Source organism: Primulina tabacum, chromosome 14 (genome assembly GCF_025594145.1).
Source record: "Primulina tabacum isolate GXHZ01 chromosome 14, ASM2559414v2, whole genome shotgun sequence".
In the NCBI taxonomy this organism is placed as follows: Eukaryota; Viridiplantae; Streptophyta; class Magnoliopsida; order Lamiales; family Gesneriaceae; genus Primulina; species Primulina tabacum.
The window spans coordinates 4,725,414-4,797,502 of NC_134563.1; the positions used below are offsets into that span (position 1 = coordinate 4,725,414).

General features: G+C 34.1%; 5 protein-coding genes across 22 annotated transcripts; all 5 read right to left on the reverse strand.

Annotated features, from left to right (window-relative positions):
* Positions 1 to 12,091: 12,091 nt before the first annotated feature.
* On the reverse strand, positions 12,092 to 13,909 carry LOC142525433 (1,4-dihydroxy-2-naphthoyl-CoA synthase, peroxisomal-like). The gene is made up of 6 exons (XM_075629726.1): positions 13,546 to 13,909; positions 13,281 to 13,403; positions 12,897 to 13,184; positions 12,676 to 12,771; positions 12,465 to 12,587; positions 12,092 to 12,368 (listed from the first exon to the last, which is right to left on the reverse strand). The coding sequence occupies exons 1-6, from the start codon at positions 13,798 to 13,800 to the stop codon at positions 12,252 to 12,254; spliced, it is 1,002 nt and encodes a 333-aa protein (XP_075485841.1). The 5' UTR covers positions 13,801 to 13,909; the 3' UTR covers positions 12,092 to 12,251.
* A 4,741-nt stretch (positions 13,910 to 18,650) lies between these two features.
* Positions 18,651 to 20,483, reverse strand: LOC142525347 (1,4-dihydroxy-2-naphthoyl-CoA synthase, peroxisomal-like). The gene is made up of 6 exons (XM_075629623.1): positions 20,122 to 20,483; positions 19,857 to 19,979; positions 19,473 to 19,760; positions 19,252 to 19,347; positions 19,041 to 19,163; positions 18,651 to 18,944 (listed from the first exon to the last, which is right to left on the reverse strand). Exons 1-6 carry the CDS (start codon positions 20,374 to 20,376, stop codon positions 18,828 to 18,830), a joined length of 1,002 nt encoding a protein of 333 aa, XP_075485738.1. The 5' UTR covers positions 20,377 to 20,483; the 3' UTR covers positions 18,651 to 18,827.
* A 22,459-nt stretch (positions 20,484 to 42,942) lies between these two features.
* LOC142524083 (pentatricopeptide repeat-containing protein At3g13880-like) lies at positions 42,943 to 45,396 on the reverse strand. The gene has a single exon (XM_075627814.1). It carries the CDS (start codon positions 45,333 to 45,335, stop codon positions 43,335 to 43,337), a length of 2,001 nt encoding a protein of 666 aa, XP_075483929.1. The 5' UTR covers positions 45,336 to 45,396; the 3' UTR covers positions 42,943 to 43,334.
* Positions 45,397 to 47,949: 2,553 nt separating this feature from the next.
* LOC142525332 (putative BOI-related E3 ubiquitin-protein ligase 2) lies at positions 47,950 to 50,073 on the reverse strand. 15 transcript variants are annotated; one of them, XM_075629594.1, is made up of 6 exons: positions 49,679 to 50,073; positions 49,482 to 49,559; positions 49,273 to 49,380; positions 49,043 to 49,161; positions 48,723 to 48,928; positions 47,950 to 48,546 (listed from the first exon to the last, which is right to left on the reverse strand). In XM_075629594.1, exons 3-6 carry the CDS (start codon positions 49,299 to 49,301, stop codon positions 48,010 to 48,012), a joined length of 891 nt encoding a protein of 296 aa, XP_075485709.1. In that variant the 5' UTR covers positions 49,302 to 49,380; positions 49,482 to 49,559; positions 49,679 to 50,073; the 3' UTR covers positions 47,950 to 48,009. The 15 variants fall into 15 exon arrangements, with proteins under 15 accessions (XP_075485709.1, XP_075485708.1, XP_075485712.1 ...); XM_075629593.1 differs by lacking the exon at positions 49,482 to 49,559 and having other exon boundaries at positions 49,582 to 50,073; XM_075629597.1 differs by lacking the exon at positions 49,482 to 49,559 and having other exon boundaries at positions 47,951 to 48,546; positions 49,334 to 49,380; positions 49,582 to 50,072.
* Positions 50,074 to 53,918: 3,845 nt separating this feature from the next.
* Positions 53,919 to 66,504, reverse strand: LOC142524084 (carbonic anhydrase 2-like). 4 transcript variants are annotated; one of them, XM_075627815.1, is made up of 10 exons: positions 66,275 to 66,504; positions 66,058 to 66,157; positions 62,748 to 62,809; positions 61,986 to 62,129; positions 61,335 to 61,383; positions 61,145 to 61,261; positions 55,262 to 55,315; positions 54,978 to 55,063; positions 54,334 to 54,439; positions 53,919 to 54,217 (listed from the first exon to the last, which is right to left on the reverse strand). In XM_075627815.1, exons 2-10 carry the CDS (start codon positions 66,109 to 66,111, stop codon positions 54,077 to 54,079), a joined length of 813 nt encoding a protein of 270 aa, XP_075483930.1. In that variant the 5' UTR covers positions 66,112 to 66,157; positions 66,275 to 66,504; the 3' UTR covers positions 53,919 to 54,076. The 4 variants fall into 4 exon arrangements, with proteins under 4 accessions (XP_075483930.1, XP_075483931.1, XP_075483932.1 ...); XM_075627816.1 differs by lacking the exon at positions 66,058 to 66,157 and having other exon boundaries at positions 66,275 to 66,447; XM_075627817.1 differs by lacking the exons at positions 66,058 to 66,157; positions 66,275 to 66,504 and adding an exon at positions 63,154 to 63,255.
* Positions 66,505 to 72,089: the final 5,585 nt, after the last annotated feature.

A 72,089-nucleotide genomic window follows, 5' to 3' on the forward strand; every position in this document is an offset into this window, starting at 1 on the left:
GTATCCTTCTTTCATTTGAGCAACACATGCAGCATTATCTTCATATAGTATCATAGGCTTCTCGTCGAATGATAATCCGCATGATATTTGGATATGTTGGGTCATTGATTTTAACCACACACATTCACGACTTGCTTCATGTAGTGCAATAATCTCGGCATGATTTGATGAAGTTGTTACGAGCATTTGTTTTTGTGAACGCCAAGAAATTGCAGTACCTCCACGAGTAAATACATATCCAGTTTGGGAACGTGCCTTGTGTGGATCAGATAAGTATCCAGCATCGGCATAACCAATTATACTTGGATTAGCATCTTTTGAATACAAAAGTCCCAAGTCTGTCGTTCCTCGTAGATAACGGAATATATGTTTAATTCCGTTCCAGTGTCTCTTTGTTGGATATGTGCTAAATCTTGCCAACAAATTTACGGCAAAAAATATATCAGGCCTTGTACAATTTGTAAGATACATAAGGGCACCGATAGCACTTAGATATGGTACTTCTGGATCAAGAATATCTTCATCATCTTCACATGGACGGAATGGATCCTTTTCTATATTTAATGATCTAACAACCATTGGAGTACTTAAAGGATTTTATTTATCCATATTAAAACGTTTAAAAATCTTTTCTGTATAATTTGTCTGGTGAACAAACATTCCACATTCTTTTTGTTCAATTTGTAAACCCAGACAATACTTGGTTTTTCCAAGATCCCTTCATTTCAAATTCTTCCTTCAAGTATGACACAACTTCTTGAATTTCCTTATTCGTTCCAATGATGTTTAAATCATCAACATATACAGCAATAATTACGCATCCGGATGCTGTTTTCTTAATTAAAACACAAGGGCATATTGAATTATTTACATATCTCTTTTTCATCAAGTGATCACTTAGTTGATTATACCACATTCGACCGGATTGTTTTAACCCATATAATGATCTTTTTAATTTCACAGAATAACATTCTCTGGGTTTTGAACTTTGTGCTTCAGGCATCTTAAATCCTTCAGGGATTTTCATATATATATTACTATCAAGTGATCCATATAAGTAAGCTGTAACAACATCCATAAGACGCATTTCTAAATTTTCAGATACCGCCAAGCTAATCAAATACTGAAACGTAATTGCATCCATCATGGGAGAATACGTTTCGTCATAATCAATTCCAGGTCTTTGAGAAAAACCTTGTGCAACAAGTCGAGCTTTATATCTTACAATTTCATTTTTCTCATTTAGCTTTCGAATAAAAACCCATTTGTATCTAACAGGTTTTACACCTTCAGGTGTAAGGACTATAGGACCAAAAACATTACGTTTATTTAGCGAATCCAATTCAACTTGGATGACATCTTTCCATTTTATCCAATTCTGCCGATTTTTACATTCACCAAATGATTTTGGGTCATGATCTTCATTATCATTTATGATGTCGATTGCCACATTATAAGAAAATATATCATCAATTTCTTCTATATCTTTTTGGTTCCATATTTTTCCAGTGTTAATATAATTGATAGAGATTTCACAATTCTCATCAGTTTGTGGTTCTGACAGCACATTTTCATCGTCATGTGTTTCTTCAGGAACATCATTATCTATTTTATGATCATCATGTGTTTTTTCAGGAACACCATTCTCTATTTTGTGATCATCGTGTTTCTCAATGAATTTTATTTTTCGAGGATTTTTATCCTTGGAACCGACTGGCCTTCCACGTTTCAGGCGTTTAATGACATCATGAGTATCTTCAATTTGTTTCTTCGGAATTTCAATTCGAGCAGGGGCATTTGCAGCATGTATATATGATTTAGTTACCCCTTTTGTGACTGCAAATGCATCTGGTATTTGATTTGCTATTCTTTGCAAAGTGCACAATTTGCTGTACATCTTTTTCACATTGTTTTGTTCTTGGATCCAGATGTGACAATGATGATACATACCATGTAATTTCCTTTTCGGTATGTTTCTGTTCTCCCCCTAACATTGGGAAGATTTCCTCATTAAAATGACAATCAGCAAAACGTGCTGTGAACACGTCGCCTGTCTGAGGTTCAAAATATCGAATGATTGATGGACTATCATAACCGATATAAATTCCAACCTTTCTTTGAGGTCTCATTTTCTTTCGTTGCGGTGGTGCAATAGGCACATACACCATACATCCAAAAATTCTCAGATGAGAAATGTCTGGTTATTTACCAAATGCAAGCTGCAATGGAGAGTATTTATGATATGCACTTGGTCTGATACGAATTAATGCAGCAGCATGTAAAATTGCATGTTCCCATATAGAAATAGGGAGCTTTGTTTTCATAATCATTGGTCTAGCAATCATTTGCAGACGTTTAATCAATGATTCAGCCAATCAATTTTGTGTATGTACATGAGCAACATGATGCTCAACAATGATTCCCATAGACATACAATAATCATTGAAAGTTTGGGAAGTAAATTCACCAGCATTATCAAGTCTAATTTTCTTGATTGTATAATCGGGAAATTGATTCTTCAATTTTATTATTTGAGCAAGTAATCTTGTAAATGCAACATTTCGAGTTGACAATAAACATACATGTGACCATCTGCTGGAGGCATCAATCAATACCATAAAGTATCTGAATGGTCCACATGGTGGATGGATTGGTCCACAAATATCACCCTGAATACGTTCAAGAAACATTGGTGATTCAGTTTGGATTTTGGCTGGTGATGGTCTTATAATAAGTTTTCCGAGAGAACATGCTTTACATTGAAACTTATTATTCTAAAAGATCTTCTGATCTTTCAGCGGATGACCATGTGTATTTTCTATAATTCTTCGCATCATTGTTGAACCAAGATGTCCTAATCGATCATGCCAATTGGTTAATATTGAAGAATTATCAACTACCATATTTGATTCAATGGGACATATATGTGTATAATGCAATCCGGTAGGGAGCATTGGTAGTTTTTCAATCACATATTTCTTTCCTGATTTATATGTGGTAAGACACATATATTTCTCATTCCCTTCATTCATTGTTTGAGTATCATACCCATTGGAATATATATTATTAAACTCAACAGATTTATTTTCGATTGTGATGAATATAAAGCATCATTGATCAAAAATTTTGTACCATTAGGTAACAAAAATTGTGCTTTACCACATCCTCTAATCAAGTCTACATGACCTGATATTGTATTCACCATTGTTTTTGTTGGTTTTAGTTCCAAGAAATATCTTTTATCTCGGAGGATAGTGTGCGTTGTACCACTATCGGGTATGCAAACTTCAACTTTGTTCATAGCATTCTCCATATTTGAACTTCAAAAAAAAATATGCAATGAAATGTAATTACTGACAATAAAATACAATATAATACATATGTAAAAAATATAGCACACGATAAAACATTATCATACGGGTACATAAAATATTTTACATATTTATTTCACCAGCAAATTGATCATTGTCTGAGAAATCAATCAGAAAATCTCCAGCATCAAAATGAGTTGAATCACTCAAAGGTTCACTTTGTTCAGTGAAGTTGGTCTCCTTTTCTTTCCCCTTTATTGATTCTTTATAAAGTTTACAAAGGTGCTCAAGGGCTCGACAAATACGGGACCAATATCCTGGAGTACCACATCTGAAACAAGAACTTTCAAATCTTTTTGAGTGATTCTCATTAACACTCATATTTTCATGATGTCTTTTCTGTGGATGGTTTGAGACGTTCTTTTGAGATGAGTTATAAAAGTAACTATCTCGATTATTTTCAAAACCACGGCCGCGTCCACGACCACGACCACTTCCACGTCCACGTCCACGTCCACAACCACGACCTCGATTTCGTCCTCGACCAAAATCTTGTCTATAACTTTGATTTTGGTTTCCAGATTTAAATTCATTTTTGTTTACAACATTTACTTCAGGAAATGCCGTTGAACCAGTGGGTCGTGCCTGATGATTTCTCATTAGCAGCTCATTATTCTTTTCCGCCACCAGGAGACAGGCGATAAGTTCAGAATATCTCGAAAATCCATGCACTCTATATTGTTGTTGTAGAGTTATATTCGATGCGTGAAAAGTGGAAAATATTTTTTCAAGCATTTCCATTTCAGTAATCTCATGCCCACAAAATTTCAATTGCGAGATTATTCTATACATCGCCGAGTTATAATCACTGACTTTTTTAAAATCTTGGAATCTCAACGTATTCCATTCATCCCGGGCGGTCGGAAGTATAACTTCCCTTATATGTTCGAATCTTTCTTTTAATCCCTTCCACAAAGCCATGGGATCTTTTTCAATTAGATATTCACATTTCAATCCCTCGTCGAGATGTCGACGCAAAAATATCATGGCTTTTGCCTTTTCTTGGGATGTCGATATGCCATTTTCTTTTATGGTCTCATTTAGACCCAATGACTCAAGATGCATTTCTAAATCGAGAGTCCATGGCATATAATTTTTTCCCGTGATATCAAGAGCAATGAATTCAAGCTTTGCCAAGTTTGACATGGTGATACTAAAAAATTACAATGCATTTTATTAGTTAATGAATATTGCAATACAAAGTAATGGATAAACAACAAGTACAAGCATTTGTAAAAATAAAGAAAACACACGAGGAGGATATTCTCCAATAAATACAAGATTCGTAAGTATGATAACCAAAATAATTAAAAATAAACTTGAGAAAGTCATCTTCTTTTTTCTTCAAAAATTTGATGAAGAATAATTTTTAGAGAAGAAGTGAAAGTTGGAGTGATTGTATGTGTTTGTGAGATCATATTTATAGGGCAAAAACTAGCCGTTTTGTTACCGTTTATGACCGTTGGTGTACAAAAAAATAAATGTATGCATTTGTATAATTTTATGGTAATAATATGATGTATATAATATTAGTCATGTTTAAATAATTATGTATATCATATCACATTATTATAATGCAGTGTCACAAGTTATTTTGTTTAAAAATCTTATAGGCTTTTATACTTGTCGTATCCCTTACCGGGATTGTAGGATGTCGTCTTAACATCCTCCCAGGATTTATAACAAGTTTTTGAAAAATTTATTTTTGTTATTTCTGAATAACATTATATTATATATTAAATAGATACACAATAAATAAATAAACAGTAAAATAAATATTATTACTTTTGTTACCTTTTTCTTCTGTTTTGGAGCTTGGAAAAATATGAAGGACTTTTAGAGCTTCGTACTGATAACGTGTTGTGAAAAAGTAAAAATTTATGATAAAAAGTAAAAATCTCAAACTCTCAAAATTTACCAAACAACACACTTTATAATATTTTTCTCTACTCAATTGTGAATTTCTTCACAAATGATGAGGCTATTTATAGAATTTCTTTACAAATAATCCAAAAATAAAATACATCATTACCTACATCAACATACACTAATTTTCAATATTTACAACTCTTATTTTCAACATTCAAATATTCGATACACACATTTTAAATATTATTTTCCAACAATTAGTTTTAATTATGGATGTGCTCACTTAATATTATGTAATGATTTAAATCCATTGCAATATAAGTATGTTTTTGTATGTTAGGTGAAAGTCTCTACTTCGTAGAACAATTGAAACATGATATTGAAACATGATGCATGAATTTTGTATAGTTTAAAAGATTAAAATTACATCATACATGTCACTTGTTATAACTATTGGGAAAGCGACAAGCACTCGGTCCTACTCAGTATCATATTTAAAATTTTTAAAAAATAATCTAATATATTATTTATATCGTATTATATATATATATATATATTTCAAATTAATTTGTATTCGTCAATTTTCCAATATTTCCATTCTCGGAAAAAATAATACAAACACATTACCAATAATTTACGACGATTTGGATATACACCATCAACTAAAATATATTTACCTATCAAACTATATTTTATAATTAAATAACCAATGAATAATAAATATAATATTAGAAAATTACGATTAAATATAAATATAAATATATAATATATAAGATGAAAAAAAATATCTTGTTGGCACTATAGGCCCCTTATTTTTTGATAAAGCATAAGCCAAAATATTTGAATCATGAGCAGATCCCTTCCACCCACTTATCTTATCACGTCCAACAACTCTGGCTGGAATATGAATGTCATCAATAGCTCTAATGCATTAACAACAACAACAATAACATGATAATAATAATAATATAATATAAGGATTTTATTACTTACTTTAAAATGAGTATAAAACCTTGTAATCTCTCATTGTTTCTGGCATATCAGATTCAAGTTTGACTATCATATCTACTGCAATTATATCTAACGCTTTCAACATTTTGTTGAAGTTTGGCTAGTATTGAATTGCAATCGACAAAATGTTTTGCGAATCAAACAATATCGAGTATTGTGGCCAACAATGAGCAAAAAACGACAATTTTTTTTCAATACTAACGTATCTTGTACTTCGTAAGGGTATTTTTTCTTCGAAGATAGTGCACAATTTTAAGAATACGTCCTGGTACATTCTATAAATTTCTCAGAAGTTTGCTGGATTCTGTTTGAATATTTTATGAATATAACCATATTTATATGAAGTTAATTGTCGTTTATTTAAGGGACGATGAACACGTTCACAACTCATATTATCTATATGCATATTTATCACATAGATGAACCCAAGAATCTTAATCAACAAATACCGAATAATTTCATCTATTTCTTCTTTCTATTCCTCTTCTTTCATTTGTTCTTCTAGTTCATGCATGTTGATATTTGCCATTTAAACGAACCATCTAATATCAAACAAAGAATTAAGATAAAAAAACTATGAATTTATAAATAAAAAAAATCATTTCTTGTTAAACGAACAACTAAAAAATTAAAAGAAAATAAATATAATTAAATAAAAAAACTAAAAAATTTCAAATTAGAAATAATCCAAAAGTAAAAAATTCGTAAACAATTCAATAACCACAAAACAGCTCAAAGCAATACAAATAGTAATTTTAACATAATAGAACTCATTATTAATCATGTCCCCAAAGGTCACTTATCACTTCAATTTATTTTCTTTCTATTCTGACCGTTCTTTAGTTTTCATTTTCAAGAAATTCATCTTCTTTAATCTCATATTAAGCAGATCACGCACCTTGATCTAGTACGATTATCCAAGTTTGGAACCTCGTTGATAACATTCCAACAAATCTCCTGTATATTCTATTTTTGAAGCCACCTTCTCAAGATTGTAGAAAAATTATGGAAAAACTATTTGTCAGTATTCTTGAATGTGATGGTTTTTGCTTCAAATTTGAACCTATCTCGTTTTGCTAATTGCATATGGAACCTATGAAATTATGGGTTGTGGAGGTAATTGTGAAACAAAATTTTCGTCAACTAGAGGATGATACAAAGATTCTTACCTATCGCTTTGCACGAATTCACCACCAGTACCCTGAAATATATAATCATCTAATAAATTAGTACTCATATTTTCTTTTATCTCAAATGATCTTGTATCAGTGTCATCTTCTAATCCAATCGGGTATTTTCATGTTGCAGTTCCATTCCCAACCACAATTCTCAAATCTTCCTAGTCCTCAAAAGTGTGTGTTTCATAGTGTTCATGTTCAGTGGTGGAGCCACATACATGTATACTCGGGTTTTAGCTTGGGTGACTCAGTTTTTTTTTTTTTTAAAAAAAATTTATATGTAAATTTTGTATAATTTTGGAATAAGATAATATTAGTCCGGATAGAATAATTTAAAATATTAAAAGATTTAGAATTTAAAATTCTAGCATGGCAAAACCATATTTCTGGCTCCGCCACTGTTCGTGTTTATGATGAGCTTGAAAAAACCAAAAATAACAAGTGTTAAAACTAATTCTAATCGTAATTATAAAATGTGAATTTTATATGACTAGAAAACTCTCACCTTAACAAAATCTTCTCATACTTCGTCACTAGCAGTTAATTTCTTTGTCTTAGAATCTCATCCAAAACTAGAGTTATGACGCATAAGGTTACTTACAATATGGAATAGGGATTATCTTCTTTTTTTCTCTATAGTTTTTTTTGTTAAATACTCCACTCTTCTCACGACATCATCGCATGACAACGTCAACCATGAGCTTTAACAATTTGTTGCTCTTTTCAGTCGTTCATACATTATACTTTGCTTGTGAATCTCTTATTCATGTTGTTACTTCAACACACATAAGATACAATATATACATTGTAATAAGAAGCTAGAAAGCATGTAACTTTTACGAGTCATTGATTAAAAAGGTAAGAAATGTAGTACCGTAATAGTTGGAGAAAATTAAATATCATAAAAAGTTTCACACTTTACAAGGAAATCAAGCTCACACTACACTTAATTACCAAGGTAAAGCTACTGGTAAAGGTATGCTTCGTAGCATGTAAGAGGGTTGTCGTGTGTGCCTTCTTTTGCGAAAGGAGATGATTGTAAATCAGTAAAAATCCTAAGAAAATTTACAACTATATATTTGTCTATTTACAAGTAGGAAGACCAAAGAGAATTGACTCTATTTTCAAGAATCAATAGAATTTCTAAAACCAACTGATTGTATTTCGACATATAAATTGTTTGAGTGATGCTAGATAAACTATCTAATATTTATTGAAACTAGGGAAATGTGAGCAATATATAAATTAGATCTTTTGCTATGATAAATTTGGATTTTGATTATCTGTTTGGCTGAAAACATAATACCTGGTATTGTACACTTTTTATATAAGATGATCAGTTGATCATCTGATAGGACCTCACACAATGTCAGATAAATTTGAAAAAATGTCAGACGAAACGAGATGATTTGATACCAATAAGTGTGGGTCCCTCAACTCTCAACGGTAATTATCATGAATTATTTTATTTAATTACCGTTTTAAGTTTGTAGAATGAGATTTTAAAATTTAATGTCAACGCGGGCCCAAAAAATTCTTTTCAAAAGATATTCAGTATTATATAATGTAAAAGTATAATACATATAATTATTGTTGAGACACCACAGTTAACATGTTTATTAAATTCATATAAATATTTATATTGTTAATATTTGTCTTTAACCAAAACGCATATCATCCCGGATCAGTTAAACATCATACCATTTTACATATTAGTGCAAGAATAAATATTACATAACAAAATATACCGAGCGTAATTATATATATTTATTTATGCATCTTTATTTCAGCTCCTCCCTCACAGCGTCTGAATCTGCACGTATACAGACCAAGTGACCCTTACTGAGAAGTATGATAAACTGGGATCTGTCCCCATCACCAACATCAACCCAGGGCAATCGTAAAAGATCTCATCTACTAGTGCTAATGCTCCATCTATGAACATGATAGTATAAGTGCTTTCCTCATATGGCTCCTCACTCAGAAGTACGATGGATGCCATGTTGCCCTGATTATCAACCACACACAGAAGATAATCACCCCCGAGGGGTAAGCAATAACCCAGTATGAAAATAACAAATTAAAAACAACATGAACTGTAACGAATGATACATGGATGCCATGCATGATAAAGATATATACACATGCACGGGAAATCAGTATCGAAAGAAGTAAACGTACTAACCCGACAATCTCCTCGAATCCAAACACCATATCGAAAGAAGTAAACACTGGAATCAAGGCACTATATGCAATGCAATGTCATGTCATGCATCGATGCTACATATATAGAAAATACGTGTGTGTAAAATATTTTTGTTTTAGTTCATCGATGTTATTTAATGTCACAAATAATCCACGTAACAATTTAATGTCATGTAATTCATATTCAACAAATATCAAACTTTACAAATACAAGTTGTATGTTATCCGATAATAACATACCTTTTATTTTCACGAACGAAGACAAGATGAAATATACCTGAGATCAAGCTGGGAAATAACATAACATTTATCAATTATTTGTTTAATCAGGAAATCATGTGTATTTTTTCATTTTTATTTATTATTTTTTTTTCTACTATAAATTTCGAAGTTCTATATTATCTCGCTTTCTCCCATCATAGATTATGTAGAAGCTTTATTTGATCATTTCATTTGTTTTTAGGGTCCTCTAAAAGTATGAAACATCTTAACCAGATTATTAAATTGTAATAATGCATCATAAAATTCTTACTAATTTAAGTTCTGGAAAAGTTAAACTCAAGAACTCTAATAACTATAATTAATTAAACCCAATCAAAATGTATACTACAAAAAAAAGGGGTTAGCGACGGTCCAAACCGTCGCTAAAACGGTGAGACGTCCATGAAAAAAAATGTTAATTTATACAAAAGAACTTAGTAGAGGTGTGGACGTCCATGAAAAAAAAATGAGTCCAAAATATGTTACTTAAAATTTATTGTCTATCCATTTAATATGATGTACAAGGTACTGAAATTTATATTTAACAAATTTTAAGTTCATTCTCCTAAACCCCTCGTATCCAAGTCATCTCCTTACCAAAACATTGTAAGGTTGGAACATAAATTTATAGCATTCAATAGTAGCCAATAATTTCATTCATATTATTTTTCTGGATGCTCAATCAAGATTTATATTTATTTTACGATAGTGCAATGATAACTTTATAGGAAACATCTTAACTTCAAGAATTCCGAACAACATTTTCACAGTATTATTAGTTAACTAATTTTAACAGTGTACAACATTAAAATTTAATTATTATTATATATATAATTTTAAAATTTAGACATTTGAAAAAAAACTAGCAGGAGTTGGATTTTAAAATACACCCATTGAAATTATAAATTAATTATATGCTCATACATCATAGATAAAATATGATCAACCAAGGAAAACATAATAACAAGGGACATGTACCTTACAAGAAGGCCTAGAAGAGATGGGTAGGAAAAGTTGATTTATTAAGTTTAAATTTTATTATTATTTAAGATGGTTTTGTTTTGATTCTTTTTTTTCTATCCCCTCCCTTTTATACTCAGCCGATGACAACTTGCTGTAGGATGCAATCATGAATTGATATGGGTAAAATCCTTAATAAATCTAGTAAAATTTTGAGATTAAATTTTCATCTGATTCATCTTCTCAATCTATTTTATTATATTTATATATTTTGCCTCTTCCTCATTTGTAGGGTTAATATATTGAGGGTTATTATATACCTATATATATATATTCCTATATAATAACCCTACAAATAAGGAAGAGACAAAATACGAGATGATCAGCTGATCATCTCGTGTAAAAGGTGCACATCACCATATGTTGTGTTTTCAGCAACAGTAGATGATCCAAATCCGATAAATTTTTATCTTTCACGTCTAAAATAATAAATTAATTACACCCTTCAAATTTAACAGATTTTTTGGTAAAACGGATTGCATTGTTCATATAAAGCTCCGTCGTTTTGAGTAATCGGTTGTTATGATAAACTAGAAAACAAATCACCCTTCACTTTGCTCAACACCATCACGTATATAATATATTAATTAGAAAACATAAAATATGGAACAAACATAGACATAATATTTTATTGAAAAATAATAAACCTATCATACCTAAAATTTGTTCAAATAAAAAAAGCCTTCAATTTCACTGTGCTGTCCTCTGCGATAAAAGGCGAGGTTTGGGTACTGGGATATTACTCACTTAAAAGTCTACGCAAATCTTTAGGCGAAGACAGTTTTATTTTCATATTTGTACCTATTACTTTATCTTTTGTACATAAAAGAATTTCATAAGAATCGTGTAGAATCTATTGGAATTTTTTATACTTGTAAATTTATAGAATTTTAAAAAATCAAATTTGAATATCACTTGATTTTTTTTTAACTACAAAAATCTACTTGGAATACAATTAGACTTCTTTTTAAAAAAAAGGGATAATAGACTTCTTTTTTTAAAAAAGGGCCAATAGACTTCTACGAAGTAGATAAAATTTAAAATTAAATAGCTCTAAAATTTTAAAATACACAAAAATCATTAAAAATAATTGATTTTCCTACATTGAAGATAATAGTGATAAATTGTTTATTTATTTATTTTATTTTATTTTTTGCTTTTTCGATGTATGACAAAAAAATAGTAATATAAAACAATTAATTTGGGTAAATCGGAAATTTCACGTAACTCGAACAACAGAACATAGATAATTAAATTTATTGCTTAAAAGAAAGAGCGAACATCTTTGTTTTGTCTTCAAGGTACAAATTTATAGTTTCCCAATATAATCTGAAAATCAAGGAAGACGGGGGAATTTGGAGAAGTCGGGCTTCCTGTGTTGCAAGTATGAGTTCTTCCCCTCTGCACCTTCCTCAGTTCCATAAAACAGAAGAGTCCCATCTCCAGCAATTTGCTGTAACACAACAAATTATATTTTGTTACTATATAATAAATCATATTTTCAAGAAACTTGTTCGATGCCTCTTCAAGAAAGAAGTTTACTACGTACCTGAAGTCCAGAGTGACCGTCGTCGACTGCATTGAGAGCCGATTTGAGGACACGAATCGCCATTGGGCTGTTCCTCATGATCTCTCTGCACCATTTGATTGTCTCCTCTTCCAAATTTTCCAGCTGTAAAATAAATGTAGTTTCTTGTAAGTGGATAATGTGTAAGAAGTGATCAAAGGAGAGTTTTATTACAACGTGGAGCTGCACTTACTGGGACAACTTTATTGATGAGTCCCATTTTATCCGCTTCCGCGGCATTGTAAAATCTTGCCATGAACCACATTTCACGAGCTTTTTTTGGTCCAACCTATTCAGATTCACACCATTAGTCAGGAAATGAAGGATCCCACTACTTGTTATTGCATTGTCTCTCAGTCAGAAAACACTTCTGTCAGATTGCAATATCAGAAATCTTCGAGTTTCAACACTTACCAAACGATCCATAACAGAAGCTCCGTAGCCAGCATCAAAGCTTCCCACTTTTGGTCCTGTCTGGCCAAAAACAGCATTATCTGCTGCGATTGTCATGTCGCAAACCATATGGAGCACATGTCCACCCCCGACAGCGTAGCCAGCAACCATCGCAATCACGGGCTTCGGGAGACGACGAATTTGCACCTGTAAATCTAGGACGTTCAGGCGACCGAAATTGTCGTAGTCGGAGTATCCATTTTTGCCTCTGAATGATTGATCACCTCCACTGCAAAAGGCTTGCGTGCCCTGTAAAGTTTTAGGAGTTTCAAAATAAGGTTGACCAAATTATTAACTAATCTGTTACACAATAAATTGCATTGGTTTTGATATATTTTTTTATACCTTTCCGGTGAAAATAATGACCCCGATAGTGTTATCGTCCCTGGCATCATTGAATGCCCGCATGAGCTCCTTCACCGTGTGTGGCCTGAATGCGTTTCTCCTCTCTGGCCTGTTAATTGTTATCTGGCGCCCACAAAAAATGCAGGGTTAAAAACACATCCAACCAGGTAATAACTTCACGAATCAGCAAAAAACATTGATGGCAAAAATACCCACATTCTCTGAAAATCTTGATTTCTGGTGTACGTATTTAAAGAAAAAGTACCTTGGCAATGCCTTCTCCGACGGCCTTTTCGTAGATGATATCAGTGAACGGCTTCCCGGACTCATCGGGCACCTGCTTCCATTCGGGGATAAAACCCGAAACTTCTCCGTGCACACGATGATAGGAATCGTTCAATCTTCCACTGCAGCTCGACATGGCAATGCCCCCGCTCTCAGCAGCTGGAGTGAAATGCCCGGAAACAGATGCCATTCTCCTGTTAACAAGGTCGTGATCCTTCTGTGTCATCCCTTCCATTGCTGTATATTCTCCGAGAATTCGGTCTCCAAATGACTCTGAATGTCCGGGAATTCGAAAAGCAGAGGACTGAAACTTTGGAGGATTTGTGCTTGTGTTGTGTTCGGTTTGGAGTGTTGGAAGGTTTATATAGAGGTTGAGGAGGAGAAGATAATTTTGGCAAGCCTACAATAATTAGAATGAAAATCCAAAATTGTATTATTGATGAATAAATTATTTTATAAATATTCATAATAATAATAATAATAATGTAAAATAAGGTAGGGTCAATATTCTAAGATGGTGTTCTTTTTATTTTTTACAATTTTAAATTAAATATAGAAATAATAATGTAAAATAAGGTAGGGTCAATATTCTAAGATGGTGTTCTTTTTATTTTTTACAATTTTAAATTAAATATAGAAACACGCTCCTTGTTGCAACACTCTCTATTCAAAATAGGAAGCACAAAGCATGCTTACTTTGAAACATAAGTATTAGTTAGAATACATATTTTTGTAAGTACACAAATATAAAGGAACCGTAGATACTTAGCCACTTTTGGCTAGATTAAATTTTAATATTAGTTATAATTTTATGTGATTTTTTATAATAAAAAAATATAGTAATATTGGTTTAATTTTTTCTTTATTTAAATTATTTTATTCGAGTTTCTATTTTATTAGTAGAAATTAAGAGACAAGGTTAGAAATATATATATTTTTTGTTTATACCAACTTACAAATTATTATGATAATCTCATGCTTTATAAAATAGGAAATATAATGATATTGTTATTTATATAAATATATGAGTCATTGAATTTTTATCTAACTAAAGAATCTACGCGAATGAAAACTCTACTTCAAGACCTTTCTCATTTGGTCATCAATGAAAAAATATTATTTTTTATGCTAAAAATATTACTTTTTATTGTGAATATCGGTAGGGTTGACTCGTCTCATAAGAGACCTACTTTTTCGCAATTAGATCAAGAAATCTTTGATAGAATGGTATATATTTTGCTAGGTTGTAAAATATATTATAATTATTCAAATGTATTTACTTCAAATTGAATTTAATACATAAATCTTGAGGGAAAAAAAAAACATTATTTTACGATGATAAATTAATATAAATCATGTCCCTATAATACACATTCAATTATTGGCTTTGATTGTTGGAATATATACATTTTTATATTCCATGGCACTACTTTATCTAAACTGATCAAGAACGGCGTCGCATTTTATTGTTTTTCTAGCTTATCGTAGCATTAACAAATAAAAAAGAAACAAGTATCATGTTGTTTTAATGTTTTCTTGACTTAGAATAATGCTATCATTCAAAAATGGCGATTGAATAATATATTAGTTTAATGGAATTTTGTCCATTTGCGCTTCATGTTGTATGGGGATTTAAATATTATTACTCGTTGCAAAAAAAAATTAGAAAAATAAAATTGGAGAGTCAAGTTAAAGGGTAGATTGACCGTTGATAGTAGCCACGAGCCATATCTCCAATTCGACATGTTTTCACTTGAATATTATTTATGTATTATAAATGATTAAAATTAAATTAAAATACGAAATTACAAATTGCGATGAACCTACTTCATTATTGATAAATTATTGTTCTATACATCATCCTGAGGATATTGAAATGTTTCACATTAGGTAACTGTTATAACCGTGGAGTAGTTAACATGGACTTGGACATAGATACATATTTTGTTTCTTCAATTTCTTAATTTAATGAGAGAATCAATTTTTATTTTATTTTTTTGATTTAATAGCTTGGCTTTCTTTTGTTTCTAGTCAATTAGCAGGTCAAACTTTGGTATGTTTAATTTTCGACTAATTTTAATTTAATTCTTGACATGGTACAATATACCTAAGCAAGTTTTTTTTTAGAAAAAATATCAAATTTAATATACTATGACTAAAAATTGAATACGAAAATTCAAAATAAAAGAAGTTAGTAGACTAAATAAAATTATATATCCAAAATTTAACTGGGAAAAAGATAGAAAATCTTTGGTATGATGAATTTCAAATTATAGAGATCGCCCGTCTGAATGGCCACCTAAATGTTGCTTAGGGATTCCAGTCAGTGTAAATACACACGGAAGAATGTCAGGATCAGAGATGCGTTTAGTTGAGAGTGAATAAACACTTTAAAATTTTCTCTTAAACACTGAAAAATATTGTGATCGGTCTTGATAGGCATAGCTATACAAGACTTGATTTCTTTACTCTTAAAAACAGTCAGACCACAAAAAGTGCGGAAAATGGTCTTAGAGTTTTTGTGATACTTTTATACTCAAATATAACGGACAATAAAATGAAAAAAATATAGTAAATGAAATGACACAATGATTCTTTTGGATGCTCGGAGACTCATGCTCCTTGTGACACCTTCTTCCACTTAGAAAATATTTTACAAGATGTTACAATTTGAGGTCTTATTGGATGCCTAAGTTGAAACTCCTTGTTAACTTTCAACAATGATTGAGACAATAAGTTTCACAATCAATACAACACAAATATATAGAAATAATGAATCCTTATATTCAACAATCGAGCAACTCCTCAACGGTCTTGACTAAAACAATTGAGTAGTTGGCAGAAGCCCTAGTTGATCCTTGATCACCCGATAGAAGTTCTTTGAATTGATGGCTATTGAACAACATTTGATATGAGTATGAAGGGTGCTCATAAATTTTTCAGAGAATGCAAGATTGAAATGTTCGAATGTATGTCAAATCATGTTTCGTTGTAAGAAGCTTTTCTTGGCATCCTCTATTTATAGTGTTCTTTGCAATTGCTCGTTCAACGTTTGACTGAAGCTCATTAATGCAAAAACACAGTTGTCGTTGTCCTTTCTTGATTCACAATACACTTCACAGAAATAGAAGTGTTATTTATGCTCCAAAAAGTGTTAATAACACTCCTCCTTATCTAATTAGTCAAATATTAGACAAGTTTACCCTTACATTAACTTTTCTGTTAGGTCAATGGAGGTGTTTAGATGAGAGTGAATAAAAACCTCAAATATTTTTTCTTTTTTCCTTAAAAGATCTTGAAAGAATTATTGCGCATAAAGTAACAGGAAATAAATATTAAAAACTGGTATATTAGAATTAGGGTGTTGTGCTCGGCTGTTGTCAACACTGCACACAACACAGCAGCGGAAATTTATTATTTAACACGGATATAACTTTAATAAATAAATACTTGGATTAAATATGCACAAGTACAAAGACTTGTGCGACGCTTAATGACAAAAATTTCACTAGAAAACTAATGTAAATTGTTCACACCAAAACAATGCTAGTGAAAGAAACAAAGCTAAATTCCTTGACACTCCAAGGAATTAAAATATGCATCAAAAACACAAATCAAATCTAGATGCATAAAACAAACACGTATTGCTTAAAAACCAAATGAAAACATTATTCGATCAACACTCTGCGTCAGTGTTGTTCTTGAGTGTTGCCAACACCAATCGGCAACACGGTCACAAGATAGACGGACCACCCTTGAAGTAAATGAAATGCAAAAAAATAATAACACATAGACTTGTTTACAGAAGTTCGAAAGATAAAATATTTCTACTTCTCTCTTTCTTATTTTTTCGGAAGATTTTATTAAAAGAATTTGATAATTAAAAAAATTACAATTATCCACTTCAACAAAACTTCCAATAGCCTTAATAAAACTCTTGGCACTTTAACTTTAACACAACTCAAATAAATATCCTCAGTAAGAGTTTTTTCAGGTACGAATACTTAGACTAAAATCTTTTAAGATTTGATACACTTGTGAGCAGAAAACTCTACACAGATGATCCTTAGAATATATCAAATAAAATCTTTATATGCTTGTTTGTAAATATAAGCAGAACTTAATTTGTCTTTGAATCTCATATAAACAATGTATGTGATTCAGGGATTCTGTGTTGAGGAGTATAAAAAATTTCAATTTAACAAAATTTTTATCCGAAGTTTTAGCAGGAGTACATAAAATTTTGCTTAATTTTTATTTAATAAATACGTAAAAAATATTGGAGTATACAAAATTTCGATTTACCAAAATTTTATTAATCTTAAAATTTTAAATAATTAAAGTAGCGAGGTTTAAAATACTTAGAGAACAATATATATCAAATTAAACAAACTACGTTTCAAACTTAACGATTAAATTGAAATTAAATCAAATTTATGTGCTCTATCAAAATTTAATTTCTATTTTGAATTATATTAATTAAAGAACGAGTTTATTATTATTATAATATAAGAAAAAATTTAGGGTGGGTAATATTACAAATGAATTAGATACAAATATATATTGGAGTATGGTTAACAAATTATGAAGTATAAATAATATTATCCAGAATAAAATATCTATTTATGTAAAACGTTGGGGTAAATTGGAAAGATTTTTGGTGTGACATGTCATTCCAAAATGAATATTTCATTTTATGTTTTTATTGGTACTTTTAAAATAATATTTCAATCTTATATAATTTAATTTGAAAAGGAAGAAAAATAATAGGGATATTTATTTAAAAAAATTCACCATCGTCGTTATCAACTAATCCGGTTTAAAATATATGATTGTATACTCATTACCATGTTAATTAGTCAAATGTTTACTATTTGACTTGTGTTTTCAAACATATGCATATTATTTCAGATTACTCAATCGAAAAAATTATTTAAAGACATAATAAATGTTTATCACTGAAACCAACATATATTAGTTGGCTGATTTTTTAAATCATTAAAAATATACCCTTAACAAATAATATAAGCATGCTTTTGCTTTATTTAATTTAATAAATATAGTTTTCTTTATTTTATCCAAATATTTAGAAAAGGCTCAAAACAACTCCATCAAGTCTATTATAACAGTAATATAAAACAAATGATGAAACAATTAATTTGGTGAAATCGGAAAATTTATTGCTTAGGAAGACAGAACGAACAGGTTTAATTGTTCTGTCTTCAAGGTACAATCTTATAGTTTCCCAATATAATCTGAAAATCAAGGAAGACGGGGGAATTTGGAGAAGTCGGGCTTCCTGTGTTGCAAGTATGAGTTCTTCCCCTCTGCACCTTCCTCAGTTCCATAAAACAGAAGAGTCCCATCTCCAGCAATTTGCTGTAACACAACAAATTATATTTTGTTACTATATAATAAATCATATTTTCAAGAAACTTGTTCGATGCCTCTTCAAGAAAGAAGTTTACTACGTACCTGAAGTCCAGAGTGACCGTCGTCGACTGCATTGAGAGCCGATTTGAGGACACGAATCGCCATTGGGCTGTTCCTCATGATCTCTCTGCACCATTTGATTGTCTCCTCTTCCAAATTTTCCAGCTGTAAAATAAATGTAGTTTCTTGTAAGTGGATAATGTGTAAGAAGTGATCAAAGGAGAGTTTTATTACAACGTGGAGCTGCACTTACTGGGACAACTTTATTGATGAGTCCCATTTTATCAGCTTCCGCGGCATTGTAAAATCTTGCCATGAACCACATTTCACGAGCTTTTTTTGGTCCAACCTATTCAGATTCACACCATTAGTCAGGAAATGAAGGATCCCACTACTTGTTATTGCATTGTCTCTCAGTCAGAAAACACTTCTGTCAGATTGCAATATCAGAAATCTTCGAGTTTCAACACTTACCAAACGATCCATAACAGAAGCTCCGTAGCCAGCATCAAAGCTTCCCACTTTTGGTCCTGTCTGGCCAAAAACAGCATTATCTGCTGCGATTGTCATGTCGCAAACCATATGGAGCACATGTCCACCCCCGACAGCGTAGCCAGCAACCATCGCAATCACGGGCTTCGGGAGACGACGAATTTGCACCTGTAAATCTAGGACGTTCAGGCGACCGAAATTGTCGTAGTCGGAGTATCCATTTTTGCCTCTGAATGATTGATCACCTCCACTGCAAAAGGCTTGCGTGCCCTGTAAAGTTTTAGGAGTTTCAAAATAAGGTTGACCAAATTATTAACTAATCTGTTACACAATAAATTGCATTGGTTTTGATATATTTTTTTATACCTTTCCGGTGAAAATAATGACCCCGATAGTGTTATCGTCCCTGGCATCATTGAATGCCCGCATGAGCTCCTTCACCGTGTGTGGCCTGAATGCGTTTCTCCTCTCTGGCCTGTTAATTGTTATCTGGTGCCCACAAAAATGCAGTGTTAAAAACACATCCAACCAGGTAATAACTTCACGAATCAGCAAAAAACATCGATGGCAAAAATGCCCATATTCTCTGAAAATCTATATTTTCTGGTGTACGTATTTAAAGAAAAAGTACCTTGGCAATGCCTTCTCCGACGGCCTTTTCGTAGATGATATCAGTGAACGGCTTCCCGGACTCATCGGGCACCTGCTTCCATTCGGGGATAAAACCCGGAACTTCTCCGTGCACACGATGGTAGGAATCGTTCAATCTTCCACTGCAGCTGGACATGGAAATGCCCCCGCTCTCGGCAGCTGGAATGAAATGCCCGGAAACAGAGACCATTCTCCTGTTAACAAGGTCGAGATCCTTCTGTGTCATCCCTTCCATTGCTGTATATTCTCCGAGAAGTAGGTCTCCAAATGACTCTGAATGCCTGGGAATTCGAAAAGCAGAGGACTGTAACTTTGGAGGATTTGTCCTTGTGTTGTGTTCAGTTTTGGTGTGTTGGAAGGTTTATATAGAGGTTGAGGAGAAGATAAGATAATTTAGATAAGCCTACAATAATTCGAGTGAAAATCCAAAATTGTCCCTGCCAACTTTTTTATTAATGAATAAATTATTTTATAATTTTCATAATAATAATGTAAAATAAGGTAGAGTCAATAATAATAATAATAATAATAATAATTTAAAATAAGGTAGGGTCAATATTCACATATGGTGTTCTTTTTATTTTTTTACATTTATTAATTAAATTTACAAGCATGCTTTTTGGCGCAACTCTCTCCGGTCAAAATAGGAAGCACAAGCAGTCAAGCATGCTAGGTTTGAAGCATAATTAGTCAATATTTATAATTAATTAATATTGTTGTTAGTCCTCTTTGCAAGTACATAAATACCAAGAAACCATACATATATACTTTTGAAATTCAGTAAAATAACATTTAATTTCCGAATAGGCCTTTTGGGAGACAGTCTCACGAATCTTTATCTGTGAAACGGGTCAATCCTACCGATATTCACAATAAAAAGTAATACTCTTATCATAAAAAGTAATGTTATTTCATGGATGATCCAAATAAGATATATTATCACAAAATACGACTCGTGAAACAGTCTCACATAAGTTTTTGTCTTAAGTTCCGCATGAAACTTCAAATACAAATAAGATATGTACAAACTAAACTAATCACTCATAATGAATATTTGTATAACCATCGTTGATGTGACGTCTTGTGTATTCAATATTCGGGTATTACCTCAGTCGGTGCTCACACGTATGTATGCAATGAATATTTATCATGTCAAAACTCGGTATATGATATCAATATAATACACCCTTCAATCCTTCGTATTCCGTTTGTTGGCTTTGATTTTTGAATAGATACATTTTTATATTCTAGGACACGAACGTTATCTTTAACTATAATCGGTCAAGAAGGGCGTTGCTTGTATTTATTTTCTAATTATTATCGCATTTAACAAATAAAATGATACAAGAATCATGCTGTTTTAATTTTTTTTTCTTGATTATAATAATTATTCCATTCAAAAATGGCGATTTGATAGATTAATTTCATGGAAAATGTTTTGTCATGCTTCATTGAGAGTTGGGCGTCTTTAAATATTATTTGTGTCAAAAAAAGTCCGCAGTTTTTGGGAAAATAAAATTGGAGAGACAAGTTAGAGGCTAAATTGACCGTTGGTAGTATCCACGAGCCATATTTCCAATTCCACATCATATATATTCATATATATATATATATATATATATATATTATTTTTTTATATTTACAAGATTTTTTTTATATTATAAAAGTAACGATTAAGAAAATCCAAAAATATTATGTTGATATCCAAATAAAATAAAGTTGGAATTTTAAGACCAATTTCTTTGGGATAGAATTTATCTTATTTTTAATAAAATAATCCTAGTTTTTACGATATCATTAATTTCAGATATATTCACTAATTTATTACATGTACGCTGCCCTGATGGCAATTTATTTTATTTTTTAAACAAGCAGAAGTCTCAAGCACAGACAACCGATTTTGACCCAAACAATTAAATAAATTATGTTCATTATCTTTCACCCATCATCACATTTAGCTGCCACTTCGCTTTCCTCGACGTTTCATATTTCTCTCCAATAATTTTGCAACATACTAAAGAGAATAATTTTAGATTTTTTCCTTCCAAAAAAAGTAAAAGAAAAAGAAAAACCCTTAGATTTAAAGTTATTGGTAAGTTCGCACCAATTTATTTTTTCATCATATTTATTGTTCGCTAGAAAGGTCAAAACGGGGATGGTCATAATGTAAAAAAAAAAGTGAAATTGGTTAATCTGTGTGAGTTATTGTTAGAGTAGATGCACTGCAAGCCAACGGTTGGCTATGGAATTTATTGACTCAAGTGTAATAAAAATCTTTATTTTAATATAATTTAACTTTTTATGGTCTTGTTATACTTTATCTGTATACTCATGCAAACAGCATAGATAAAGTCCTTGATTATGCTTTAATACAAATAAATCGTAATTCGATTTTGAAACTCATTTGTAAACACTGCATATTCTAAATTTGTTCCTAGTCGATTCAGCCGCCTAAAACAGGGATAAAGGTCGCTTGAGCTCGAGACTAGCATCTGTGATGTTGTGTACTGCGTTTCTTGGTAAGGCATAAAGATGTGCAAACATGCAGATGGGTAGTCATATGATGATTATACCGAACAACCTTCCCTCGGACTTTCCAAATGGTTATCATTCATCGAGATGATAAGTCTCTGGTTATGATTGTACATCATTAGTCCTTACGACCCGGGACAACACTGAGGCTCTATATGCTAGGGCTGTGCTTTGACTCGTTTACCGGCTCCAGGAGAGTCATCAGGTGGCGAGGTTGGGTATAGTTGCGACACATATAGGAGCCAGTGCATTGTAGTCGGGGATTCACCGCTCACTTGCGGGTGTGGATATCCTATGTGATCTGATGAAATAATAGTGCATGGAATCTCTGGCCAGAGTATGAGATGTACGTTGGAGAAGGAGTTCTCAAATAATACACGCGATGCCACTATTATAATTATCACATAGTTATCGAATTAATATGCAATCCTCGATAAACCAATGGTTGCAGATTCGATCGGGATATATGAGATGAAGGGACCGTACTGTACGTTAATCATAATCGACTGATTCTTGCAGGCACTATCAGTGATACCTAGGGGATCATAGGGCGATGCTACTAGACGCTCTTACCATGATCCGTTGGGTGCAATCAGAAATGAGTTCTGGCATTCTTGATCAAGGCGTTGATGAAAAGAATGGGGCTAACTAGGGTAAGCCCCAATAAAGGATTATGTCCTGAATCACAAAGAGTTGTGAACCCATGGCTAGCTGTAACCCCAAACCATTGAGGGTCACACAAGCACTGGATCGTTTGTTCCCGTTGAGAGAATAAATTCAAGGAGTTGAATTTATATTATGATATAGTAAATTCAAGGAGTTGAATTTATGATAATTAAATTTTGAGAAAATAAATTCAAGGAGTTGAATTCATGAGATAGTAAATTCAAGAAGTTGAATTTATGAATTTATAAAATTTGGGAAAATAAATTCAAGGAGTTGAATTTATAAAATTTGATAATTTAATTTATTAAACTCAAAAGTTGAATTTATTAAATATTAAATTTTGGAGGTGATAAAATTCAAGGAGTTGAATTTATAATTTAAATAATAAATTCAAATGTTGAATATATAATCGATTTAATTTATTCAGCTCAAAAGTTGAGTTTGTTAAATATTAAATTAAAATTGGTGGGAAATATGTTTAATGGGCTTGTAGAAGTACAAGTCCAACATACTTAATAATTAAAGTTAATGGACTTTGATTAAATTAATAAACTAGTTGGACTAGCCCAATTAATTAATCAAGCTCATTAATATTAATTATATGTATTAGGTAATGGGTTAATTATAAATAGGTGTTGAGAAGCCATAACCCTAGCCACCACTAATTGAGAAATTCGAAAATCCCTCTTCCCAAAAACCTAAAAATTTCGGCCACCTTCTTCAAGGAAAAGGTTGAGTCGTCTCTCAAACCTTGATCTCCAACGCAAAACTTCTCCCAATTTTCTAGTGCAAATTGGAAGAGGAATAGATCATCCAGTCGTGGACCTGATTAGAAGAAAAGAAAGGAGTCTCTTGAAGAAAGTTCGTAGTAATTCATCAAGAGCTAGATCCGTTATACCGGATTAGTAGGAGCCATGTGATTAATTCACAAAGGTATAATTTTCTAACATCCTATGAATATTTTTGTTAAAATCATACGAGCGCCCAAAGCAAAACATATTTTGATTGTCAAAATAAATAAAAATTTTTAAACTTCCGCTGCGTTTGTGCGTGTAGAAAACCGAGATCCAACAGTGGTATCAGAACCAAGGTTTTTCTAAATCGTATGGTTTGATATTGAATAATTTGTTTCTAACCACACAAGAGAATTTTTCAGAAAATTATAGCACCATGAAAAATTATTTTTTTCAGAAAACAAAAAAAAATTTAATCTGCCCGGAACTGTTCCGGGCAGTCCGTGTGCGCATGGATGCGCACGGCAGCACACGCGTGGGGACGCCAGCGCGCAATGCGCACGGCGTCCAGCACGCCAGCGCGCAGCGCCGCCTGCACCTGTGCGCGCCCTGCGCTCACAGGGGTTGCCGGCACTGCCCGAAACGTTCGGGCAGCAGGCGGGCAGCGAGGGCGGCTGCCCGGGATCATCTCGGGAAGCGTGCTGAATGGTGGGCTTGAATTGTTTGGGCTCAGGGTGCAATTTTCTGATTTTTCAAATTTTTAGACAAAATTGATATTTTTGAATATTGGTTCAATTTTTATTTTGAAAAATTGATTTTTAGAAAATTAATAATTTTCTTGTAAAATAAATAATTAGAATATGATTTTAATTATTTATGGTAAAATGAGTTTTACAAGAAATCAATTATTATTGATTTAATTGGAAAATAAATAAAGGAGTTTATTTAATTTATTTAAATTCTTTAATAATTGTGGTGGTTAGTGATAAAATTATTAGATATATGATTTATCAATTAATTAAATTGTTTAATTAATTGATGTTAATATTTGATATTAAATGCATGAAGGATGATCGAGAGCTTTGACCAATGTGTTAGGTGTATGTTAGGATATTTTACTGTTTTATTCGTTTTTTAATATTTGATATTGTTAAAGTGGGCCTGGTTTATAGCCCGTTCCCACCCCATGAGATGTATCCCTTATGTGCCATGGCTATTTAATGTAATTATTAGAAATAGTGGGAGATCAAGACTGGAAGATGGTGAGCCCGATGAACGAGATGAAGACATGTAAAAGATTGGAAGCTCTTGTAATAGTTGCATTTGCATCCCTGCATTCACCTAGGTTTTGGACCTGGATCCATGTTTGGCTCACATGGATCTAATAGTATTGTCGATCGATCATTCTTATTTATTGTTGAATGTCACATTATGACATATGTGATATATAGTAGTATGCATGTATGTATATTATTAGATAATATAGTTGCATGAATCCGGCAAACATACAAACTCGTGGCACGCGATTTTTAAATTAAAATGATGAGACAATTTTTTAAAATTAAAATCCCTCATTTTGAATAAGATTCAAATTTTATATCAAACCGGAAAAAGTAAAAATTAAAAGAGTTTAATTTTTCCTTGCCTTCCATCAACCGTGGTTGCATGTTGATCGCTACCCGCGGACAGTGTCTGTCTCATATTATTGGGGAGGCCTGGACGCCGGAAAGCTATGACTTCCACCGGACATATGATGTGAATTGAGTAGAACTCCCATGACTTCGGCTCATATTATTGGGGGAACTCATGGCGATCGTCTACTACAATTCAATATTGATGGGTCGGTTTGACACGCGAAAATAAACGGCGTCATATTATTGAGTCCTTATTAAACGTGAGGCAAAACACGCGGAGGTTGCATAGGGATGCAATTGGATTCTACCTTTTAGAAATTATAATTGGCTGATATTATTCGGGATTATAATTGGCTAATTGGACTCTACGTGCCCACTAAGGAAATACGATTTCCATTTTTCATCAGAGGGTGGTGAAAATGTCAAAATAGTAAAATCCATATTTTATATCTTAAAATTATTTTAAAATAATCAGCAACCATTATTCTATTTCCGTATCAGTATATTTTCGATTTCGTTACGTAATACATTTCTGTTTTTAACAAGCTAACCGAATCTAATTTTCAAGACTGGTTGGGAAATTGTTCTGGATTCGGAGAAAATGACATACACACTAATGTCAGTCCTACTGAACTGACAAAGAATGCAAGATGGTAGGACCATAGTATACAAGCTAAAGTGTAACATGCTCGCTTCTATTCAAATGAACTGTAGGGACAGTTTGAGAAAATGTTGAATGCTGCTGACATTCGAATACACATGCAAGAGTTGCATGGTACATGAAACCCGTACATTGATGCACACCATTTTTAAAAGCTCGTGACTACATGCATGCGAGATGGGGCTATGGTCCATGAGCATGGTGTACGTATGACTGGGCTTATTGAGAATGTGGTGGGCCTGGAATATGTGATTCCTAACAAGTTACTAGATAACATCAATTTGTTGTCTTTCTCTTCCCCATATGACGGGGTTATGGTGGACTTCAATCTGAATAAGACAGATGATAGCCTTGAAGAGCTAGTCAATACGCTTATAACTTATGAGAGCACCGTAAATCAGGGAATTGTTGTTTTTCTAATGGGCATCTCGTCAGACGAAAAATGGCCCACCAAGTAAGGGAAAGAAATGTTATGTCCCTCACAAGAAAAAAAACCCAATAAGAGGCAAACTCTGAAAGCCACTTAAAAGGCCTGCAAAGCCCGGTAAGTTAGAACATATTTATTTCAATGCAAGAAGTCCGGACATAAGAAATTATATGTGCCAGAAATATTTTGGAAATGATAAGTGAATGTCCAAGTAAACATAATTTCAACAACAAACAAAATAAAAATAGAAAACCCGAATCCCGCACAAATATGGCACGCTAGACTAAGTCATATTTCCCAAAGAAGGATGCACAAACTAGTGGGAGAAGGCATGTTTGACTTGTCAGACATAAATTCTCTACCAACTTGTGAGTCCTGTCTAAAAGGAAAAATGACTAAAATTTCATTCAATGGAAACGTGGAACGTGCGCATGGTCTACTGGATTTGATCCACACGGATGTTTGTGGCCCGCTAAGTGTTAGCACAAAATTTGGGCATTCCTACTTCATTACCTTTACTGATGACCATTCGAGGTATGTGTACGTTTATTTGATGAAACACAAATCTGAAGCATTTGAAAAGTTCAAAGAGTTCAGATCTGAAGTAGAAAATCAGCTGGAAAGAAGTATTAAGACACGTCGATCTGATCGAGGTGAAGAATACTTAAGTGCTGAATTTTTGGGTTATCTAAAAGAGAATGAGATTCTCTCACAGTGGACTCCACCTGCAACACCACAGTTGAATGATGTTTCTGAACGTCGAAATCGAACCTTGATGGACATGGTTCGATCCATGATGGGATTCACTGAATTGCCTACATCATTTTGGGGCTTTGCGCTTGAAACTGCGGCAATATTGTTAAATAATGTCCATACTAAAGCAGTGGATAAAACTCCATATGAGATATGGATGGGAAAAACTCCCAAATATTCTTACATGAGAATATGAGGATGTCCAGCTTACGTGAAGCAGACAGTGGGAGACAAATTGAATAGTAGATCCACTTTGTGCTACTTTATAGGATATCCAAAGAATTCTGTTGGATATTATTTCTATCATCCCAATGAAGTAAAAGTGTTTGTTTCAAGAAATGCCACCTTTTTAGAAAAGAAATTTCTATTAGATAGAAAAGGCAAGATGATAGAACTTGAAGAAATTCAAGACACTCCCTCAACTATAGAAGTTGAACCCATTTCCCAAGAACCAGTAATTGAAGTAAAAACTTCTAAAAGGTCTGATAGGGTTATTAGACCACTTGCAAGATATACGCTTCTTCATGAACAAGGCCATGATGAGTCTTGTGTTGGATGTGATCCAATGAATTTCAAAGAATCAATATCTGATACTGATTCTACCAAGTGCCTGCAGTTAGAAATGGACTCTATGTATTCAAACCAAGTCTGGACATTAGTGGATCCACCTGAGGGAATCGTTCCCATAGAATGCAAATGGATCTACAAAAGAAAGCTTGGGGTGGATGGAAAGGTAGTGACCTTCAAAGTAAGACTACTTGGAAAAGGTTATACTAAAAGGCAAGGAGTTGTCTATGAGAAAACTTTTTCATCAGTTGTTATGTTTAAGTCCATTAGAATACTACTAGCCATAGCAGCATAGTATGACTATGAGATATGGCAAATGGATGTAAAGACTGCATTCCTCAATGGAGACATCAAAGAGGAAATTGATATGTCTCAACCTGAGGGATACACATCAGTGGGAAGTAAGCATAAGATATGCAAACTTCAGAGATCAATATATGGTCTCAAACAGACGTCAAGGAGTTGGAACTTCAGATTTGATAGCACTATCAAAGAGTTTGGTTTTGCTAAGAATCTTGAGGAACCATGCGTGTACAAGAAAGTTAGTGGGAGTGCAGTGACATTCCTAGTACTTTATGTTGATGACATCCTACTCATTGGGAATGATGTAGGATTACTGCAATCGACTAAAGTACGGTTAGCAAGTAAATTCTCCATGAAAGACATGGGTGAAGCATCCTACGTATTGGGAATACAAATCTATAGAGATAAATCAAAGAGGATGCTCGGCCTCATCCAAGCCACCTATATCGATACCATTATAAAACGATTCTCTATGGAAGAGTCCAAAAGATGATACTTACCAATGTGTCATGGTATTACTCTATCTAAGGCAATGTGTCCCAAAAACTGATGAAGAGATAGAGATGATGACACGAATTTCATATGCGTCAGCTATTGGTAGTATCATGTATGGTACGATATCGACGCATCCTGATGTTGCTTATGCTTTGAGTGTTACAAGCAGATATCAGGCGAACCCTGGTCCACTACATTAGAAGGCCGTGAAAGATATTTTTAAGTACTTGAGAAGGACTAAGAACTTGTTCATGGTCTATGGGGGTGGAGAATTAAAATTGGAATGCTACACTGATTCTAGCTTCCAATGTTACGTACATGATTCGAAATCGACCTCTGGCTTTGTATTCATGCTTTATGGTGCGGTTGTCTCTTGGAAAAGTTCCAAGCAAGACACCGTTGCGGATTCCACCACTGAAGTTGAATACATTGTTGCATCTGCTACAGCAAAAGAGGTAGTTTGGATGAGGAATTTTGTCCAAGAGTTGGGCGTTATTCCTAATGGAGTTGATACAGTCCCGTTATACTGGGACAACACTGGTGCCGTTGCGCAAGAAAAAGAACCAAGGTCTCATCAGCGATCCAAACCTGTACTGAGGAAGTTCCACATCATACGGGAGATCGTGGGAAGAGGAGACATATCGGTCGAAAGAGTCCCCTCTGCAGATAATGTTGCTGATCCACTTACATAGCCCTTGCCAGGACCATTGTTTGAGAAGCATCGCGAAGCAATGGGATTATAGTTATGGGTAGTTGGCTCTAGGGAAAGTGGAAGATTGTTAGAGTAGATGCCCCGCAAGCCAACGGTTGGCTAGGGAATTTATTGACTCAAGTGTAATAAACAATCTTTATTTTAATATAATTTAACTTTTTATTATCTTGTTATACTTTATCTGTATACCCATGCAAACAGCATAGATAAAGTCCTTGATTATGCTTTAATACAAATGAATCGTAATTCGTTGTTGAAACTCATTCGTAAACACTGCATATTCTAAATTCATTCCTAGTCGATTCAGCCGCCTAAAACAGGGATAAAGGTCGCTTGAGCTCGAGACTAGCATCTGTGATGTTGTGTACTGCGTTTCTTGGTAAGGGCATAGAGATGTGCAAACAAGCAGATGGGTAGTCATATAATGATTATACCGAACAACCCTCCCTCGGACTTTCCAAGTGGTTATCATTCATCGAGAGGATAAGTCCGTGGTTATGATTGTACACCATTAGTCCTTACGACCCGGGACAACACTGAGGCTCTATATGCTAGGGCTGTGCTTTGACTCGTTTACCGGCTCCAGGAGAATCATCAGGTGGCGAGGTTGGGTACAGTTGCGACACATATAGGAGCCAGTGCATTGTAGTCGAGGATTCACCGCTCACCTGCGGGTGTGGTTATCCTATGTGATCTGATGAAATAATAGTGCATGAAATCTCTGGCCAGAGTATGAGATGTACGTTGGAGAAGGAGTTCTCCAATAGTACACGCGATGCCACTATTATAGTTATCACATAGTTATCGAATTAATATGCAATCCTCGATGAACCAATGGTTGCAGATTCGATCGGGATATATGTAGATGAAGGGACCGTACTGTACGTTAATCATAATCGACTGGTTCTTGCAGGCACTATCACTGATACCTAGGGGATCATGGGGCGATGCTACTAGACGCTCTTACCATGATCCGATGGGTGCAATCAGAAATGAGTTCTGGCATTCTTGATCAAGGCGTTGATGAAAAGAATGGGGCTAACTAGGGTAAGCCCGAATAAAGGATTATGTCCTGAATCACAAAGAGTTGTGAACCCACGGCTAGCTGTATCCCTGAACCATTGAGGGTAACACAAGCACTGGATCGTTTGTTCCCGTTGAGAGAATAAATTCAAGAAGTTGAATTTATATTATGATATAGTAAATTCAAGGAGTTGAATTTATGATAATTAAATTTTGAGAAAATAAATTCAAGGAGTTGAATTCATGAGATAGTAAATTCAAGAATTTGAAATTATGAATTTATAAAATTAGGGAGAATAAATTCAAAGAGTTGAATTTATAAAATTTGAGAATTTAATTTATTAAACTCAAAAGTTGAATTTATTAAATATTAAATTTTGGAGGTGATAAAATTCAAGGAGTTGAATTTATAATTTAAATAATAAATTCAAATGTTGAATTTATAACCGATTTAATTTATTAAGCTCAAAAGTTGAGTTTGTTAAATATTAAATTAAAATTGGTGGAAAGTATGTTTAATGGGTTTGTAGGAGTACAAGTCCAACATACTTAATAATTAAAGTTTAATGGACTTTGATTAAATTAATTAAACTAGTTGGACTAGCCCAATTAATTAATCAAACCCATTAATGTTAATTATATATATTAGATCATGGGTTAATTATAAATAGGTGTTGAGAAGCCATAACCCTAGCCACCACTAATTGAGAAATTCAAAAATCCCTCTTCCCAAAAACCTAAAAATTTCGGCCACCTTCTTCAAGGAAAAGGTTGAGTCATCTCTCAAACCTTGATCTACAACACAAAACTTCTCCCAATTTTCTAGTGCAAATTGGAAGAGGAATAGATCATCCAGTCGTGGACCTGATTAGAAGAAAAGAAAGGAGTCTCTTGAAGAAAGTTCGTAGGGATTCATTAAGAGCTAGATCAGTTATACCGGATTAGTTGGAGCAATGTGATTAATTCACAAAGGTATAATTTTCTAATATCCTATGAATGTTTTTGTTAAAATTATACGAGCGACCAAAGCAAAACATATTTTGATTGTCAAAATAAATAAAAATTTTAAACTTTCGCTGCGTTTGGGTGTGTAGAAACCGAGATCCAACAGTTATATGTTAGGGAAAGTTAGGCTATTTATTAGAAAAAATCTATTTTTCTCTATTATGAATAGTGGGGTTTATTTTAATATTGCTATTTTACCTGCCATATTTTTATTCGCGTACGTCTCGGACGGTGACATTCGATACTCAAGCCGTCGTATTATGTTTTGCCAGACCTCACATACTAATGTCATGCCCTGGTCCGCAAGTTGGAACGTCAAGTTTGTATGTGTGGGGACTCGGACGCTAATCATCTTCTTAATCGTCTTTGGGATAATTGGATCAATGTAATTAATCTGGGTCTAAATTTTTTTTAAATATAGTTGGGAACGGAATGGAATCAATCTAATATACATATCAGTACAAAAGTACAAGTCTTATACAACATACATTCATCTAAATCTAAGGTTCAACAACTAATTATCAAGTGTTCAAACCCTATTTACATCGAAGTCCGTAGTCTCCACTCTAATCACGATCTCTCCTCATCTCCTTGACCCTGATCCTGTCCCACCTGTTGCCATGCACACATACAAACACGACAACAGCCGGATAATTCCGGTGAGAAATACACCCCAGTATAAATCAACAAAACATGCAATCATATAATCGATATAAAAGCATGAAACAAATATCAATAACATGTATTAAATCTGAAAACATGAATCGATATAAAACTGTAAATAACTCGTGACTCCACAGCTCAGACTAGACTCATTCCTAGTCTAGGGATCCCGGTTTCCAGACGTTGGCATACTATATCGAATATCAGTAATAGAAGTAAATCCACTCCTAATCAAACATCGATATAAACCAAACATCTAGTGTCTTGACCTATCCGTCAAAGACTTTGGCACCTCCGCCAATAACTCCTCTGTGACAATGTGCAATGGGCCAGTGACTACTCTATCACAATCTGGCGCCTCTGTCACAAGACCAATCGTCTAATCACGCTTTCTATAAATCAATAGAACAAACTTATCAATTCAAATCAATGCATATAATAACAATAAGTATGTGGTTTAGGGAAACTCAAGTTATATCTAACTCGAGTCATTCTCCAGGGCTCGACATTGACTTATACTTTTCTTTTTGTAGTCTCGGTCTGAAGAATAGAAGTTCTGAATTCAAGACTGTCTCTATCAATCTGAAAGGACATATCGAGAGTAACAATATCAACATTCCATTCCCAATTCAATATCGAATCTGATCAATCTGAATTTAATTCAAAATCAACGGCATAACGGTACAATCCCGATATTCCCGTCAATACCATATCAACAGATATCAATTACCAATCATAACCCATATCCAATACAATCTGTAATCAATCCATAATCCAAATCTATTCAATTTCAATCAATATAATCTGAAAAATCATAACAATTCCATAATCAATCTGTTCTTCGATCTGACTTCGATTCTACGATGTCTAGTATATCAAGAACACCATATATAGATCAAATAACAATTCCTCCAATATCATATTTTCAAATGATAACAGAACTCAATAAAACTTACGTCCAGTTGTAGCTGTCGATGAGAGGAATTCGGTACTGTGTTCGGATTCAAAATCGGATAATCGGATATGTTAAAATCCCAATTCTACACTTTAAGGAAAACTTTCAGAATTTTCTGTATTTCTTCCCTCGGTTCTTGGCTGGAGTATGCAGGAGAATGGATTTTACAATTATATATATTGCATTAAAAATTTACGTGTCACCCTCTGAAATTTCATCCAAGGCCTTACATTTCTCCCCCTCTAAGACATGATTTCGACCCCTAAATCTCAGGCAATCATATCATATCACAATCAAATCAAATATAATAAACAGGCAGAAATAACAGAAGCTGAAATAAATACTCACATCAGAGAAATAGTGCTGGGAATTCATGTCTCATGTCTGATTCAATCTCCCAAGTAGCTTCTTCAGTGCCATGACGACTCCACTGAACTTTCACAAGCGGAATAGTCTTCGTTCTAAGTTATTTTTCTTTACGATCAATAATTTGAATCGGCTTTTCAACATAACTCAGACTTTCATCAAGTTCGGCCTCGTCTGGCTGAATAATATGAGAATCATCAGGGAGATACTTCCGCAACATAGATACATGAAAGACATCATGTATTCCAGATAGAGAAGGCGGTAATGCAAGTCGATAGGCACGATCTCCTATCTTCTCGAGAATCTCGTACGGCCCAATATAACGTGGAGACAACTTCCATTTCTTTCCAAATCTGACAACTCCTCGGAAAGGTGAAATCTTCAAGAATACTCGGTCTCCTGCCTCAAATACCAGCGGTCTACGTCGAACATTGGTATATTTGGCATGTCTGTCTTGAGCTGTCTTCATTCTCTTCTGAATTAGCTTCACTTTCTCTGTCATTTCTCGTATCATATCAGGTCCAATCTCAGGCACCTCAGAGATATCGTCCCAATAAAGAGGAGATCTGCACTTCTTTCCGTACAACGCTTCAAAAGGAGTCATCTCAATACTCGTCTGATAGCTATTGTTGTACGAAAATTCACAAAGTGGCAAAGATTCTTTCCAACTAGTGCCAAAGTCTAGCACTATAGCTCTCAGCATATCTTCCAATGTCTGGATAGTCCGCTCTGACTGTCCGTCGGTCTGTGGATGAAATGCGGTACTCAGATGTAACTTCGTACCTAGAGCTTGCTGTAAACTCTGCCAAAAGTGCGAAGTGAACCGAGGATCACGGTCTGATGCAATCGACTTCGGTACTCCGTGAAATCTGACCACTTCTCTGACATAGATCTCTGCCATCTGGTCATATCTGTACGTCATCTTGTACGGAATAAAGCATGCTGATTTGGTCAATCTATCAATAACGACCCAAATTGCATCACAACATCGGGAGGATCGCGGTAACTGCGTCACAAAATCCATGGAAATGTGATCTCATTTCCATTCAGGAATCGACAAACTGTGCAGTAGACCTCCTGATTTCTTTCTTTCAGCTTTCACCTGTTGGCAATTCAGACACTTTTGACACAAACTCTGTGACATCAGATTTCATCTGTTTCCACCAAAACTGTGTCTTCAAGTCATTGTACATCTTTCTGCCACCAGGATGAATGCTAAAACGACTGCTGTGCGCTTCTGTCAATATCCGCTGTCTCAACTCTGAAACATCTGGCACAACAAGACGATTATTTACATACAGTACACTGTCACGTACCTGATATTCTGACTGATGACCAGCTCTGACCATCGATATCGAATGCTGCACATTCTGGTCAACTTTCTGAGCCGCTTTAATTCTCAAAATCAGCTCTAATTCAGTTTGAATCGTATATAATCTCAACGGTTGGCAATCTGTCTCAAATACCAATCCAGACAAACAGCAATCTTCTATCAAATTCGAAACACCTATCGTCGATAAGGATAAGGAACATATCTTTCGACTCAGTGCATCCGCTGCTGCATTGGAATTCCCCGGATAGTATTTGATTTCACAATCAAAATCTTTCAGCAAATCAAGCCATCTTCTTTGTCTCATATTCAGTTCTGATTGGGAAAACAGATACTTCAAGCTTTTATGATCAGAATAAATTTCAAATTTCTCACCGTAGAGGTAATGTCGTCATATCTTCAATGCAAAGACAATGGCCGCCAATTCAAGATCATGAATTGGGTAGCGAGACTCGTGAGGCTTCAGCTGTCTCGAAGCATAGGCAATGACATGCCCTCGCTGCATCAAAACACAACCCAAACCTCTGTGAGAAGCATCACAATATACAACAAAATCACCAGTACCTGAAGAGATCGTCAACACAGGAGCACTAGTCAATCTCTTATTCAATTCCAGAAAACTTATCTCACAAGCTTCTGACCAAATAAATGGAAAATTCTTCTGAGTCAGCTGCGTAATAGGTCTAGCAATGCTGGAGAAATCTCTGATAAATCGTCGGTAATAGCCTGTCAAACCCATAAAGCTGCGTATCTCTGGCACAGATGTCGGTCTCGGCCAACTGATCATAGCCTCGACTTTGCTAGGATCAACAGAAATCCCATCACTAGATATGATGTGACCCAGAAATACAACCTGTCTCAACCAGAATTCACATTTCGACAGTTTGGCATATAATCTCTCAGCCCTCAGAATTCTCAAAACAATCCTCAAATGTTCAGAATGCTCAATCATATTCTTTGAATAAATCAAAATATCATCGATGAAAATAATCACAAACTCATCCAGATACTTCTGAAACACACGGTTCATCAGACCCATAAATACAGCTGGAGCATTGGTTAAACCGAACGGCATGACAATAAACTTATAGTGTCCATACCTGGTTCTGAACGCTGTCTTCGAGATATCAGAATCTCTGACTCTCAGCTGATGATATCTAGATCTCAGATCGATCTTGGAATATACAGAAGAACCCTGCAACTGATCAAACAAATCATCTATACGAGGCAATGGATATTTATTCTTTACCGTAGCCTTGTTCAGTTGCCGGTAGTCAATGCAGAGTCTCATTGAACCGTCTTTCTTCCGCACAAACAGTACTGGAGCACCCCAAGGAGAAACACTCGGTCTGATGTAACTCTTGGCCAGTAAATCCTCCAACCGCTCTTTCAATTCTTTCAGTTCAATTGATGCCATTCTGTACGGAGTTCTAGAAATCGAAACTGTACCTGGTACCAATTCGATATTGAAATCTATCTCTCTGACTGGAGGCAATCCCGGAGTCTTGTCGGGGAAAACATCGGCAAACTCGCATACCACTGGAAAATCAGCCAATGATGGACTCGACTTCAGTAAATCAACTTAATAGACAAGGAAACCCTCCGCTCCTTTCTGCAACAACCGAGTCATAGACATAGCAGATATCAAAGGAATTCTAGATCTAGAACCCTTACCATAAAATTTCCACTCTTCAGCCATTTCAGGTCTGAATCTGGCAATCTTGTGAAAACAATCAACTGTAGCTCTGTACTTGGTCAGCATATCGATACCGATAATACAATCAAAATCAGAAAACCCAAGTACAATGCAGTCTAAATCAATCTCATGCCCATCATGCTGTAGCAAACAAGATCTAACCGATGTCACTGATATCAGACCTGTCCCCAAAGGAGAAGAGACAGACACTACAGCAGATAGGGACTCAACAGGAAATGCATGCATCAATGCAAATCTCTCAGATATGAATGTATGAGATGCACCAGTATCAATCAATACATATGCAGGATAACCAGAAATAAAACAGTTACCTGCAACAACATCATCAGGTGTGTCCTGAGCCTATTCTTCAGTCAAAGCGAACACTCTGGCCTGCTGTCTAGGAGGCTGGCTAACTGTCTGGCTTCCTCCTGGCCTCTGCTGTGACTGGGTAGATGGTGCTGGCTGGAATGAGTGAACTGTAGATGGTGGTCGTCTACCAGTCTGAGCTACTGATCCAGATGATTTGGCACCCTGGGATCCCTGAGAACCTCTCTGTGGACATACTCTGGCAAAATGTCCCCGCTGTCTGCAAATATGGCAATTGCCAAATACTCCTCTGCACTGCTCTGTAGAATGTCTCCCTCCACAAGTGCTGCAATAAGCTCCCGTATAACTCTGGCCCTGACCGGTCTGTCTCGAACCACTAGAACTGGATGAACTGCTTCCAGATCTCTTGAACTGTTTCCCTCGAGCTTTCAAATGATCTTTCCTTCTACTGCTACTGCCACTTTCAAATCTGGGATGGGGTTGTGGAAACTGAGCTGAGGATGGTTGCTGTGGTCTCGGTGCTGGTGCAACATATGAAGCTTCTTTCTATCTAATCAGACCGGCTTCGGCTCCCTTTGCTCGGTTCAAGGCATCAGCAAAGTTGTTTGGTCGTCCGGTGTTTACCAATGTAAATATGTCAGGATTCAGGCCATTGATAAACTGATCAGCAACAGCTTCTTCATTCTCAGCCACGTGTGGAGCAAATCGCAGTAGGGTAGAGAACTTGGCCACATACTCTTCAATGTTCAGCTGACCCTGTCTCAAGTTCGTAAACTCTGCACCTTTGTCCTTTCTATACGATACTGGAAAGAATCTTTGATAGAATTTAGTTCTAAACACTTTCCAAGTAATCACTGTACCTCGATGCTCCAATGCCCTCTTTGTTGTGAGCCACCAATTCTTTGCAACGTCATGTAATTGGTGCCCAATCAGTTTAACTCTCCGCTCATCTGTATAATCCAAGGAGTCAAACATCATCTCAATGTCATCTAACCAACTCTCGCAATCAACTGAAGTCTCAGTACCCTTCAGAGTCGGTGGATGGAATGACTGAAATCTCTTCAATAGTGTTTCCATAGGTGTTGCTGTCACATCCTTGGAAGGTTCGAAGTACTGCCCTGTTCTGGGATTCGTTGGGGTGGCATATCTGATTATCAAAAGGGTTAGCAATCAACTAAAACACATCTGTTTCAGTCCCTTTCAGATCATCTTACCTCTGATCAAGAATCGGTTCTGATTCATTCTCAATATTACACATTTACAATTCAAATCAGATAATCAGGTAAACATATAATATTGAAGCAATAAACATGCTAGCATACAGAAGCAGGAAAGAAAACTCAATCTACCCCGCTCACTAGCTTCTATCTCAATCTAAAGGATCTATCGCTCTGATACCACCTGTTGTGGGGACCCGGACGCTAATCATCTTCTTAATCGTCATTGGGATAATTGGATCAATGTAATTAATCTGGGTCTAAATTTTTTTTTTTAAATATAGTGCGGAACGGAATAGAATCAATCGAATATACATATCAGTATAAAAGTACAAGTCTTGTACAACATACATTCATCTAAATCTAAGGTTCAACAACTAATTATCAAGTGTTCAAACCCTATTTACATCGAAGTCCGTAGTCTCCACTCTAATCACGATCTCTCCTCATCTCCTTGACCCTGATCCTGTCCCACCTGTTGCCATGCACACATACAAACACGACAACAGCCGGATAATTCCGGTGAGAAATATACCCCAGTATAAATCAACAAAACATGCAATCATATAATCGATATAAAAGCATGAAACAAATATCAATAACATGTATTAAATCTGAAAACATGAATCGATATAAAACTGTAAATAACTCGTGACTCCACAGCTCAGTCTAGACTCATTCCTAGTCTAGGGATCCCGGTTTCCAGACGTTGGCATACTATATCGAATCTCAGTAATAGAAGTAAATCCACTCCTAATCAAACATCGATATAAACCAAACATCTAGTGTCTTGACCTATCAGTCAAAGACTTTGGCACCTTCGCCAATAACTCCTCTGTGACAATGTGCAATGGGCCAGTGACTACTCTATCACAATCTGGCACCTCTGTCACAAGACCAATCGTCTAATCACGCTTTCTATAAATCAATAGAACAAGCATATCAATTCAAATCAATGCATATAATAACAATAAGTATGTGGTTTAGGGAAACTCAAGTTATATCTAACTCGAGTCATTCTCCAGGGTTCGACATTGACTTATACCTTTCTTTTTGTAGTCTCGGTCTGAAGAATAGAAGTTCTGAATTCAAGACTATCTCTATCAATCTGAAAGGACATATCGAGAATAACAATATCAACATTTCATTCCCAATTCAATATCGAATCTGATCAATCTGAATTTAATTCAAAATCAACGGCATAACGGTACAATCCTGATATTCCAGTCAATACCATATCAACAGATATCAATTACCAATCATAACCCATATCCAATACAATCTGTAATCAATCCATAATCCAAATCTATTCAATTTCAATCAATATAATCTGAAAAATCATAACAATTCCATAATCAATCTGTTCTTCGATCTGACTTCGATTCTACGATGTCTAGTATATCAAGAACACCATATATAGATCAAATAACAATTCCTCCAATATCATATTTTCAAATGATAACAGAACTCAATAAAACTTACGTCCAGTTGTAGCTGTCGATGAGAGGAATTCGGTACTGTGTTCGGATTCAAAATCGGATAATCGGATATGTTAAAATCCCAATTCTACACTTTAAGGAAAAATTTCAGAATTTTCTGTATTTCTTCCCTCGGTTCTTGGCTGGAGTATGCAGGAGAATGGAATTTACAATTATATATATTGCATGAAACATTTACGTGTCACCCTCTGAAATTTCATCCAAGGCCTTACAGTATGTGTACACAATCATCTCCCTGCACATAAAAAAAAGTTTAGTCCACCACACATAAATTTTATACGAAACCAAAAATGTAATTTTTGATGTATTTACGTACCATAAGAAAAATTCGAACTACGAATAAGCATGTAGTAACCCGTTCTAGAATCATCTACTAATCAAGAGCTAAGCATGCGATTAACCTAAATAACAATAATCAGAGATAATTGCTGAAATGGTTAATAAACAATAGTTACACAACCCAATCGAAGTCCAGAAACCCAAACCAAAATATACGATACAACCATATCGAATCAAAACAGTACTGATAAACTAAATCAATCGGCTACTCAACGTCCTCGTCCTCCTCCTGAGCCATCCAACCTTAGGCCTGCCCTGTGGGAATGGGGTGTTCAAGATAAACAAAACCGAGGACGTGAGCGATAAGAACGCCCAGTACAAAAGCATGAGTATACAAACTTATATGACATGCACATGCTATGATATGATACCAGGGTAGTGAAGAAACATGAATCACAAAAGATCTCAACATGCTCAGTCTAGAGACGCCAAGTGGATAATGCCTTGCGGTACTCCTTTGGGTCACTATATCCACTACAAGATCAGATGTGGACCTGAAATGTCCCAGATCACCGAATCCCTCTTGACCCGTCGACCACTGTGTACTCTCGGTGTCCATGCGTCCACAAGACAGGGCTGAGCGGCCCCACAAGATATTGATTATCTCGAAAGAGATATAGCTCAACAATAAAGGCTATCTCGAAAGAGATACGGCTCAACATGAAATGCAACATGCAGCATAAAGCGTGACATAATAGCATGCATCACTTGACATATATCAATGCAGCAAATAATCATGCAACACATATAAGAATGTATACTGGACCAGGATATCTCGGATAATACTTTAGTACCACTATCACTGCAGTCCTAATCCACAGGAAAAACCAAAACAACCAGGCCTAGTCCAAGCCTATACATCAAGTGAAAATCATCATTAAAACGTATCTACCAGACTTAACTAGAGTATGAAATACTCCTGAAATAATAATGATACAATTTCAAACCTTCGTCCATCGTCAGCCAGCTAATGACGATGCTCTGAGTCCAATCTGTCCAAGTTCGAACAGTTCGTTCCCTGACTGCTTCGATCCCTAGCTGCCCTGCTCGGACTACTCTGCTCAGTTCTGTCCGGACTGCTCTGTCATGTCTGAACTGCTCTCCTCTGTCCTGTTCGGACTGCTCAGTTCTGTCCGGAATTATTTGTCCTGCCCGGACTGCTCTGCTCTGCTCTGCCCGGACTGCTCTGCTCTGACTTGCCCGGACTGCTCTCTAAGATAGCTAGAACTTGCACTAAAAACACACAATACCCCCTTCACAATGAGAAATCATATGACCTATAAATCCTATTTATAGACCTCAGTTCAGGACTACTGAGCCCTTTCATGCATGGACGTGCCAACCCAATGCCATGCACTTCGACACCTATCCGGACACCTGTCACTCGGCCACATACACAAATACACATGTCCCGACTTGTGACATGTTACTGGACACCTCAACTAACTATCTCGACCTCCATCTTTGCTCCATAACTAACATACCCATTCGGACTTATTCATTAGCACCAGTTCGGACATATTCCCTAGCACCAGTTCGGCTCAGCCACTTTTGCTCAGCCACGTCTGTTCAGCCACTACCTAGGCAGTCATGACTTCTGAAATCAGGTATGGCTTCTAAAATCAGCTATGGCGGTTCCAATGTCAATTAACACATGATTTACTTAATTAAAGACACTTAATCATGTTTAGTTAACTTAGTAGAATTCGGGCTACTACAAAGCACATCTTTGGAGTTTTGAAGGTGTATTCCATCTGCATTCGGGCCATGGCCGGGGGACGAGGCGGATAAATTATACACATATACTCACATTGAAACTTCCATAAAATCTGAGTCTATTGCTCATTATTTATAGATAGCATAAATATAAATTTTTGTATATATAATAAACATTACATTATAACACGTTCATCTGATTAAATGTCGGGTCATGCTACATATATAATGGGGGCAGGGGCGGAGAAATGGACAAAATTGGGTAATTGTCCGGCAGCATTTTTAGTCAAAATGTTTAGGTAATCTAGTACAACAAAAATATATCTAAGTATGAACTATCAAATTTTAATTTAATAACAAACATGTTAATATTTTAAACTATTTTTCAATTTTCAAGTTGTCTTCCCTCTTTTGCTAGATTATGCATTTCATTTTAATACATGCATTTAATAATATAGTTTTAACAATTTTGAATTTGATTCTGATATATGATATTTGATTTTATAGATTTCTTTATGTTGAATATGGTTAAATTGGTTGGTTTAACCAGAGTTTTATTTTGATGTGAACATATTTCGCGTGATGGCCGATTGAAAAGTACACAATAAAATGTGCTTTTTTTTTTTTGTTAAGCTCTTATAATTTAAAGATCTTTATTCAGCTTAAAGTTTTCACCTATTGAAATAAGATAATACAATTTTATGCCTTTTTGACTGATCATACGAGCTAATGATTCTAATGATTGTAATGGACAAAAAATAATCTCCAATTGTTTATTAATTAATCAATTTAAAGAACAAAAGAAGAAAAAATTGAGAATCTTCCGACCAACAAATTCATCATAATCCATACATAGCATAAATCAATCGTGCAGTTAAGTATCATTATAATTTCTAGAAAAAGTTATGAAATTGGTAAAATAAATTATTTTAATAACGGCGGCCAATTACGTACATTCTCTGATTCCAACAAGATAGGTAATGTAAATACGGATTATACAACAGCTTACGTTAGCAACAAAATATAAATATGAATAATATCAAATAATTCTTTTTTTTAATAATTTAAATAAATATGAATAATATCAAATAACAAACCGTGGGAATTAATGAATTGGAATATGTGCAAGTTGCCCTGTTCATCGTCAAGATTGGGCCAAATTTATGAAGGGTGAATTTGGACCGGTTCAGGTACAATGAATAGGTATAATTATATTTCTGAGGTGAAAAATATCTTCAAAAAATACAAAATTTTCTATTATTCTGGGTGGTCGAAATACTTGAGCTAAACATCAGTGAAGTAAAATTAATGCATCGCTTTGATGCATTTCCTATCATTGCGGCAGAGTTCTCCTTCACATTAGCATCCATGCTTGTGCTTTGGAGTACAGTCTAAACAAATTGCTTGATTCAGATATGCATGAATTGCTCAATTTCAGCGCATAAACATGTATTAATACCACTGCAAATGCGGCAATCCGCCATGGCTGAAGTTTAGCATGCATAAAGCATGAAACCATCTACGTATTCTTGTGCGAATCTCGAGCTAAGAATTGGATGTTTCTGGAGTGCTAGCCATGATCAAGAACCTCAATATAACTTTGACCTATATCCTTTCTCATCTTTCTTGCCACCGCAACCTCCCGGAACTCTTTTGAAGTTTCAAAATCCCCAATTTCGTAATAAAAGTTTGATGCTTGTAACCAGAGAGCAGGGTCCTCTGGCTCAAGGTCAATCAAGATTTTTGCAGCTCTTTTTCCCGCTTGTTCATTGTGATGAATCGTGCAACTCCTCAAGATCGAACTCCAAATTATGGCATCAACCTGCCAAGGTGTATCTTTGAGTAACTTTTCTGCTTCGTTTACAAAACCTGCACGGCCAAGAAGATCAACCATACAGGAATAATGCTGTCTCTCTGGATGTAGACCACATCGAGTTTTCATCGCATGGAAGACGGATCTTCCCTCGTCAACAAGTCCTGAATAGCTGCAACCCGTCAATACGCTCAAAAATGTTACTTTGTCTGGTTTAAGACCATTTTGGATCATTGTGTCAAACATTTCAAGGCACTCAAATCCAAATCCATTTCGTGCTAGTGCGCTAATGATTGATGTAAAACAGATGACATTGGGGGAAGTAATTTGATTAAAAACCTGCCGAGAAAATTTAACGCCACCTAATCTAGAGTATGCATCAATCAAAGAGCAAGAGACTGTGATGTCATATTCAAAACCCGACTTTATAGAGCAACAATGCAGCAAACCGAAGCTTGCTGCGCTAGCAAATGTTGATATCGATAGTGCTTTCAAAGTTGTAGAAAGACTAGCCTCATCATATCCAATTTTTTCATCAACCATCAAACCAAACAATTCAATCACGTCCTCTGTGAGACCAAATCTCAGTAAAGATGACATAAGACAGTTACAACACTCGAGAGTTCTCTCTGGAACACTCTCAAATATAGCAACCGAGCTCTCGATATCTCCACATTTTCCATACATATCGATCAAAGAAGATTGAACAAGTTTACTGTCCAAATTTAACTTCAAAACAGAACCATGAATTTGTTTCCCTAACATTGTACTCTTTGTTGCACTGGATAACTTCAAGAATTGTAAGAATGAAGAAACTGATGGCTTCTTACCAAAACGCTGCATTTGCTGAAAGATTTCAATAGCATCGATGGAGTAACCATTACCTGCACAAACAGAAACCATGGAATTCCAGGAAATCACATCTTCGGGTGGGATACACTTAAATGATTTCCATGCATCGATGAAACTCCCACAAGCAGAGTAAAAGTCAACCAAAGAATTGGCTATAAACAAATTTGAATTCACCATTCCATTTTTGATAACCAAACAATGCAGCTGCATTCCCTCATCAAGAAACCTCTCATATCCACACCCCCGAATCAAATAACAAAACGTGAGCCCATTCGGTTCCACATTATCTAATTTCATTTCATCATACAATCTTAACAACTCCTTCGATCTTCCTGTATCACAAACCCCACGTAACACAACATTCCAAGTGGCCAAATTTCTCTCTGGTAAGCTACCAAACAATCTTAAAGCAGTATCAGAACGACCCATTTTCAAATAAAGATCGACAAGGGCGGAGCCTATGTACAAGTTCAAACTAAACCCAAGAACAATAACTCTACAATGAACTACAGGTCCTTCTCCGTATAACCTCTTGGAGCTACACAAACTTAGAACAGTTGAAAATGTCGATGAATTTTCCACCATGCCCGAGCCAACCATTCGTTTATAAAGAACCAAAGATTCCTTCGAGAACCCAAAACGATAGTACCCTGAAATCATAATGTTCCACGTGATTACATCACGCTCCCGCATTTCATCAAACATCTTGAATGCAATATGTAAAGATCCGGATTTTAATAAGTCAGTAATGATTCTATTATTGGAGTAAATATTCAAATTCCCAATACTACCGTGGCAAAGTGTGTGCAAGGGTAGAGAAAAATGGACTGAATCGACAGGTTTGCATTTGTAAGAGCATTTTGTTATCACTCTGCCAAAGGAAAACAGCAAGTTTTGACATTTCATCGGTCATCACATGAGTTGCAAAACGCAAGTTCCCCCTTCTCGGATGGCCAATTTTAAAATTCGATTCTATAAAATTTTTAAAAATATAAACTTTTGGAGTGGTATAGCCAACACTAGACGTCCAATCACTTATAAAATACTTTTATGTCGTACAACCATCATATCAGAGCCAACACTTGACATTATAGTGAGATTCTGATTAGTTTTACTTTAATGAGAAAAAGTACTATGGACATGTCAATTGTCAACACGACACTACAATCACCAATTCTGGATAGATCCAACTATATACTTTGGAAAGTTAGGAAGAGAGTCTACATCAAATCCATTGAAAAAAGTGCATGTCAACGTGTTATAGATGGTTGGACTCTATCAAATACTGTTGATGAAGATTATGACAATTTGGTTAAACAAGAAAGTGCATAGACGATCGTTGAACTACAAATTTCGAACTTCAATTCAAATGCACTCAATGCCATTTTCACTTTCTGTGGACATAAACATGTTCAATCTAATCAACAATTGTGTCTCTCCCAAGGATGCATGTGATATGTTATTGGTGCCATGGTAAATCAGCAAAATCGTGTATATCTTTCAACTGTTAAATCTGAATATGTGGCACTTGGTAGTTGTTGTTCACAACTCTTGTGGGTGAACCAAATGGTAGATGGTTACGGTTTTCACAGTGAGATCTTGATTGTTCAATCTAATCAACAATCATGTCTCTTCCAAGGATGCATGTGATATGTCATTGGTGCCATGGTAAATCAGCAAAATTGTATATCTCGAGTGCAATTGACATTTCAAAAAATCCAGTGCAACATTCTCATACAAAATACATTGGCATCAGGGATCATTTTATTCGAGATTTGGTTGAGAATGAAATAATCCGAATGGAATTTGTTGGAACTGGTGGTCGTAATGTTGTGTGTTGAATTATTACGACTTATGATTTTAGATTGCGAGACATTGCTACGATCTACAATATCTATGGCGAACTTTCAGTGCTTCTCGATGTAGTTGTCCATTCTGGAAAAAAAAGAGAGATGAAAATGTTGAAGCTGTTGCAAAAATGTCTGAGTGTGCTGGTTCTGACCATGGTGAAGTAAGAGATACTGATGAGCTTGAAGGAGATGTTTTGTAGTTGGTCTAATTGGTTTTTTTTTTTTTTTTTGGTTGTGTTGCTATCTCTTGTTAATGTTGTTAGTGTCATTAGTGTTCCTATTGATGAATAAATGATTGTTCTAGTCCCGTGTTTTAAACACTGCTAACAAAATCGAAGCTAACATGATCTAATTCAGGAGGAGAAATGTTTTCAAATGCAGGGTAGCTAAATTGTGACTTGCATGTTAACTCATGAGAGTTCTGCTGAATAAAATTTTTGTGTTTTGTTTAAAAAGACAAAAAAAGGAAGATTGAAAGAAATATAATTTATTCATTAATTATGTTTTGCTTTCGACAATATTGTATTTTTTAAATCATAGTTTTTTGTGTTTCTAGACTATAAATATTATGACAAAAATTCTAGATATGATATTATTGTTTAAAAGATTTATTTTTCCATAAAATTTTGGTTTTTATATTTTGTATTATTCATTTTATGGAATATAATCTAGGGCAAATGAAGCTTATAAATAATCAAATATTGTTTCTTGTGTATATAGGTGTGAAAGATAAAAAGACACCACATGAGAGCAATCATGAGAATTGAATATTACATCGAAGAGATCAAGTGCTTAAGTCAAGTCATATTGTTGTGTTGTCGTAGAGTGTTGAAGCCATGTAGACACAGGTTTATTTCATCCTACCCATGTGGGCATTGCCCCCATGATAGGATGGATGACCAAGATTTGCCCATGCATATATAGGACCTACTTTTTTTTTTTGAAATTGTATGTGTGGCAAGATCTTACCCGTTGAAATTGAAATGAGGGTAGTGCCCACATAGGTAGGATCTCATTAACCGTAGACACAACACCTTATCAAAGTGTTGATTTGTGGGTTGTTCATCAAACCAAATTTCGGTTTCAAAAATGTTGCATTCGTAGTTTTGGTTATTTGATTTGATATGTGTGTTAGATGCACTTTTTTTCCTCAATTTTTAGCAATGTGAATAATGTTTATATAAGAGTGCTGAAATGTCAAAGCGTTAGCTTCATGTTGGTCTGAAAATTGCAATTTTCCGTTCTTGATATTTACATTTGATCCCATTTTTGGATCCATTCCTTATTTATTTGCCGCGTTCCATTGTTGGTGTATTATAGCTCTGTCGAGTTGTTATGCATTAATTTCCCTATTAAATGTTGTAATAAATTACTCAAATTTATCTCAATTTGCAAAACTCGTCTTACAAAATCTTACATACTCCATTAAACAAGATAACAATTTTCATATTCATTAAACTTTCCCTTCTTAGGTACTGCATCGTTTTTCTGCATTCACTGAATTTTCATTTAATCGTATATTTCGACTCGATTCAAACAACTCTCGGTGTGAGTCTTAGCCCTGACGAGCAAATCTTCTTCAACACTTTGTGCTACATTGTCCAAATCTATCAAGTGTATCTTGTTCTGGACAAATGAAAATAAATGGCAATGATATATAAGATCGAAAGCTCGATATAAAGCGAAAAACAGATGATGTAGTCTTTGATATAACTTAAGTGGCTGATTATTTAGGAAAGATACACCTCAAATCTAGCATTTATTATCATTCTGCACACAGGACAAGCACCCACAAAGCCTTCACACTCTTTACACAGACAAAGATGTCTACAAGGCATTAACACTATAGATACCTCCTTTGATTTACAATATCTACAAATCAGAGCATTAATATTTACTGAACTAGATCTTTCACGCTCACCCGAATTGCTGAGAAAATTGTTGGGATCGATACATGAGGCAGCATCGTCAACATCATTCTCTCCATCCATGTTTCCTCGGTTAGAAACTTGTTGCAATGCTTGCTCGAGACTGCTTTTCAAAGCATTAGCGACCGATTCATTGTACTTTGCAATGTTGCACCAATTCTCAGCTTCGGCTGTCAATTGTTTCGCACGTTCAACAAGTTCATTGTTTTTGCAAGCTACAGTCTCCAACTCGAGATTTTTCTGATGCAACTTCTTTGCACAGCTGTTCTCTAAATAAGTCAGGCATGAAGTGAAGTGTCTCTGTCTTATTTCTCTTAGCCCTTTTAACAGATTCTCTTCCTGTTCATGATGCAATGTGATGCACTCAAAAATAAATATACTTGCAGTAGAAACTGAAGAAAAAAGGGCTTTCAAGATTAGTACGGAGTTCATTTTGTGTTGTGGAAAAACTAGAACATTTGGGACGTTTAGGTGAGGAAATGGACATTTTAATGCATGGAGTAGATTTTTAGTACCTGGGTTCTCACATAATGTTCAAGTTCTTTTCTATTTTTATCAAGTTCTCTTTCGATATCAACGTGCTGAGACGAAAATATGGATGATCCAATGGTCATGCTTCCACTTGCAGAAGAAATGGTGGAGTTCCGTTCATCATCGTCGTAAGACAACCTTAAGCCGGTAGACACTTGATTCTTATTGAAAACTCTGGCTTTTTTATCTACTTCATCATGACAAATTAGATTCGATTACAAGAAATATTCTAAGAAACAAATATATTGACCATGTGATCGCATAAACTAGTCATTTGGTCTTGAATTCGAGATTTGAAACTTACCATCTACACATAACTGGAGCTGATTTGGGGCATCAGCAGGACACTGGAAATGATTACTACCAAGAAAAGGAGGCACTGCAGCATTGGTGTTATTTCTAAACATCGTGGAGTGCGTATACCTACAAAAGATGCACCTCTGAGGAAGGAAGCACGATGTTTACTGTTAAGGCAAAATTTAATGATATATATATATATATATATATACATTTATTTATTTTACACCTCTACACCTCTTCTGATTATTACACTCAAGATGCATCACATTAGATTATCCATCTTACTATTTATTACATCTTATTATCGCTTTACTGCCACCGTCACAAATCCGAGCAGGGATTCTATCAAAATGAAATTCAAATAATCGATCAGCGGAATAGCGATTGATAGTTTTCATCAAAACATGAACAGTTTGATCAGAAAAAACTCAGATTATCCATACTTTCTGACAATACAAAAAAATATTCAAAACAACGATGAAAGCAACTCAGAAAGCTCCCATTTTTCCTCATGTATTCACCTGAAAAAAAGATAAAGATCACCTTCAAAATCAAGCCCTTTGCTTCAAATTCAAGAAAGTGAATCCCCCCCGATCCTGCACACAAAATTTCAAAAAAAAAAAAAAAACCAACACTTTACCTCAAAGGGATTATCAAGAAAAATACGATCGGATCATCCGATGCAAGAGAAAAATATATATAAAAAAAATGCAATATTGAATAGAAACGAGGTTGTGGGTAGGAGTGGAAGAGAAGAAATAAGAGAGAATAGGAGTGGTTCAGAGTTTGGTTGGAAGGTGGAATGGTGGGGGGGCGTTGTTACAACAAATCAATAGCACCAAGTACTAATAATGGAGCTAAGGAAAGAATCAATAAGATGGAGAAGAAACGTTGGCAAGACAACGGGGGCCACTACACTTGTAGAATACAGAAAGAGTGGCAGATTTCTTGGGGGGACAGCCTCCTCCATTTCTTCCTCATTATTCAATTCATTTCACCATTTTCAACTCTCCATCTTTTTTTCCTCTTATTTCTTCTCTCTTTTATGTAAATGTTTTTTTTCATGTAAATTCTATGATTCTATATATATATATATATATATATATATAAGGTAAAAACTTGTGTAAGAAGGTCTCACAGATCGTATTTTGTGAGACGAATCTTTTATTTGAACCATCCATGAAAAATTATTATTTTTTATGCTAAGAGTATTACTTTTAATATGAGTAGAGCATGTCTCTTGTGAGACGGTGTCACAAATCTTTATATATGAGACGGGTCAACCCTACCGATATTCAAAATAAAAAGTAATATTCTTAGCAAAAAAAGTAATATTTTTTCATGGTTGACCCAAATATGAGATTTGTCTCATTAAATACGACCGTGAGACGTCTCACACAAATTTTTGCCATATAATTAATATATATATATATATATATATATATTATATTGAAGCACAAAAACTATTTATATTATTAAAAAACCTCAAAAAAATAATGGGTAAAGTGTTTTGCGATCGGATAAGAGAAATCCTATTTTAAATGAAATCAAGGGGTGTGTATTCATTCTATATTTTCAAAGACTTTTAATGACTTTTTTTAAATGATGGACTTTTGTAGAGTTGATGGATTTTTATTGACTTTTATGGAATTTCATAAAATTGTAAAACAAATTTCATAGACTCATATAGACTTTTTTCTAGATTTTTGTAAACTTTTTCATAGAATTATGTGAATTTTGTAGTTTATAATTGTGATTTATTTTTTATTAATTTTTTAAAAATAATTATTGGACATAGATAACCTCTTCAATTTTAAATTATTTTTTTATTTATGAATGTAAATGAATTTTACTTACTTAAAAGTTAAATCAATTTAATTTGTGAAAAATGATAAATGAACTATCCAATTTATTGAAATCAAAATTTCAATTCCTTATGTCAATTCAACATATTAATGAATAATATTTTTATAAGTTCATAATAAAAATTTATTAAAAGAACACTCAAAATAATGAGTAGTCTTTTATAAAAAAAATCTAATCATTACTGACAATTTGATCAACATCGTTCTACATTTCATTGACTATGGTATCCCTCCATGCATTAGCATTTGCTCGTTGTTGTTTTTGAGTATTAAGTAACTGATCAAAGTCGTCACCTTCATAAACTTGTGCTGATGAAGACAATTGAGCTTTATTATCTAGTTCAATTTGAAATTCATCAAATTGACACTTTTTTCAAAGAAAATTGTGTAATATAGCACATGCCAATAATTTAAGATATAGATTAACTAAATTAAAGAAAATAATTTAAAAAAATGTTATATAATAATTAATAAAAAAATTAAATCTTAATTATGTTTTTAAAAAGTACAAATAAAAGAAAAAATGAATAAATGAGAAAAGAATGAAAGTTTGTATTGAATTTGGGAGATTTCTCAATTAAATGTACATCCAAATCTTTAGGTTGAATCAAAGACTTTTGTTGACATTTTATTGTTGTACCTTAGGCTATAATTCTTGTACTTGATAGAATTCCATAGAGTCATTAAAAGTTTATTGACATTTTGAATATCCTATAGACTTTTGTAGAGTTTTTAAAAGTCAAGTTTGAATACCACATGACTTTTTAAAATTCTACAAAAGCTTACATTGAATACCACTAAACTTTTATGGAGTATATAAAAGTCTAGTTTGAATACCTCTAGACTTTTAAACTCCATAAAAATCATTAAAAGTCTATAACCAATACACCCCATTAATTTTAGTAAATGAAATATAGTAGCATCTGTACCAGACTAAATAATCTTTTTAGCATGTATTCATTTAGAGAGCACCACGATTACCCTCATTTATTACTTTCATATATTTTTTTATCCGTACATCAATTACTTTCTTTTATTATAAAATATTTCTCAAAATATCATTTAGTTATTGCATTCATATTTGTTTTTATAAAGTAAAGCTATTATTTTTACTATTTTAATTTTATGTTGATACACACAAAATATTAAAAATTAATTAACATGGCTTGTTTTTGAAAGAATATTTTACAAAAATATTTAAATGATAAATTTGATAAATAATATTTTGTTTTAAGATGATAATATTTTTAGTGTTCATATTATTTTTATTGGATATAATTATGATTAATTGAAAAAAAATTAGTTTATTTTTTTTTAACTTATAAGAAAACATGATACGTTTTAAAAACAAGAATGGAATATCATTTGATCTAAAAAATAGAAATAATACATATATTAATATAAAATAAAAGTATCAGTTACTTTATTTTAAAATAGTTTAAATTTTTATTTGTTTGTTTTTAAATATTTATGAATAGTGACATTTAATTATAGTTTGACAAAAACTTGTGTGAGACGGTCTCACGGGTCGTATTTTGTGATACTGATATCTTATTTGGGTCATACATGAAAATATATTACTTTTTATGCTGAAAGTATTACTTTTTATTGTAAATATCAGTAGGGTTGACATGTCTCACAAATAAAGATTCGTGAGACCGTCTCAAACGAGACCTACTCTTATATTTTTTGAGACGACTAAAAATTTTGATAATTAGGAAATGAGAGTCAAACAAATTTATTGAAGATAAGGAGTAATTAATAAGATGTTACTATTGTCAACTTATACAACAAAAAGTAAAAATGGATTGCATTTATAAAATAATGAAATATATATATCATTCCCCTACATATATACATACATACACGTTATGTAAATATTTATATTTTGAGAAATATTGACCTCTGTCTTTGTGTTTGATTGAAGTTCATTAATAAAATCTCACTTAAAATCTGAACTTTGACGAATAATTTGTAAAATAAAACATGGAAGTGTGAGGTAAAAACATTTCATGAAATTTTAGTGAGGGAATTTTTGTACTGAAATCTTTACGATTCTTTGGTGTTGGTACAAGTAAAATACACATGCCTTGGAAAATCCAAACGAGAAGCAATAAAAAAAAGTAGGTATATAGCAAGATAGTTTTTACGTTCTTCGTTTTTGAGATTGATCAACTATGTCCATATTTATAATAAAAAATTGCATAAAAAATAATATTTTTTTATTGATAAACCAAATAAATATTTGTCTCACAAAATTAATTCATGAGCTCGTTTACAAAAATATATGTAAAAGGAAAGATTCCATATTTTAAAATACACACATATAAGTTGGGCTGTGGGAGAATATATATTGTGGGTTGTGGGCCGTTTGATATGGGCCCAACCCACAACCGCTCTTCTGTTGAACCCGTAAATTCTGGCGGGTCAGACGGTTGTCACTAATTTAATTTAAATGCGGAAATGACCATTTTATTATTTTCAATTTATAGATTTTTATCCTAACTTACCCTTTATTTTCACAATCTACAGAGTCGCTATAAAATATTCAGGATTTTGAAAACTCTCTTTTAAATTTCTAACTAGTTAGTTGCTACCACAATTGACGAAATTAAATAAAGACACGAGTCCGATCTACATAAAATAAAATAAAAAAAATCCTCCGTCCCCTAGTTGTAATAATAATAATAATAATAATAGATAGTTAGATTAATTAATCAAATTACATTTCATCCCAAACATGTGGTAAAACATTGTGGGCAAAAATTTATCGTGAGACGGTTTTACAGATCGTATTTTGTGAGACATATCTCTTATTTGAGTCATCCATGAAAAAGTACTATTTTTTATGCTAAGAGTATTACTTTTGATTGTGAATATAAGTAAGATTGACCCGTCTCACAGATAAAAATTCGTGAGATCGTCTCACAGAGACGTACTCAACATTATGTTAAAGACCCAAATTCAAAGTTCAATATTGAAGCACAACAGTTGTCCTCTAACACCACCTTCACAAAACCAAGAAACTTCCCCCAAATATATGGGAAAGCAAGCAAACTTCTTCGAATTATTCTGGTCACAATACATGGCTATACCGACCAAATTTACTTGATGAGTATTCAAGATTCGTTACATTATAAAAAATATATATAACCAAACAGGAGATTTAATTCTCAAGACTCGAGATTCCAGGACTCAAATGAACCTTTCACGAAATCATAGTGTGCTCCCTTCAATGAAAGGGTTTTCTTCACTACGCCTTCATTTACATATGGGTAGGTCAACAGGTTCGCCAGCGATACATTCACCGCCTCCTGTTTTGGTACCAAAGAAAAGCACGAAAAATGCAAATTTTTTTTTTCAAATAAAAATTTGATAGAATCACTGATAATAAAACAGAAACATTAATGAAATGGTGCTTTGATTTTACCTTCTCTAGCTGCGTGCACTGTTCATTGACATCCAAATCTTTGCATTCTGTTTTCACTTTGGACTTGGCGTGCTTGCAAATAGCGACCCACTCTTCTATAAAATCACTGCATACATACTCACAATGTTCGTGAATCTGTCAATGGTCGAGAACAAACATTCAAATTTTATATGTAACTTTTTAAAAATATAAACTTCTCCGTATTCTCGAGACTTCAGGCTATAATTATTTAGGTTGGTTCATATATTTTGTGTTATCGCTTAGTAATCTATCTATATCTATATCTATATCTATAAGGATTCGTGACATGAATAATTTGACATAGGGCAAAAACTTATGTGAGACGGTCTCACGGGTCGTATTGTGTGAGACGGATCTCTTATTTGGGTCATCCATGAAAAAGTATTACTTTTTATGCTAAGAGTATTATTTTTTATTGTGAATATCGCTAGAGTTGACACATAGATAAAGATTCGTGAGATTGTCTCACAAAAGACCTACTCTTGACATAGATTGTAATGTTACATGACAAAAGACATTATTGTGGGGAGAAAATATAAGTAAGTGAAAGATATGTAGCATAATAGGGCCAAAAGCAAATAACAAAAGGATTATGATAAATATATATATAGGAAAAGCTTAACCTTTGAGTAGTTCCATCATCAGGAATGGACATAAGCCCCTTTATCCCTCCGCAACAGCTATGGCCAATTACCAAAATATTCTCCACCTAAGTAAGGTTATGAATTCAATACTCTGTTAATTAACGTTAAAGAAAACGAAACGCAAAGGAAGATTAACATAGAGAAGGAAAGTTTACTTTAAGACAGCAGAATTCCTAAAACAAATTATTTTACTTTAAGCATTTTATTACGCTAACGTTGGCCAGATCAAAAGCGGAAAGTAGGTAGGTGAATATTATAATCACCTTTAGGTGCACCACTGCATATTCAATTGCCGCTCCCATTCCAGAATACTTCGTCTGCAATTAATTAATTACGAAATAAACATTTATTATTTAGCCTCACGACATAGAGTATATCTATAGGACACATTCAAACGAGAAGATAATTGTTCTGGGTCTTGCAAAAATTCTTCTTACACACAAGAATATATGTCATCATTTTCGCAAAGCATTGAAAGTTCGAGCTAGTTGCTGATGAAATTGACTGCTTACACAGTTTCATTTGCATGAGTCCAACGCATGACACCTTAAAATTTCCCATTTGTGAGACGCAATCCATGTCTCCAGTGTAAATAATACACTAATGATCTCTCTACTCAACATTTCCAAGAGGATCCTCCAATTTTGACATATAGTTAATTGACTCAATCTTATGAACGGACACATATGTTGAGTACATTAGGATCAAAAGCGTATTAGCGCTTCTTAGTGTGCTATACTTTCCCCATATAAATAGTGTTGGAACTGTAACTCAGTCAGTTTTTCTAAGAATCAATAATAGTTTGCGGGTCTTTCGATCACTTCACGAACAACTTCAACATGGTATCAGAGCAAGGAGTTTGATCTGCGGATTCAGCTAAACCTCGCGTGACTGGTGATTGCCATAGATCGCGTTCCTTTTTTTCAGCTGAGATTAAAGATTCAATTGATTTCTCGAGCTGTGATTGAAGATTCGATTTGATTTTTTATCTGCTCTGCTCCTGCAATTATGGCAACTGCTAACAATTTCAACGATCCGATGACCATTCATGCTTCGGATACTCCAGGTTTGAATTTGATTAATGAGCAATTAGCTGGAGTTGAGAATTACGGCATTTGGAGTAGAGCTATGTTAATTGCGTTGCGTGCGAAGAATAAAATTGCATTCATTGATGGTACGTGCAAGCGACCAGCTGCAGGCAATCTCATGTTGCAACAATGGGAACGCTGTAATGCTTTAGTGTTATCATGGATTATGAATTCCGTATCGAAGGAGATTTTTGGCGGCATAGTGTATTCCACCGAGGCTTCGATGGTGTGGACTGATCTTAAGGATCAATTTGACAAAATTAATGGTTCCAGAATTTTTTCGCTTCATCGTGATATAGGTCGCTTGGTACAAGGAAGTAACTCAATCTCCACTTATTACTGCAAGTTGAAGACCTTATGGGATGAGTATTCTTCATTAGTTACCCTGCCTTCATGTGAGTGTGCCACAGCAAGGAAGTGTGTTGAGCACGACCAACAACAACGGTTGCTTCAATTTTTGATGGGGTTAAATGAGAGCTATATCCACATCAGGAGCCAAATCCTTATGATGAATCCTATGCCAACTGTTGGTCAAGCGTTTTCTATGCTGTCATAAGAAGAATCACATCGATCACTTTCCTCGAATGAAGCTCCAACATCAGTTTTTTATTCCATGCAGAATAAGGATAAGAGTATAGATCACAAGAAAGATCTGAAATGTGATTATTGTCACTGGACTGGACATACAATAGATTACTGTTTTCGTCTCCATGGTTATCCACCAGGGCATAAGTTGTATAAACCTCAACAAGGAAAGCCTTACGCTAAGAAGTTTGGCAAAGAATTTCAAAAAAACAAAAAGGTGCAAAGAGAAGTAAATCTGGTGGAAGATGGATGTGTTGAAGCACAACAGTCAGACACACCAAGTGGTGCTCAAATCTTTACTGCTGCACAATATGCAGAAATTTTGAAGTTGCTTGGAAATTCCAATCTTTCTTCAACCACACAGCCAATTGTGAATATGGCAGGTAAAAGTGCACATTTACATCATACTTCACAGGCTTGGATAGTGGACACTGGAGCAAATGAGCACATGGTTGGAAATGTCTCTTTATTGCACAATTCAAAGTCTATAGCAGATTCCACTAAATTTGTGAGAATGCCAAATGGTAGTCAAACATTCATAAGCAAGATAGGGACAGTGCCTATGACCAATACTCTTGCCCTTGAAAATGTGCTATATATTCCCAATTTCAGATTCAATCTCTTGTCCATTTCTAAATTCACCAAGCATCATCATTGCTTTGTCACTTTTTATCCTCCTTTCTGTTTATTTGAGGACCTCAGGACTGGGAAAATAATGGGGATTGGTAAAGAAGAGGGTGGACTTTATCACTTGGCTCCAAGCTGTTTATCAACACCAAAACTAGATCTCTTTCCTCTTGAACCAAAATGTAATACCTTAACAGTAGATAAGCTTTTTGTTTCTCACTTTTCTGTCAGCCTTTATGATTGGCATAAACGTTTGGGTCACATGTCTTTTTCTTGAATGAAATTACTACCATTCATGTCCACTATTGATGCATTACCACATTGTTCTGTTTGTCCTATATCAAAACAATCTAGGTTGACGTTACCTTCCGAACGTCACACTAAAACTTATCGGGTGTTTGAATTAGTGCACATGGATATCTGGGGTCCATTCAACACCCCTACATACAATGGAGAAAATACTTCTTGACCATTGTAGATGATTTTTCTCGGGGCACATGGGTGTTTCTTATGCATTCCAAACTTGATACACTTGGAATGATTCGTTTTTTTCTTGCCATGGTTGATACTCAGTTTTCAACCAAAGTCAAAATTATTAGGACTGACAATGCAAAAGATTTTTTCAACTCTGGTTGCAATAGCCTTTTTCAATCCCTTGGGATAATCCATCAAAGCTCTTGTCCATACACTCCTCAGCAAAACGGATTGGTGGAGAGAAAACATAGACATATCCTTAATGTGGCTAGATCGTTGAAATTTCAATCTCATGTACCGTTGAGATACTGGGGGGATTGTGTGATGACGGCAGTTTATCTCATTAATAGAACTCCTACCCCGATTTTGAACAATAAGACGTCTTTTGAGGTTCTTTTCCATAAGTCCCCTGTATTTGATCATCTACGAACATTTGGATGTTTGTGTTATACTTCTGTTCTGCCAGTTGGGCATAAATTCTCTCCTAGAGCCACTCGTTGTGTTTTCTTGGGTTATTCGGCAGTACAAAAAGGATATAAGGTTCTTGACTTGCATACTAAACGAGTGTTTGTTTCTAGAGATGTAACCTTTCATGAGAATTTTTTTCCTTTTATGACTGAAAACTCTCAAGTTCCTGTTTTTCCATGCACTAATTCTTTCGTGGAAGATACCTCCTCATCAATTAACACTGAAGCTGCTGCTTCGGACCCCATCACTCATTCTGAAACTTTTTCCGACCCACCATTAAGAAGGTCTTCCAGAACCACTGTACCACCCATTTGGTTGAAGGATTTTTCTTGTCCTCGGCTAACCAAAACCAATTCAGCCGGTTGTGCTTACCCCATATCTAATTACCTGACATATTCGAATTTCTATTCCTCATACCAAGATTATCTTGCTGCCATGTCTTCGGTTCCAGAACCAAATTCCTACCATGAGGCTATCACAGATTCTAGATGGCGAGATGCTATGAACTTGGAATTGGCAGCGTTGGAAAAGAATCATACTTGGGATGTGGTTGATTTGCCATTGGCTGTCAAGCCTATTGGATGTAGATGGGTTTACAAGGTTAAATTTAACTCTGATGGGACAGTGGATCGTTTTAAGGCAAGGCTTGTGGCTAAGGGTTATACGCAGCAACTAGGGGTTGATTATCATGATACATTCTCACCAACGGCAAAAATCGTGACTATTAGATGTTTTTTAAAGGTGGCAGCTGTCAAACGTTGGCCCCTTTTACAGATGGATGTCACTAATGCGTTCTTGCAAGGAGATTTGGATGAAAATATATATATGACTCTCCCGGAAGGCTATAGAGTGCAGAAGGACAGCAAGGTTTGCAAGTTAAGAAAGTCCTTGTATGGGTTACGACAAGCCTCTCGACAGTGGAATACTAAGTTTGCTGAGATCATGTTTGAAGCAGGCTTTCGTCAATCCCAGCATGACTATTCACTATTTGTCAAACGTGAACCAGATTGTATCACTCTTCTTATTGTTTATGTAGACGATATTGTCATCACGGGCAGTAGTTCGAAGAAGATTCAAGCACTTCAGAATTTTTTGCATTCAAAACTACAAATTAAGGATCTTGGAAACCTGAGATATTTCTTAGGGATTGAAGTTGAAAGATCCAAAGAAGGAATTTACTTAAATCAGCGCAAGTATGAACTGGAGCTAATCGCAGAAACGGGTGTAGCGGGTGCTCGGCCATTTGACACACCAATGGAACAGAGTAAGAAGTTCACAAGTCACGAGTTAGATGTGATCATGCATAAGTGTGATCATACAGTTTTTGAGGATGTCTTGTTGAAGGATGCAAGTGTGTATAAAAGATTAGTGGGCCGATTGCTGTACTTGACTATTACGAGACCAGATATCTGCTATGCAGTACAACATTTGACTCAATTTATGCACTCACCGAAGCAGTCACATATGGATGCAGCCATTCGCATAGTCAGATACCTCAAGAAATCTCCTGGATTAGGTGTCTTGATGTCTGTGAATACCACATCTTCTCTTTCTGCATATTGTGATTCGGATTGGGGTTCATGCCCGATGACACGTCGATCTCTCACAGGTTATTGTGTCAAATTAGGAAACTCTATATTGTCATGGAAGACCAAGAAACAACACACGGTCTCTAGATCTTCAGCAGAAGCCGAGTATCGCGCAATGGCCTCCACAACTTGTGAGGTGGTGTGGATTTCTGGTTTATTAAGAGATATGGGTCTGGAATTAACAGCTCTGACTACTCTTTTTTGTGATAATACTGCTGCTATACACATTGCGGCGAACCCCATGTATCATGAACGTACAAAACACATTGAAATTGATTGTCACTTGGTGCGTGAAAGAGTTAAAGATGGCACGATAGTTACTGCACATATTCCCACCACTGAACAACTGGGTGACATCTTCACTAAAGCTTTGGGAGGCCCTCAACATTCTTATTTGTTATCAAAAGTTGGTGTTTGTGATCTCCATCAACCTCACAACTGATATTGCTGTGTTATCTGTTTTTTTTTCTCCCAAGGTTGCACTGTTGTTTGAGTTGCAACCTTGAAGGGGGGATGTTGAGTATATTAGGATCAAAAGCGTATTAGCGCTTCTTAGTGTGCTATACTTTCCCCATATAAATAGTGTTGGAACTGTAACTCAGTCAGTTTTTCTAAGAATCAATAATAGTTTGCGGGTCTTTCGATCACTTCACGAACAACTTCAACAACATAGATAATAAAAACACGATGATATTTCTAAAATTTAAAAATATTAAGGTCACACTGTCTATTTTTTATTTTATATTATACTAGATTAAATCATCTTTAAACGCGACTTTTTTTGTACAATCAAAATTTTCGTTCAACACGAAAAAACATCAGTGAAATATTCTACATGTTAACATTATTCATAAATTTTAATTTCAATATATATATATATATATATATATATATATTATATAGGTCTCTTTGAAACGGTCTCACGGATCTTTATTCATGAAAAGGGTAAATCTTGTCTATATTTACAATAAAAATAACATATTTGGGCATAAAAATTAATATTTTTTATGAGTGACTCTCAAAAAATTGACTCGTGAGACAGTCTCATATGAGTTTTTTGTATATCTATATATATAGTTACTTTTAATCTCAAATTTTAATGTTTCCATATTTTATTCCAAATTTTCACGGGATACACCAAAATTTGTTCAAGTCAAAATGATGTTTACCTACCGAATGAATTTAATTTTTATGAGTTGATCCAATCCAATTATCCAAATACATCGACTAGTGTACTTTTGATTATTATATGATATGATATTAAGAACAAACTAATAACAAAAGATAATATTAAAAGAGAATAAATATAGCTTACCGTATCAAATGGTGGGACCATGTTAGCGATGTTTCGGACAACAAAGGCCTCCCCTGGTTGAAAGTTAAGAATGTGGGAAGGGCACACTCGGGAGTCAGAGCAGGCAAATACCAAGAACTGCATGTTCATTCATTAATGTCGCTTTCAATAATACTTTTACTATTATTACTATTATTATTATTTATTTTACCTTGGGGCTTTGGCCTTTGGCAAGTTCTCGATACAGCTCAGGATTCCTCCTGTGCAAGTAGAGCAGCAAACAACATAAAGTGGTAACTAACAACTAAATTATGGTGGACTCCGATTAATACATTTGAGGAGGTTATTTTCTTAAAAAAAGAGTTGAATGTGATTATTTAATCAATTTCCCCCTTTTATTTTTAAAATTATCTTTTAAAAGTTTTCCCAAAATAAAGTTAATATATTGATCTACGGCTAAAACGATTATGTTTACAACGATGATGGGCTATTCTAATATTGGTTCTCTATAAGCTTTCTCCCACAAACGAACTATGTCACTGTCAGATAGAGCCCAAAATCGAGATAGTTTATGGTCGTTACCATGTTTTTTCAATATTGATAATTCACTCACCAAACCCGATCGAATTATTTTTCGAGTAACTGTATTAAATTTGTAATGAATAATTGGTCTTGGTTCATGATCCTGTCCTTGAAAGAATGCAATTATTCTTGGTTCCAGGTAAAAACCAGTTAAATTTAAGGGCACATTCCAAGAATCTGCTCTTTCCGCGGATTAGGTTCCAACAACTTTACACTAAGTACGAAACTTTATGCATTTTTTTAAACGTCTGATCGTCCAATTATTAGTTAATGTACTTACTCGTATTTCGCTTTCTTGAAATGATGGAACCCGGCCCGTATCCTCTCATCCGGGTCAGAGTGTTTCACGGCTGCGTCACCCTCCAACTCCGCCGTCAGCTGCCTCACCTTTGCGGCCGCCACCCTCTCCAGCTCACCTTTATCACTGCAATTTAAAAAAATATTTTTTTTAAAAAAAATAAGAAGGTACACATGGGAACGCAAAAAGTGGAGGCCGAATGCCCGATGTTAAGTCATCACAACTAGATTGAACCCCAAAACGGGTCCCGGTCCCAATTCGATCAAATATTTAAAAGTTTTTTTAAATTTTTTTTGTAAAAATATGTTTCGTTTTTCTAAATTCATAGAAAATATAAATCATGCCGATATTAAAAACACCACAAACAAAATAATAATATTTTCGGACAATTTTTTTGTACCGTTGATTGCGCCAAAAACACCCGATATCGGTGGCATGTGCCTCGGGATTGTAAACTTAACGAAGAATATGATTTGACCATCAAGCTTGTCCAGTCAACGGTGGAAAATATTATCTTCTTAAAAAAAAATTAAAGTACAAAAATTTTAATTTATTTTATAATATTTCTAAAACATAATATTTATCTCGAGTATACAGTAAGAGATATTATTATTATTATTATTATTATTATTATTTCACTAAAATCTAGGAAAAAGATGCAATTACTTTGATAAAAAAATCAACCCAAATTTCTTAAACTGAAAGGTGGAAATCCCAAGAAAATAAGGCAGAAAGTGGCAATACCTGAGAAGCTTCTGCAGGCCTGCAATGGCTTCCTCGATTGTGTCCTTTGCCATTTCCTCTTTCTGCAAAAAATTCTTGATTAAATAACCTCAAAAATAAACCCCACAAACTCCACCATCCTTTCCATCTACCCGAGATTGTCCAAATTAATTCCCAGACAAATATGTTCAATACGTCGTACCAAAGAATCATATAAATCTCAACCAAACAAATATTTGATGAATCAACAATTGTAAACGATCAAAACAGTGGATTATTTATCAACGCACACCAAAAATAAAATCTAAATGATTTCGATAATTCAAAACATATAGAAAAGGCTCTGATCTTATTCGAAAACTCGAAATGAAATCAGAAAAAAAAAACATACACAAAATCGATCCGACCGAGAATCGGGGAGACAGACCTTGTGAGGATTGCCTGCAGAAGAAGCTTTTCTGACTTGTGGGATTTATTTTTGTGTCCAAAAGGAAGGACTAATGCCACGCTTTTATAGCATCATCTGATCATGGTTAAGAAAAACGTAACTAAAATCTAAACCATGGTTAGCATGTCCCTAACCATAGATTTTATTACAAAAGAGTGTGGAATGGATATCCAAAGCCGCTTGTGGGGGCGGTGGATTAGGACTAAAAAGCTCCCGATTTTGTGGAGGTAATATTCCATTATGGCTTGGGGGTTGTTCGGATAGGATAGTCAACCGTCCGTAGAGAACTTGTGATGGTAGTTTGCCCTTAGCCAAGTGAACGTGGCCCCAACCTTACGACTCGTCGATATATATTATTAAGATTGGAACATAAACTTAACTCAATCTCAAAAACTAACTCAATGAGGGATGATTGTTTAAAACCATATAAACAACTCTCAAGGATTTTATCCAACCGAATGTGGGAAAACTAACACACTCTCTCACGCCCAGAAATGAACATCTAGAGCGTGAAAATTTATAAATGACCCAATTATGGACAGAACGGGTAACTAACTATGAGCAGTCCAACACATAACAGTAGAACTTGAGCACTGATATCATGTTAAGATTGGAACTTCAAGGGGTGTGTTAGTTGTCCGTTGTCCCACATCGGTTGGATAAAATCCTTGAGAGTTGTATATATGGTCTTGGACAATTCTCCCCCATTGAGCTAGCTTTTGGGGTTGAATTATGTTCAAGTTTCAATCTTAACATGGTATCAGATCTCAGGTTCCATCGTGATGTGTTGGACTGTCAATAGCCAGACCACCTATTCTGTCCATAATTGAGTCATTTGTAAACCTCATGCTCTAGATGTTCATTCCTGAGCGTGAGGGGTGTGTTAGCTATTCCACATCAGTTGGATAAAATATCTGGGAGTTGCATATACAGACTTTGACAATCCCCCCCTTGAGCTAGCTTTTTTGGGGTTGAATTAAGTCCAAATTTCAAACTTAACATATATCATAATTATATTTGTTTTCCTCCCTGATCAATGATGCCCAATCTGGTGGGAGTGAGACGCCGGTGACTACGCTATGCTACATCCCGAGATCTACTCCAGGTGCAACACAACTACTAGATCCGTGTGGGTTTTATATATTTTTTGTGAAACCTACTTATCCAATAGCTGTATCTCACCAATTGTGTTACATCTGATGGAGTATATAGTCTTCCTCGACATTTTCTATTTAACATTGTTTTAGGACATCGTTTCTATTACCAATAACTTTTACTTTATGCTGGTGGGACATTTAGAAAGTTTCAAGGCTGAGAAATTGAGTCAATCGATCTTTAATTCGTTCAAATTCAAACTATCATCAACATAAACCCTCAATATTAAAGTCAAACGCCTTTTTCACAACCATCTGTTTCTAAAATCAAGTACAATATTCGTCCAATTTCTTAGGAATTTTATGTCCGTTTTAAAAAATGCGTGTTTTGAATAATCATTACTTTTACATGCCCAATAATCTTATGGGTAAACAATGGATGCTAGGCGTTGCTGCATGTTTCGAAGAATGAAATTTAAAGGAATTGACAAAGAGTCCACACCTCCTCCGATGGAGAATTTTATTTTATCCGATTCAACGTCGAACATCCTCCCATTTAGAAATATTTCAAAAACTTAAAAAAAAAAAGCAAATTTTGTAGTGCCACGACGCATGTAAAGTGTGTTGCCACACAAAATTCACCTTTTTAAATGAAGAGTTTTTTTAAAAAAAGAATTTTTGGGGTACTACATTAAATGAATTGATTAAATTGTAAGAAATGACAAAGAGACTGTTAACTAGTCAAAATAATTGTTATGATCGTTATTTAAGTTGTTGAAATTAAATAAATGACATTATTATTCAGAATAAATTTTTTCTTGAAAAAAAAAACGACGGCGACTTGTATAACCTGATGTTTGAAACCCAATGCATAACTTGTACAAAAAAAGTAGAGATGGACATTGGCCCACTGGAAGTGGCCCGAATTTAATAAGACGAATTCGTACACCAAAACAAATTAAATTCGAATTCTTAATAAAAACTAGTGCATCGACGTATGTATTGTCCATTTATACAATATTTTTTATAATTTATTAGGGGTGTTAATTGGGTGGGTTGGATCGGGTTTCGGGTCAACCCGCGAAATTTTTTTTATTTTTTTTTTTCAACCCGAAACCGAAGTAACCCGAAAATCCTGAACACGAACTCGTATAACTCGACTCAACCCGTCTAACCCGAATTTTATTTATTTTTTTTAAATTGTTTTAAAAAAATTAATGAAAAAAATTCAAAAAAATAAAAAAATAATAATAATATTTTAATTTAAACACATAATAACAAAATTTCCGATTTAAATTTGAAAATTTAATCGTAGAAAATTAAAAGTATATTTACTAAATCAAATAAAAAAATTGTTAAAAAAATAAAAATATGCAAAATAAATATTAAATGATGAAAATTTATCATATAAATATACAATAAATTTTGTTCAAGTATACAGTATATAAAAATATAGGTAGTATTTTCAAAAAAAAAAAGTTCGCGGGTCAACCCGCGACCCAACTCGACCCAACCCGAAACCCGCCTAACATGGCACTAACCCGAATCAACCCAACCCAAACTCAACCCGAACCTGATTTTTTTCGTGTTGGGTCGTGTCGGGTCGACGGGTCGTGTCGTATTTTGACACCCCGACAATTTATTTCGTTTATATTTGAATTGAGTTATTGGTGACTTGCATTAAAAGTGTAGCACTTTGTTAATATATATAATTATTAAAAAAAATTATGATATCAAAAATAAGTTATTTTAAGTGTCTCAAACTTAAAAATACAGTACAGGTTATTACCACAGGATTCTTGGTGCAACAGAGCATCATGCATCTCCTTAATCTTCCAGCCATATCACACGTAAACACCAATCTTGTCTACTAAACTAACTATAAGCTTCTGCATTCAACCAAATCCCTTATATAAGTAGATCATAAAAACATCCAAATAAAGCATGAAATGCACAGATTAGGTGGATACACCAACTTCCTAAGTTAGAGAATGTTGATTAATTACCTGATAGAAATCACAGTAAACGACGAATCGAACGCCTCATTTCTTCCCGACTTTGACGACGGAGGTTTTCTGTTAGCAGAAACTAAGGAAATTATATTTGGCAAGTTTTTGTGTAGGATATGTATGGATAGAATTGGATAACTTACGGGTAGACAATAGCCTAGAAGTTTGAATGAATACACACGTTTGTGGATAAGAACAAACACACATGATCCTCCTCCCTCCATGCTTTAATGAGCCACATCCTTACTAAAATATTCTACACGTAACTTAGGTGCACCAAATAAAATATACACCAGTTTTTAATTCGTAGCTGGATGATCTGGATGGGATACACACAACAACTCCGGCGTAGATATTGACTGTGTTAGGCTCATCTTACTAATTTTTTATAAAAAAAATTTGGCAATTTATTTTAAAATTTTGGCAGAACCCTTGGCGTGTTAGGATGGGTTGGGTTGGGGTTTTGCTACCCGCGGAGTCGGCTGAGCCGGTCCATTTGACAGCTTTGATTATTATCTCATCTCGTGATTCAAATAACGTCGTGTATATGATAAAAGAATTGATTTTGATGACTTTCTATGCAACTAAATATGTCTTAGATTATCTGCTCCGTTAACTGTTTTTTGTACACTGTTCATTAGCTACTTTGGTGATATCTTCCATCTTAGCGTTATTTTTCAAGCTTAAAGAATTACGAAAACTCTTAATTCTTATGTTAATTTTTTTGAAATTGAATATTGAGTATTACACAGAAGAAGAATGAAGTGAGTTGAGATTGCAAAAGAACATAGTGTAACTAAGTTCTGTATATTTTTACAATTATACGTGTATAAACCAACTTTCTTGTACTAACCTACCAAACTACTGATAATAACTAACTCTAACTCTAACTCAAAACTCTAACTCCAATGACCCCTCAAGGTGGACTGTATATGTTCTTTACAAACATCTTGTACATCAATTGGGATAGAGATGAGAATGAAAAGTGGCTTTGTGAACATGTCGGCAAGTAGAAGATGTGATCGATTAGGTAAAAGTTTAATCGAACATCTTTGATTTTATCATGAATAAAGTGTCAGTCGATTTCAACGTGTTTAGTGAGTTCATGGAATATGGGATTGTTAATAAGGTGAATGGCCGAGTGATTGTCACATAAAATGGTTGGGTGCAGACCATGTGTTGATATGCAAATACTTGAGAAGTTGATTGTGTGGAGAAAACCCATAAATCACAGAATCCGTCATACTAAATCTTTAAAAAATTTGATTGAAAACTTAAGCGGAATCGTACATGAAACCATAATTCTGAATCTTAAAACGTGTTTTGATCTTCCAGATCTATGTGCTTTTTTTTAGAGAATCATTTAGTTTTCTCTTATGAACTATTTTTTTAAAGGGAATAAAATAGAGAACGTGACGCCACGTGATCTGTGGACCATGATCCATATATAGATAATGTCTATCATTATCTCATGATATTTTTGTTTTAGCTCATCATAACAAAAAAAAATTATGTTTATATTTATACACATTAAAGGCTCACAATCTATTAAATACATTAAATTCCAATAGCCAAAACTTTAATTAATCACTCTAATTTTGGTTTAACTTCATAGACAACTCACAACACATAATTATTCACATATAAGCTCATATAAATAAAATCGATCCAACAGAGTAAGCCATAAGACTTCACTTGATATAATCGCTAGGGCCTTGTATTCAGCTTATGTTCACGATCTGGATATCATCACTTGATTCTTAGTTTTCCATGAAATTAAGACGTCTCCAAGAAAAACACGTAATTCAGCCACTGATTTCCTAGTATCAGCACAAGCCGGCCCAATCAGCGTCTGAAAATGCTCTTGTATAGGATAAGACGCTGAAAAAAATTCCTTGACCAGGGTTGGATTTGAGATACCTTGGAATATGATGTACGACATTCAAATGAGAAGTACGAGGTTTAGAAACAAATTGACTCAATTTGTGTACTGCGAACATGATGTCCGGCCTTGACGAAGTCAGATAAAGAAGACGCCTGATGAGGAGTCGATATTAGGTGATATATACAAGTGGTTCTCCATCAGTGGAGGTGAGAATTGTTCCCTGGGTACTACAACAGGCTTACAAGCTAAAAACTCAATGTCTTCGAGTAGGTGTACGCGTAATTGCATTGGGATAGGCAGACGCCTTGTGACGATCATGCAATCTCGAGACCAATGAATAAGTAATTGCCAACCTTGACTGGCAGCCAGAGCAAGTAGGCCTTTGGCAACCGGAGAGAAAGTCTCAAAGAAATCAACATCTTTGTGCTGAGTAAATCCCTCAGCGACTAGCCGAGCCTTTGTGTCTATCCACCAAACCATCATATTTACATTTTATCTTGTAGATCCAGCGGCAACCAATTGGTTGTTTGCCCGAAGGAAGTAACAAATTTTCTCAAGTAAATACCCAAACGAGGCATATCCACTCTTCCCATTAGTCAGAAACTTTAATATAGAATGAGACATATAATCACACCTCTTTATTCTATATATATATATATATCTCTCTCTCGCATTAGTAAACAATGTTTTGCAACATTGGGCCATCACCCAAGTTAACCCAAAACCGAACGAGAAATAGCCCGGCCCTTTACATCTCCCCCCTCCAAAAAATCACCTCTCAAATTTTAAGCACTAATAGCCCGGCCCGAGGGTACATATTTAAATAATCGTGTATAAAAACGTCGATCGTTTTCACGTTCTTGTTTCATCCATCATTTGACTCGAGTTCTAATATTCATATATATTTTCAGTTTATTATAATCATATTATGTGTATTTTATTATCCAATCCCACAAATTAAGTGTATCTTTGAGTATAATTCAAGATTTAATAAATTTGTAACTTGGTATATAAACTAATCTACAAAATGAAAGAAATAAATGATATTGCCTTCAAACCCAACATTTTCACGCAACTTTGTTTATCTTTTCTCCATTTTTCTTCAAATAATATAATTTCTATATGTCGAGAAACAATTTATTTCAGTTTTTTTTTAAAAAAAAATTGAACTTTAGGTAAGAAAACGATCGTGAAGGGTACGTTTCTCCACATTCCAAAACTACTTTGGCTAAAAATTGAATACGAATACATCATCCATATTTTATTTTTTATGTAAATAGATTCTCTACATATATAAAATAATAATATATTTATAAATTAATTAAATAAAAATAATAAAATTAAATACCTTAGACATTTGAAGATGTGGACAATACTAAACAATTAATTATATAAATTCAATTAAAAAATTGTAAATAGAAAAATATTTATGTTCACAAAAAAATGAAAAAAATAATAAGTATCTTTTTGGAAAGCCAAATTATCCTCATGTTTCATAAATATCTATACTATATATAAAGGTTGAGATCTAATTTAGTGGTACGAATTTGTAACTATCAATTTGTTTTTACAAGAATACTCTATCCATATAGAGAAGTAATATTTTTCATGCAATTTAATCATAACTACATTAACTAATTCACTTTACAAACTCAAAATTCACATATTATCTTTACAGTTTACATATTTAATATAGTTTCGTTATCGTTATCTAAATAATAATTAAAAACTATGACAAAATTTAATGAATTAACTCGATCTATTAATGATCTTGATCATGATTCATATACATAATAATCATTATTTTACACATGTATCAAGTGTGCGTCATTCGCTAGCCATTCATGATTATATCCTTAATTTACAAAATTTATTCAACAATTATTGAATTTTTTATTTCGCTATATTTTAAAGAAAATAGGTTTGCTGGAATATAATTTCCATGCATTATCATTGTCAAATGTCACGCTATATTTATCCCCCTCGTTATTCATACGCCCGAAATAAATTTCATCACTTTTGACCCAAACTTTTATCGAAATTTGAATTTTACAACTTAGAATTTTGTTCCTATATTTCGATCATAAATACTTAGTTAAAAGAACTAGAAATAACTCGTTCATCAAGAATCGTTTTGACCATTTATCAGTTAATTTAGGTACCAATAAAAAAATTTAAGAAAATACATATCCTTGCATATTTCTTATTAATTTATAAAGTAATAATATAAAATAACTTTAATAGAGGCAAAATCACTTTTTTATTCAATCACTAATCAATATATCAATAACGTTATTATGAGTATATATATAGCATGCAAACCAAGTTGATAATTTTTAATTTTTACACTAAAATGAATTAGAAATGTTGAAATTTTAAAGAAGTTCCGTATTTTGATTTTTACATATATACGGAAAAGGTCTAGGTCTGTAAAATTAATTTTTTAGTTTTGTAAGTTATATATTTTAGATTTTACTCATATAACTTGTCTAAGTTTGGTTACATATGGCGAGAGTAAATCTTATATTATACACATTAAAATATCTTAAGAAACGAAACAAGTTTTTTTCCATTTTGAAATATTGATTGTTTTTTTGCTTTATTTTTCATCTTTATTTTTGTTCAGATGAATTTTAATATATGCAATATAGGTTTTATCCTCGTTCTATGAGCCACATAGAAGAATGTAGTTTCTAAATACACAATATTCAAATGGTTCAATTGTGACAAGTTTCGGAACAAAAATTCGAAATAGATCAACTTACATGATTAAAATTGCAATTTTTTTTCCTTAAAAAGTAAGGCAAATAGCAATTAACATCTATTTTAAAACTCGGATAGCATCTATGTAAAACCTCGCGCAAATGAGATAAATGTGTTTGATTTTTAAAACAAGATGTATTATAATTTTTTTAATATGAGTGATAAATATATTTTCTCATTCAAATATTAGTCTTTGAACTCATTTCTATTTTATGATTCTCCAAGTGTAAACTCCAGGCTCCACAAGTGCTATTATTCGACACCCAAGAAAGGAAGAGAATTTTGTAAAATAACTTTGGTCAATTATTTTTTGTAAGAAAACAGACTCTTCAAATGTATTAAATAAATTTTAGGATGTCATTTTTTTTATAAAAAAATTACAGTTGAAGATGACATTTTCTTAAAAAAATAATTGATCAGTATTAAAAAATTACATCTTCTGAGAACTGTGTACACTTAGAGTAGGTCTCTTGTGAGACGGATCAATCCTACCGATATTCATAATAAAAAGTAATACTCTTAGCATAAAAAGTAATATTTTTTCATGAAAGACCCAAATAAGAGATCCGTCTCACAAAATACGATTCGTGAGACTGTCTCACGCGAGTTTTTGCCGTACACTTGCAGGAATTCATACTCTTAAAAAAATAATTGACCATTTTTTTTAAAAAAAAAAATACCCCCTCTGAGAACTGTGTAACAAGGGAACCATATGGCCTGGTCTATCTGAAACACTGGCGCATCGCTTTAAATTTCACGGCCTTCATCAATTATTATTTGTCACAAGTGCAATGCCTATTTTCATTGTTTTTGGTTGATTTATTCTCCCAAAATTTTGCAGTTTGGTGCTACTCTTATTTCCATTTTCATATTATAAACTTTTGCAAATTTTCTGGTGTCGATAATGATTACACTCCATCATGGCATTCCCATGTGCCTGATTCTTTCTTTTGTTTTTGTTTTTTTTAATATCATTTGTATCAGAAAAACAGTTGCAATTTGATACACATGACAATCCATGATTAAAGTGACGGAGAATGTTGCAGATGGATTGCTCCCGCAGAAACAAGCATATATATCTCTCCATCAACTTTGACGGCGGAGTGATGAACAGCTGATGCAGATTATTTCAACGATAATCAAAACAATCAATAATCATCCCTA

What these genes read in the sequence shown, in the direction of transcription:
- LOC142524083 (XM_075627814.1), bottom strand. Translation starts at nt 45,335, where the DNA reads ATGAAATGTCAAAACTTGCTGTTTTCCTTTGGCAGAGTGATAACAAAA.
- LOC142524084 (XM_075627815.1), bottom strand. Translation starts at nt 66,111, where the DNA reads ATGGCTGGAAGATTAAGGAGATGCATGATGCTCTGTTGCACCAAGAAT. An exon ending in ATGCAGTGGTGCACCTAAAG is followed by an intron (nt 55,064 to 55,261) that starts GTGATTATAATA and finishes AACCTTACTTAG; the next exon opens with GTGGAGAATATTTTGGTAAT. An exon ending in AGTGCACGCAGCTAGAGAAG is followed by an intron (nt 54,218 to 54,333) that starts GTAAAATCAAAG and finishes GTACCAAAACAG; the next exon opens with GAGGCGGTGAATGTATCGCT.
- LOC142525332 (XM_075629594.1), bottom strand. Translation starts at nt 49,301, where the DNA reads ATGCATCTTGAGTGTAATAATCAGAAGAG. An exon ending in GCTCCAGTTATGTGTAGATG is followed by an intron (nt 48,929 to 49,042) that starts GTAAGTTTCAAA and finishes GTCATGATGAAG; the next exon opens with TAGATAAAAAAGCCAGAGTT. An exon ending in AACATTATGTGAGAACCCAG is followed by an intron (nt 48,547 to 48,722) that starts GTACTAAAAATC and finishes CATCATGAACAG; the next exon opens with GAAGAGAATCTGTTAAAAGG.
- LOC142525347 (XM_075629623.1), bottom strand. Translation starts at nt 20,376, where the DNA reads ATGGAAGGGATGACACAGAAGGATCTCGACCTTGTTAACAGGAGAATG. An exon ending in TCATCAATAAAGTTGTCCCA is followed by an intron (nt 19,164 to 19,251) that starts GTAAGTGCAGCT and finishes TTTATTTTACAG; the next exon opens with CTGGAAAATTTGGAAGAGGA. An exon ending in ACGGTCACTCTGGACTTCAG is followed by an intron (nt 18,945 to 19,040) that starts GTACGTAGTAAA and finishes GTTGTGTTACAG; the next exon opens with CAAATTGCTGGAGATGGGAC.
- LOC142525433 (XM_075629726.1), bottom strand. Translation starts at nt 13,800, where the DNA reads ATGGAAGGGATGACACAGAAGGATCACGACCTTGTTAACAGGAGAATG. An exon ending in TCATCAATAAAGTTGTCCCA is followed by an intron (nt 12,588 to 12,675) that starts GTAAGTGCAGCT and finishes TTTATTTTACAG; the next exon opens with CTGGAAAATTTGGAAGAGGA. An exon ending in ACGGTCACTCTGGACTTCAG is followed by an intron (nt 12,369 to 12,464) that starts GTACGTAGTAAA and finishes GTTGTGTTACAG; the next exon opens with CAAATTGCTGGAGATGGGAC.